At 45.9% G+C, this 72,089-nt stretch overlaps 1 protein-coding gene across 1 annotated transcript; it reads left to right on the top strand.

Moving 5' to 3' along the window:
• Positions 1 to 43,088: 43,088 nt before the first annotated feature.
• On the top strand, positions 43,089 to 63,887 carry LOC119446104 (uncharacterized protein K02A2.6-like). Its single transcript, XM_037710458.1, has 4 exons — positions 43,089 to 43,846; positions 43,902 to 45,417; positions 45,600 to 45,652; positions 63,830 to 63,887. The coding sequence occupies exons 1-4, from the start codon at positions 43,089 to 43,091 to the stop codon at positions 63,885 to 63,887; spliced, it is 2,385 nt and encodes a 794-aa protein (XP_037566386.1).
• Positions 63,888 to 72,089: the final 8,202 nt, after the last annotated feature.

Below are 72,089 nucleotides of genomic sequence, written 5' to 3'. Positions count from 1 at the left end.
ATTTGGTGAGAAGCTTGCAATAGTACTTTGCTGTAAAGGTTTGACCTTTGCTGGCATAATCTGTGAGAAGAGCACCATGGCAGTACCAGAAGACGCTCAGCATGACCTAGCATGATGACGGCACAACCTTGGCCTTTTTTGGCGCCGGTGAGTTTCCCTGCTTCGATTATTTGCTTTGAAGTTTATTTTCAGTGTCATTATATTGTGCACCCAACACTCATCCATGGTTATCAGGCGTTTAAAAAAGTCGTCAGGGTCGCTCTCGCAAAGCTTCAACATTTTTGCGGCTACTTCCTTCCGCAAGTCTTTTTGCACTGGCGTCAGCAAACGCAGAACCCAGCGCGCGGCAACTTTCGTCATATGCAGGTTGTAGTGAAGTATGTTGTACGCAGAGCCTGCACCCACGTTAACTTGTCCTACTAATTCTTCAACAGTTATGCGCCGGTCAGCGAGTAGAGAGCCTCCACTTGCGCAGCAATTAGTGGTTCACCATCGAGCGAAGGGAAGCCACTTCATTCTGCGTCATCCAGGCTTATTTGACCGCACTGAAATCGTCTGCGCCATTTGACAACACTGTCATAGACTGGGGTGTTGTCACCGTAGACCGCCAACAGCTTGGCGTGAATCGTCTTGGCATCTTGTCCCTTCAAATACAGAAAGCGGATAACTGCACCTGCTTCGACTTTCCCGATGGGTGCTGCCATTTTTGTTTTGGCCCCCTAGCGGTGTTGCGCGGTATTATATAGAACATCAGTTTTATATTACGTTAAAAATAGACAGACGCACACTCATTGTGATGCATATTGTACACGCCTTTTCTAAATGTGTCGCACTGATAATACGAACTTTATTAACGTCCCTCGTAGTTTACCTATGCTTACTAATACTCTCGCAGTGAGTATACTGTACCACGTTTCTCTATTTCACGGGAGCACAAATAAATCGTCAAAATAGCGTGTCGTACAAAGAGTGTGAGTGATCAGTTGAAAGATACCTACCAATATGTTCCTTGATTAAAAGACAACTTGTTAGCGCATAGTATTTTTGATGGATGCTGCTGTTTACTTGATTTGTGATTATTGGTGCTAACCAGGGTAGTTATATGCCGGTTATCGAGGCAGAAATCAGCGTAACACTGGGAAAAAATCTGTCAGATAAGCCTCCATTTCATAATTTGCGAAAGACGCGACTTTTTTGAACAGGCCGCATTCGTAGATATGATGAAGCGTATGTGACTATAAAGGGATGTACGTATCCTTGGTAATCTTTCAATAAACTATGCGTATCGTTTTATTGCCTGTGTTCATTGTTTTCTTTGCCAAATTACTTTTGTGCTTAAAATGAAACTTATTTTGCATGTTTGAAATTATCTCAAAATTAAAATATCAACGACAAAACTGATAGCTCTAAATGGCGTGGTAACCCCATCACTCAACAGTGAGTCGCCATTTCGGCTCATCTTCATTTTGTGGAAAGGTCTTAACAAAACTCAAGAAAGTAAATAAGCAGAACAATAACCTCGCAGTACGCTGCCATGTGTGAATTGGTGCAAGCCATAGGAAAGCAGCAAACTGTACCATACCCCTCGTGCAATGTGCGATATCAGGCAGGGAAATGTTCATGTCGAGGGTAAAACTTGTTTGTTGGGACTTCAGCTGTCTGACAAGCTGCAGTTAAAGCACTACGCTACCCAGCAGTGCGTCCGCGAGATGACAACGTTTGGAAGGCTCCAGCTTTATATATATATATATATATATATATATATATATATATATATATATATGCAGATTGCAAAGGGTAAATATATATGTATATATATATATATATATATATATATATATATAGTTGTGCTTCTGAATTTACGAAATACGCTTGGCCCATTGAAAAATCCAGTTACTACTATATATATATATATATATATATATATATATATATATATATATATATATATATATATATTTACCCTTTCGGTGCCAAGGATGAGACGGACGAGTGCAGGCGCTTCCTCAACAATATGCCAATGACGAGTTTCACTCGCCTACGAATTTCATTTCGTCTACTGAGTGCCACAAATGAGTGTCAGTCATTTTATCGGTCTGGTAGCAATTCGGTGCTATTACATTGCATCAGCTTCTAAGATGTTTGTTTTTGTTTAGGGTAATGGTTGGCGTAAGTGTGGGAATGTAGCGAATGTGTGGCTCCGCGGAATTTTAAGAATGGTGGCCCGGAGTGAGGAGGTCGCAGCGACAATGACAACCTTCTTTATTGCCAGAATCGTGATGGTTTGGATTTTTCATTATTTCAAGTAAACAATAAGATCTCAAAAATGCTAGTGAGCAATATTCGAAGCTGTTACTTAATACAGGCAATCGCGAGGAAGTTCGGACGAAAAGCGTTAAAGGATTCGAAGAACAGTTTCACAGCCTATCATTTTCATGCGGGGCCTAAAGAAACTACCCTTCTGAATTTCCTTTCCTTTCCTTGGAAAACTAGTTTTACATGACATTTATTGCATTTCAAAAGCAAGTCTTACTTACGTGATATTTTTTTTCTATGCAGGATCTCCTCGCGAAGTACCGCATCAACGTCACCAGCCTTGTAGCGGGCGCTTCGGTGTGTTTACTTTTTCCTCTAACTGCACCCCAATACGACGCACGTACCAGAACCTCGCATCCTTCGAAAAAAACAGAAGAAGAAAATTCTGGCAAACCAATGTTAATCATTTTGGACTAAGTCCAAGTACGCCTGAATAGATAGCTTAATTTTTTTGCTTCATCAGCTTCATGGCTTCTGTATTTTACAAGTCGGGAACCATGGCAATATTGTCATCGGGAAAACGAATGATAGCAAAGAAAAAGAGTTCTACATCTGACATTTTGAATATTTAAAATTCCATTTGCTGTTGAACAAAATAAACATTGCTTACGGCGGAAGTAGGTAAAAGATCCGCCCCTTAAAAAAGTGCTGCAGAACTCAGGTGTTCATGACCGCAACTTAGAGAACTCTGTCCATATATTAGGGTGTCCGCGAGTGCGTGAATGTATGTTGGGCGCTTATTGAGCCTGCCCACCCTGCTTGCATCTTAGTTTCCAGCACCGTAGCGGTGATGAACTAATACGAGTAGCTATCACAGTTTCAACAAAACATGCTAGCGAGCCTGTTGGTGTGACTTTATGAACGTCATGTTAGAACAAGATAACGAAATAAGGAAAGCATGGCACAGAGTATCGACTTTATCCGTACGAGTTTTTTCAGGCATCACCTGTCGTTCTCAAACAGTGCCACGTGAATGAAACATCTTTAGCTTCACATTTTATTTCTCTCTCATTTGTACGTTTACCTTTCTTCCTTTTCTGCCTGCTCCCTCCGCTCTTATTAGCCTCGATGTGGAATGGGGACGCATGTTTGCTTCCTGTTCTAATGCTGTGCGGATAGAGCGGCAGTGCAAGGCGAAAAACGTGGAACTTTGTGATCTTTCAAATGTTCGGGATGAAGCGGGAATAGCGCACATTGGTGCTTACGGCAGCGCAGTGTTCCATTACAGACTCGTTACCCGGGGACCTGGGAGGAGACAGAGACAAGATTAACGCGAATAGCAGCGCCAGGGTGCGACAATAAGGAAACAACCGTCGAATGGGAGTGCAGTTTCAAATGGCAACCTAGACTACAAGGAAAACATCTGAAAATAGTAGTATGATGAACAACGCATAAATAATATTTTAGTTACGAAAGCAAGTTATGCTTATGAGGTGTACGCACTGGCGCGTCAAGCCAATTGCCTAAAGCCTATTGTGAGCCATATGGGACTCCAAGATGAGTACTCACTCAAACCTAATGTGTTTGCAGTGTCTCACTTCATCTTGTTTCAAGCCTGTTGTGTATCGTATGTCCAATAAGGCAAAACAAAAGAAAACATAGAGGAGGGAAAAGCACGAAGGGGACCACTGAAACCTTCAGGTGCTTTACTTTTCCTAATTTTCCTAAATAATAATAAGTTAATTGGGTGCGCTCTTGACTTTGAGTTTTAGGAGACAATTGCACTATTCGCCGTACCATTTCACTGGATATCCATCATAAAATTCTTGTCTTCCCTTTCTTCAACTACTAGCAATTGCTGCTCTTCGTGGCTAATTAGGCTTTACATATCTAAAACTCTGTCTTTTAGTAACTGCGGCACCCGTTTCTGGTCATTGTATCATTTGAACAACACTAGTGCTAAGCTAATTCCATTGATACCACACGCGATGTGGTATCAAGAATTTTGTCTGCCATGTGAACTTAAACTTCCGGCGCAGTCGCAGGGCATGTTCACTGCTATTCACCTTAATGTACGTTCCGCCGCCCCTAAGCTAGATGAGTTAGGCACATTCTTTAACGAGTTCAACTTCCTGTTCGACGTGATCATGTTAACTGAAACGTGGTATCACGAAGCAAGCGATATGCTAAATATGATTGACTACAATCACTATTTTATCAATCGAAGTGGCTTCCGTGGTGGCGGAGTGGCAATGCACGTAAAGAAACACATGCTCTGCGACATAATCCCGGAATTCACCTGCATTACAGCTGACTATGAAGTGCTTTGCATAAAGAGCAATATCAACATGTATGTGGCGTTTTACCGCCCACCGTCTGGTGATATGAGTGTATTCTTGGAATTTATTGAAGAAATATTAGAATACTCAACATTTCATCGCTATAACACTGTAATAGGTGGCGACTTTAACATAAACCTTCTGAAGGATAATTTGACCTCCCGGGAATTCCTTAACAAACTTTACGCTTGTGGCTACAATAGTGTCATTAATACGCCGACACGCGTAACGACAACTTGCCAGTCCATACTAGACTTGTTTATCGTCAGCATAGACACTGATGTAGCCGCAGCTGGCACGGTATGCGCCTGCGTAAGTGACCACTGTCCTGTCTTTATTGCTTTTCCTAAAACTACTGAAAAAGAAATAACTTGCCATGGGGATATCGCTAAATATAGATGTATGTCTAACAAAAATATGACCTCATTCCGTATGCGTATGCTCAGGGAAGATTGGTCTTCTGTTTATGATAAGCTAGACCCAAATGAGAGCTATCGTGAATTCTTATCTATATTCACTAGTCATTACAACAAATCTTTTCCTTACGTAGGCGCCAAAGCTAACAGAAAAAGAAGAAAACCTTGGGTAGGGCGGGAGCATATCAAAATGATCAAGAAAAAAAGTCGCCTTTTTAAGAAGTTTTTGCGCACAAGAGATATTAAGGATTTTGAGGCCTTTAAAACTTACAGAAACAAACTAACTGCGGCATTGAAAAAGGCAAAGACCTCCTACTATAACCACATGTTTTCTGACATCTATCGACGGCGCCCAAACCAAGTATGGAAAGCCATCAATCAGGCACTGAACCGCAAAGCGGGTCAGAATACTCTAACGGAAATAACCATTGGCGGGAACAAACTTTCCGGTGTGCCTTTAGCTGAGCACTTCAGTGAGCACTTTTCTAATGCAGTGCAACCACTGGGAAGCATTGCTCATACTCGTATTGCTTACCATAATGCTGATACATTTTTTCTCGCACCTACAGATGAGGCAGAAATAGTACGTACATTTCTTTCCCTAAAAAACAGTAAAGCTGTCGATGTCGATGGATTTCAGGTAGAAGCGATTAAGCACGTAATTGACCTGCTTGCTCCTTCTCTAGCTTACGTGTTTAATCTAGTCTTTCAGTCTGGCTGTTTCCCAAATCTCATGAAAATCGCAAAAGTTTCTGTTATATTTAAAAGTGGAGATATTAATGATGCTAATAATTACCGACCAATTTCAATAATACCTGTATTCTCTAAGGGATTAGAGAAAATAATATTCTGCCGCGTAAATAGCTTCTTTAACAAACACAATATACTTTCAGAGTATCAGCATGGTTTTCAACGTGGTAAATCTACACAGACTGCGCTGTTAGCTCAAAAAGAATTGATAATTAAGAACATCGAAGAAAAAAAGTTTACGCTTGGTGTTTTCATTGACTATAGCAAGGCCTTCGATACCCTAAACCATTACATTTTACTCGGGAAGTTGAACGCTTATGGGGTACGTGGTGTATCTAATGCATTGTTTAGTTCATATCTGTCTGAGAGGAAGCAATGCGTTTCAATTGCTAACTGTTTTTCTTCTTCTAAAACCATTTCTTGTGGCGTGCCTCAAGGAAGCATATTAGGACCAATGCTCTTCATTATCTACATAAATGATATTGTTAAGATAAACAATGATGCCTCATTCCTACTCTACGCCGATGACACTAGTATTTTTGTTTCTGGACAAAATACAACTGAAATTGTTGCCAGAACCCAAAGTGTACTTTCAGATGTGCTGCAATGGTCCACTGCTAATGGGCTACGAATAAATGCGAAAAAAACAAAAGCTGTTTTTTTCAGATCCCGAGGCATGGAGGTAAACGTGAACCAATCATTAACGCTTGAGGGAATACCCGTTGAAATAGTAGAGAAACATAAAGTTCTGGGTGTGACTTTTTCTGCTCATATGACATGGACTTGCCATATTGAATCACTGACCAAATCATTATCGCGTGCTGCTGGTGTTCTGTCACGATGTAGGCACTTTCTTCCAGAAAAAGCTAAACTTCAGATTTATCATGCTCTGTTTTCTTCCCATATAAATTACTGCCTGTTAGTCTGGGGCACCACAACCCTAAGTAACATAAAAACAATTCACCTATTGCAGAAGAGAGCACTTCGGTACATTGCAAACGTCCCGTGCAATAGTTCTACAGGTACATTGTTTGCTCGCTATAAAATAATCAGTGTGAAACGCATATTCGATTTTCGTTTGATGTATGCTTATTTCTTCGCAAAGGAACAATTCAGAGCGTTTATTAAAGATTCATCCAACATAAGCATGCATTACACGGATTCACGCACCCGCAGCGCCGACAGGTGGCTTGTTCCTCGTTCGCGTACGACCTATTTTTTGCAGTCTCTTAGATTCACAATGCCATCCCTACTTAATAAATATGAAGAGAAAGACTCTAACTTTTCTACGTTTACAAAAAAACAAATGCGTGAATTTTTTCTAACTCTTGTGTAAACTTTTTTATAATATAGTGTTCGAACATGATCAAGAATGCTTCATTACTCTTTATATCGCGTTTATTGTTTTCGTCATTTTTTATGTGTTCACATGAACTCCGAATATTTCAGCTCCAAAACACAACCGTCCTAGAGTGTACTTATATATCCTCATTTGTTCTACTGTTCCATTGTTGTATTTGCACAACCTCTTTTAAATTTTTTTTTACCTGCATCTTTTTTTTCTCTTATTGTAAATTTGTTTTTGAAAGTATGCATTTTAACACCGCTGTCATGTACGTGGGCCCTTAGGCATTTTCAAGTGGTGTTATTACCGCTTTTCGCCTAAGGGACCCCCAACTGTCGTTGGAAATAAAGATTTGATTGATTGATTGATTGATTGTATACAAGTCGCTTCCCATTCACTCGTAGTTCGACCTAACAGGAAATCACAACATTAATATTGTCCTTGCCTCTGCGAACCGCTCTTTCTCTTCTCAGAGGCACCCATAAAAATACCCTCTCCCACGTTCACAAACTACAATACACCACGTGGATTCGCACTAAACTTAAGTATCCTTCGCCTATCTGGGACCCCGAACAGTCATACCTTATCCAAGACATGGAATTCCTGCAAAAGCGGTCTGTATTGATGAGAAAGCATCAAATAGCCTATTGAGTGAAAAAGCCTGCGTGTGTCTTCTGGACAAACGTAAAACGGCATCTAAATTCCCATTGGCTGCAACGCCACGTCACGAGCGCGACTCGACGGAGCAGAGCGGGCGAAATGGACCAACTGCTGCAGCGCCAGGTGTTGCTTGAAGGGAGAGGGCATCACCGCGACGCCACGTCACCCTCGCTCTCATTTCCACTGGGCTTAGCTGCTGCGCACGCCATCTAGCCTGGGTGGCCGCTGCTGTTTCCTCGGCCTGTGGTCACGCAGAACGTCGGTGGCATGCGTTGGCTGCTGCTGCTTGCTGGCTCGGGCTGGACGTACTGCTATGGTATTTTACTCGAAACGCAAAACTCGAAGCTCAGCGGCGTTCAATTGGACAATAACGATTTCGCCTTCACAAGTCATAAAAAGTGCATAGTTGTCCTGGGATTTTTTTCGACTTCTCTTAGTATATCTAGTCCTTTTGCTAGCCACCCAGCACTGACGCATAGATGTCTCAAATTACTCCACATGTCCCAAAAGCTGCTGCCGTTACTGTTGTGAAGCGTATCTCGATGTTATTAGTCTAGTTATTTATCAAAAAACTTTTTTTTCTGTGTTGTTTGTTTCGTTTCGTTTTTTATTATTATTCTGCAAAGATGCAGCATCCTAGCACATTTCTTAGGGGCTCTTTTATTCGAAAGCAGGCGTTACATTTATGCTGAATGCGCTATAGACGCAGCAAGGACTGAGCGCTGACTGACACATGAATGGCTCAGTAGAATAGCTAGCGGGGAAAATTCGGTGCATTTTTACATAAAAATGAACCCTGCAAACAACAAGCAACAGTGGAAAAAGACAGCGCCCGTCTTTCCTTCTTTTATTGTCCTTTGTCGATATGGCTGTTCACTTTCATTAACGACCGAGCGCTTTATAACCGGAAGCCGTAAATAAAGGAGAGTGAAAGGCATACATAAACGAAAAAACAACCAGGATGATAATATATTTCCAGCAGTGAGGGAGACGCGGAACTCACAGCTGCGTCTACACACGTCAAAATAATGAAAGTTTTAAAATCTCAGGGGCACGCTGTTCGTGGTGAAAATCATTCCGGAGTCCCCCACCACGGAGCATCTCATAATCAGACCGTGGGTTCGGCAGGTACAGCCCCAAAATTTTATTTTTTTCTATCTCTTACTATTTTACAATTTCGAAAGGTAGGAGTGCAGCGAAACCCATGACAGTTCAGGTGGGGAGATGACTGTAGGGGAATCCTTTTTGTGAAGCAGCATATTCACGAAGGTGATCTCTGATCAGTCGTCCGGTTTCCCCGATTTAGAAGCGATTGCACGTGAAGCAGAATCTGGTTACACAACATGCGTGCGGCCTTCAACAAAACGTCCAGGCCCTGCTGTCGTATTGTTTAAGAAAGAGCACACGCGAGCGCATACCCACTGCGGCTGCAGGTTGCACGGTGCCGCTGCCAGAAAGAAAGCAGTGCTGTTTTTTCAGCTGCGTGCATCCCTTCTAACCCATTCCTTTCTTCTCTGGGTGTCTCCAATTTGGCTCCACTTTCTGGGCCAGTTCTCGATAGCACCGCCCGCAGTGCCGCACGAGTTCCTCTCGTGGAAATGCAGCGTCCAAGGTACCTGCGCGCCTGGTGGCCCTTGCAAATCAAGGAGAAACGTAAAACAGCGAACGAGCTGTGTCGTCAGATGTGGGTGGTTAGGCCTTTTGTGCAAAGGCGGACGTACCCAAAGGGAGGGTATTTTCTTTCTATTATTTCAATAATCGCTCTCGTAACATCAGTACGCCGAGGGGAACGGAATAATGGCCGTCAATGCGGTTTTTGTTGTTGTTTTTTCGTCAGAAAACGCGTTCCAAGATAAAAACATACGGTCAAAAGGAATTTAACGAGCTTCAAGTTTTTACTAACTTCCCCTGAGTACCATTTGGCAAGCATTGAACTAGTACCTGATATTATTGTGCCGAATAGAGTAACTGTTGCAACCAAAGCGGGAGATATTTACGTCCACGCACCTTTAATTACCTGCAGGGCTGCGCCATGTCGTCTGCTGCTGAGAGCTTGCGTGACACCTGTACATCCCAAAGCAGCGAGCGCAGGCGAACCGTAAGCTGGTGTTGAACTGGCCTTGCACGAATTCAAATCGAAGAGTGCGGTGCAGGCGGCGCGCGCTGCTCTGTCAAATCGAGGACAAAAGTGCAGCAGTCCCTGAACAAGTACAGAAACTGTAACCAAATCAAGAGACCTTGTGTTGACGCTACTCGGTAGCATAGAAAACAAGATTCTGATTGAGCGATCATGCTACGTGTCAAACTCACCGGTTGCTCCGATTGCTTTTAAAGCGGAGACAAACTCTGTGTATCTGTATCTAACTTGAATAAAATCATTACTGCCCCGTTAACACCGAGCTCCGAAGAAAGTGCTTACGCACAATTACACATACTATGCGCACTAACACTTTCCAAGAGCGGACGTCAGCGGAGAGACGCAGGGCATGAAAAAAATCTATTCTTGCGATAGCAATTATATGGACACTCCAAGTACATTTCTGCCATCGCCGTCATCGTGATGTTTCATATAAAGTTCAATGGCGATAAAATCGTCGCCGCGGCCGTATTCTGTATGTGCGAGTGAAACAGCGCAAGGGTGAGCCCGCCATCGCGGCTCAATCGCGGCTATGCTCCGAATCGCGGCGACTCCGGGTGGCCACAAAAACACAGCACACGGTGGATTGTGTCCCCGACGCAGATGGCTTTCAAGATACAGCGGCCCGAGCGGGCGTGCACTGCCGCCGGGGCCGCCTGGAGTAGAAATTGATGATACCGGACTTTCTCCTTATCAGTTTGAAAGCATAAAAATAATTATAAAAAGTACAGGAAGCCGTCATATCAATAAATAGCGCTCTAAATATAACCAACTCAACAAGAAAACCTCCCAATAGCGCCCATGCATTGAAATAGTAAACGGAAACACGCCGCCTTGTTACTACTCTGCGCAAGTGCGCAATCGCAGACGACGATATGCGATTTGGACAAGACGCGCAATCGAAGCGATGCCGAGCCTCTCTCACCGCGCGAAAATTTGTAAAACTTTGATGTAAACCAACGGTGAGTGAAATAATGCGTTTGCAGGCGTCATCTACTTCACGCGCCTCCAAAGGCATTCTTTCACCCAACGTGAATTTTCCATCAAAATTTTATGACCAAACATTGTGTCTCTGAAAAATATACGCAAATATCTTTACACATTGTACATACGTACGGGCTACGCGTAAATTCTTGTTTATGCATCGTATCAGTATTTCTTGCGTTACAAAAATGAAGCGTAGGCAACAGGGCGGCGCCTTTGCGGTTGCCACATTTTTCGCCGAGCCAGCCCTCTTGACTTAGTAGACTAGCTGTATGTCTATAAATAACTCACCATGGTTTGAGAGCATTGTGCGAAGGATTCCATTTTGTACAATTTTTAACTAACGTTTTCGTCTCCTCCGCGAAAACAAACTGTAACCAAGAAAGGGGAAAACATTAAAAAAATTATTTACAACATTTGCTACCTGCTACAAATCTCGATAATTACAGACCCATATCACTTAACAGCATCCCATGTAAGCTTCTTGAACACGTTATTTATTCGCATTTAATCGAATTTCTAGAATTTCTAGAACTTTTTCTTTACTGACTGTCAGCATGGTTTCAGGAAAATGGTTTCCTGCGAAACGCAGCTATTATCTTTGACTAATGATCTCTTTATACATAGTGACATCGGCTCTGACATTGATTGCATATGCTTCGATTTCGCCAAAGCGTTTGATGGGGTGGCGCATGACTTACTTCTTAAATTAAGCAAATTTCGCATATAGATCAAGGTATTCCACTAGATTAAAGACTCTTTCTGACCGCACCCAGTTTGTCACTGCTAACAACTGTTCTACACTTTCACCTGTTTCATCCGGCGTTCCACAAGGATCTGTGTTGGGACTCTTGCTCTTTCTCATTTGCAATAACGTCCTCCCTGACTCTATCACGTGTTCATCAATAAAGCTTTTTGCCGACGATAGTGCCCTCTATAACAAACTAGCCCAACCCTCTGATCAGCCGAACCTTCAAGAATATATTAACCATATGAACCTCGTGGTGCAATAAATAATCAATGATGCGGCTGAACATCAAGAAGGGAAAAGCATGCGAATGCTTTCTTGATGGTATCCTACTAGATCCTGTGACCTCGTACAAGTACCTTCAGCATCCACATCATTTGCGATCTTTCTTGGCGCATACATGTAGACTATGTCACTAACAACGCAAACCACATGCTGGGTTACTTACGCCGTAATGTTTGCCGATAATAAAGGTTTCCCGAGTTTGTGATTTTTTGTGTATTTCGGGGATGATCGCTCTCCTGTGGATGGCGATGGATCCTGATCCCATTGTACGTAGTCCCGACCTGACATTGCCTTCGACGTCAGCCTCAAGGAAGCGGAACAGTCGAGATGATGACACCGCCAGTGACAGCACTGAACTGTATACGGTGAGTACTGATGACAGTGACCACGGCTTCGTCTCTCTGGCCAAGCGCAAGGCGAAGAGGATCCTCAGCGGGTCTTCGCCAAGAAGTACTTCAACAGTGAAGACTTCCTGTGGTCCGCGACACCAGACTCTACTATTTGTTCCCGTTCATACTTCATACAACCTCAGAAGCATGAATCAGCAAGTGATCTGGGCACGACTTGAGTCTCTCGTGCGGAATGAGATAAAGTACATTCGACTTAACCCCCGTAAGAACGTCCTGGCCACAGACATCGAGCTCCTGGCAGCTTTACATACGGTGATAACCGTTACGGTTGTTGGCGACCTCAGAGACCACGCTTGTATCCTGCAGGAGCGAGGCACGATAACGGGCGTCATATATGATGTCGATGTCTCTATACCGAATGCTGACCTTCCTATCCTGGTCAAGCCAGCTACTGACGCTAAGGCCATATTGCAAGTTTGCCGAATAGGGAACTCCCGTTGCGTCAAGGTGATCTTCAAAGGCGACTGTCTTCCTTCATATGTGAAGGTTGGTGTGTTTCGTCATGTCGTTCGAGCCTATATCCCAGGCCTCTTCAATGCCACAAGTGCCTGAGAATGGGGCACGTGAGTGGCGTATGTAACAACAAGCCAGCTTGCCCGCGCTGCGCCGAACCCTGCAGAGCAGAGTCTTGCAAGGCGACTACCCTGAAATGCAGAAACTGCAATGGAGATCACGATGCCTCTTTAAAAAACTGCCCACTAATCAAGAAGGAGAAGAGAATGTTGAGACAAATGGTGAAGGACGGCTCATCGTGAAAGGAAGCGATAACGACTGTTAAAAGATGACGTTCTCGTCGACGGCGCACATCCAAGAAAGAAAAAAGTGCTGTTTTGCCTCCAGAGCGTTCATTACGCCGCCGCCACTGCCACCACCGTCAAGCACCCTACGCTTACATGGAGAGAATAATACTGAGGCTCAGAGAAGAGAATCTAACGCTGCTTACCCGCGGAGCGACAGCATCGACTACCGCTAAGCGCTACTTCGACAACAGATACACAAGCTGCGCAAGATGTCCAGGTCGTTGCATTGTTCAGGTCGTTGGTTGGGATGTTATTCGCGCACTCTTGAGTAATATGCAAACGCCATCCGCTAAATGCGCACTGCAAGTGCTGGATTCTCTTGAACCAGTACTTGCGGGTCTTCAATAAGAAGATGGCTTGCCATCCACAAGTGCGCTTCCATACTTCAATGGAACGCCAGAGGTCTACAGTCACGGATGTCAGAATTTCGTACCAGTTTTATTTTTGAAAACAAATTTCCCATTATCATAATTTGCGAACCTCATTTTCCAAGGCCAGTTTGACTGTCGGGCTGCAAATTATTTGTTTCTTCGTCATGCCTTGAACGTAGTCAAGTTGGTGTGTATATCCGCAAGGCGCTCACGTATGTTCATGGAAATAGTGCAGCCGCACGACGACAATAAATACGTGTGTCTCCGTGTTAAAAAGAAGGAAGTTTCATTCACACTGATAGGCGCCTACATAACCCCATAACGTGGACTTGATCGACAGAGACAAAACGGCATACTGACAAACACTCCAGGCCCTTGGATAATCATGGGTAGCTTTATAGCCCACCATCCATTCTGGGGAAGCTTCAGGACAAAACAACGAGGCACGAGTCTAGCGGATCTCGCTGCCGAGCATGGACTGAGAGTTTTGAATAATGGCAGCCCAACTTATCTGCGAGGAGTGACTTAGAGCAGCTGTTTGGACTTGACATTAGTGTCGCATAGTTTAAGCTCAAAGGTTCGATGGTTCACAGACACTGAAACTCACGGTAGTGATGATGTTCCTACGTACAGGAATATCAGAGGCCTTGAAAGTTCTATCTAACCTGTGCTCTCAAGACAGATAGACTGGTAAGCCTACCGCATTTAGAACGAGGACAAGTGCAGACATGAACATCCCGAGCCCCCTTGAAGACATGTTCATACAAACGCTGCAGGCTTCTGCGCGGACGTATACAAGATCTACAAGACCCACAGATTTCGACCGAGAATTGGAGAGACTTCGGGCGATCCACCGGCGGGCCGAGAGACAATATAGGCGTACTAAGTTCATTTATGACCTGAGGGAATCCCAACGCATTCAGACGAAAGTTCAGCGTCAGATGAACAAACTTCACGACCAACGATCGAAGACCTTTACGAATCGCTGGACCCTCGCAAGCCGTTATCGCCGGTGTGGAGAACTCTCCAGGGTATTCTCTCACTTCCACAACCGCGTCGTCCCATCACAACGCTGGCTCTACATCAAGGTCGTCCAGAGCCAACACCACCTAGATAGCACAAAGCCTACGCAATCCGATCATGAAGTCATGCTACTTGGCCCGACTGCCACAGAATCTAATCGAGATGCTCCCGCGTAAGCAACAGTGATCTTGACGACACCGCTTTCGTCATGCAAGCCTTGGGAATGGAAATTTCTCGCCGGTAGCATGACGTCATAGATCGGAGTGCGCAGGCCTTGTACTACATAGGTGGTGTTGCCAGAGCTTGAGGTTGCGGTAGATTTTTGTGCGAACGTTGCTGGCGACTTCTTTCTGCTGGCTGAATCCTCGCTGCATGACGTTGCCGTCGCGAGAGCTGAAAGCATGGAAGTGCCTTTCTCTATGGAAGAACTGCAAGCGGCCTTGGCTGCGTGGAGGCGGTCGTCATCACCCGGTCCCGATAGGGTGACATACGCTGCCTTAGGGCACCTAGGTTCAACAGCACAATGCTATTTTCTGGCACGTCACAGTCCAAGAGGGAACCGCAGGTGAAGTCGTTTGTGCGGTAGGGTTAGAGGCGCCGGAAGAGCCGGGGTTGGAAGTGTCCATCATAGTAGGGGTAACCGGGCGCAGGCGCCGACCGGAACGTAGCTCCAGGAAGGACGGGAACGCGAGAGGACGTCGGGGTCTTGACGTACCTCCACCACTTTGTAAGACCGAGACCGACCGAGCTGTCAAGCGCTTTTTATTCCAAAAAGCAAACGCCCCAGCTCATGCACGAAGAAGTAGAAGAACAGGGAAGGTGATGATGGCTATGTACAAATGAAAAGGACGAAGTACGTTAATAGTGCTTACAATATCTTTAACCAATCTTGGCAAGACCGCATAGTCCCCGAAGATTGGAAGTGTAGCTGACTGGTGCCTCTACTGAAGCCTTAGAAGTCTCCGCTGAACCTTACATCGTACCGCCCGATTACACTTAGTTGACCTTACCGAGTTGCATCGGTAAGGTCATGGAGAGAATGTTGCTGACGCGTATGGAGTGGCACCTCGAACACTATGACATTTGCCCTGAGGCTATGACTGCTTTTCCACGTCGACGATTTTCAATTGACAGCGTCATTCATCTTGTCACCTCCGTGCAACAACAAAAAGCTATGAAACCCCTCTCTGTGGCACTCTTACATGTAAAAGGTGCCTACGACAACGTAACCCACAGAGCCATTCTCCAAGCTCTGGAGGCTGCAGAACTTGCAGGCCACGTCTTTAGGTGGATTAGGAGTTATCTATCACAGAGATCTGTGTTTGTCATAACTGAAGATGGCCCGACAAATAGATATATCTCCAGTCGTGGTGTCCTATGAGGCGCAGTGCTGAGCCCGACTCTTTTCAATCTTGTTATAGTGGGGACTTGCCGAAACGCTACCACAGACGGCTAATGTCTCGCTCTACGCAGACGATATTTGCATCTGGGCGTCCGGTGTGAAAAGGCCACAAGTGCGCGCCTGAATACAGAAAGCGGCAACCCTGACAGCGGCATTTCATCGGCGACAAGGTCTCACGATACCCACAGAAAAATATGCCCTACTGGCATATACACGAAGACCAATGTCTTTCTACCCGTTGTGTATTGAGGGCCAGTCAATTGAGCACAAGAAAATTGACAGGTTCTTAGGCGTTGTTGTGGATCCCGACCTCACCTGGAGTCGCCATGTCTCCTACATGAAGAAAAAAACTCATTTTTATTGAGAATACGTTTAAATTCGTAGCTGGAAAATCATGGGGACCATCCGTGCGCTCCATGTTACAGCTATACACAGCACTTTTTCTCGGATTCCTGCGATACAGTCTTCCTGTCTTGTCCAACACATGCAAGACTAATATCCTTGCACTAGAGAGCGTACAAGCCCAAGCACTTCGGACAGGTCTTGGCCTCCCGAGATGTTCATCGACACCTGCAACGATTGTTATCGCACAGGAGCGCCCGATCACCACTGAAATCGTCGGTGCGACGTTAAGAGCGCACACTCAACATATTTCACGGCTACCATCTCATAATTTAGCCGATTTGCCAGTGCGAAGACCACAGGCTACATTCTGTAGTATTGTGCCAAGACATCATGTCTCAATACCATCTTGCTAAGCCTGCGAAACGCCCAACATCGGCATTGTGGTGTCTCCTTAAATTCACGTGTGCCTCGCAGCTCCTGGGATTAGCAAAAAGGCAGACTTCTCAACATTAGCCCTGAAGCAATTGTCTCGGCTTGTCCTCAAAGAGTCTTATTTTGACCGCATACACATTTACACGGATGGTTTCACCACTTCCAACAGCTCTTCCAGAGCAGTAGCTGTTCCATCAGACGCCCTCACTTTGCAATTTAAATATGCGCACAATACCACGTCTACTACAGCAGAACTTGCGGCTCTTCCAGGTGCACTCAATTACGTGGTCCAGCAGCCGCCAAATCGTTGGGCCATATTCAGTGATTCCAAAGCAGCCTTACAAACTCTGCAGTTAGCCCTACGTCATGGGTTACACGAGCAGCTAGTGCACGAAATACGGCACGCTTATCATAACGCGCTCGAAGAAGGACACGGCGTTGTATTTCAATGGTCGAGGAGCCATTGCGCAATTGTTGGCAACGGCAGTGCGGATGAAGCTGCACACTCGGCTCATCAAAAACATCAGCGGGTTCCTATACCACTTTGAAGAACGGATGCGGCGCGGCAACTTAAATCACTTGCTCGCCACATCACAGTTCCACGATGGAATTCGCCGCGTTTCACCTATTCACGCTTGTACTCTCTTGACCCTAACTTGAGACTTCGTCTACCACCTGGACTCTCCCGTCGCGAAACAACTTTACTGTGTCGCATGAGGTTGGGGTCGCATTTGCCAACGCCTATTTGTTCCTAATATTGATGGCCAACAGTGCGGCGAGCAATATGTGCGGGCGCGACGAAACTATCGAGCACCTTCTGCATTGATGTCCATCTTTTGACACTCATCGACGTATCCTCCAAGCTAAACTCAACCTGTTAGATAACAGAACGCTCTCGGAAGAAAAGTTCCTTGGGCCATGGTCTATGTATTCTTACATGCAAAAGGCCACAAAAGCCCTTCCGCAGTTCGTGAAGAATACTGGATTGTACGAACGTTGGTGACAGAGCAGATTCTTTTGTCGCTATCTCCGCGAATGACTAAGTCTATTATTTTTCTTTCTCTCCTTATCTATTCTTCCCCTTTCCCCCTCCCCAAGTGTAGGGTAGCCAACCGGGCACGTCCTTGGTTAACCTCCTACCTTTCCCGCTTCGTTTCTCTTCTTCGTCCATAAAACTACATCTATATAAAATGCTTGTCCGCCCTAAATTAGATTACGCATGCTCTATCTGGGAGCCCCAAAAACACCACACTTTCAGCAACTATTGAATCCGTCCAGAATCGCGCAGCTCGTTTCATTCTATCAAATTACTCTGCAGGCTCCAGCTTGTCATTAATGAAAACAACACTTGCCTTATATGAACTATCTTTGCGCCGTAAATGCTTTCGCATTTGATTGTTCCACAAAATCTGTCATTATAATCCGATTCTAAAAGGCGATCTTTTTCCGCTCCCGTATACGTATCATCGCGTTCAGAGCATAACTACAAAGTTGGTGTGCCATCCGGCTAGACTAATACCTACAGCGAATGTTTCGTTCCGAAGACTAGCAAAGAATGGAACCGCCTTCTCGCTTACATCACCCCTATCACCGACACCGACAGCCTCAAGACTGCTATTCATGAAACCTTTTGTTAACAGGTTTTTTTATGACTTGTTATAACTGTATTTTCTTTTATTTTACTGTGCAAACATTTATTATTTACCACTCCTTCCTGCAATGGCCTCAGGCCTTGTAGTATGTTAAATAAATAAATAAATAGCATGAATCAAATTTTTTAGCAAAAAAAAAAAACTCAGTTGGTCGAGCTCCATGCCTGGTGGTTTTGGCCTGCAATATCAATATCTTGGCACGTGAAGACAAATGCACCAGTCCCGTCTTTGTTACTACTGATCAAAATAGCAAAATAAACAGGTTATATTTCACGGCCATAATTTGTCTTCTTTATGTGGGCCGACCACATGGCTTTATATTCCACTGCCAGGAATCATTCGGTTTTTTGTTAGTGCTCCATCGTTTTTGTTGGTGTTTGCAGTTTCATGCTGTCAAATAGCTAAACTTCACTAATATGTACCAACCAGCTTAATTGAGAGCGCTTTCTGAGGCTTGTTAGATTCATGTCGCACCTAGAGATGATGTCTTCTGTTGTGCCATGCATGCCATAACGAACGCTTCTCTAAATTTTCTTTGATTTCCTTCCAGACCTGCGGATTTAACCATGTCCCCAGAGAAGAGAAGTATGCCTTGGCCATCACGGGATATTTTGCCGACTTTATTTCTGGGTGAAGAGCTAAACCTATGTTCTCATCCAAGACATTTCATATGAGGTTTACCGAGAAGTGAAATTACTGTAGCATCGCAAGTTCGAATAATTCTGTGACGTTAGTGTGCTTCAGCATGACTTCGAATATGTAGTCTCAAAAACAGCTCTGCTAAATAGTTTCACAGCATAATTTACCAGTACAACATCATTTTCCACAGAAAATGCTTGACGCAATGAAAGAAAGTGTTTGGCATAACCTAAAATTGCTCGTTAACACCTGACTAAAAAATTCCGTGTGAACCTATTTCACTATGTATGTGGACCTTAACGTAATTAGCAATAAAACTATGCAGCGGCAGAGTGTCTGGCTATTTCGCTGTCAACCATACTGCCAAATGATAGGTGGTGGCGCCCTTGAACAAGGGTATGTGCAACTTGTGCAGACGAAGAACAGGCACTAACGCAGTTGGGCTTTTACCATGACAAGGGGTCATGAGCCTCGCATCTAAAAATCGCTGAATACTACGCTGAAAAAGCGCTGAATACTACGAGCATCCCTGTGTACCAACGCACATAGCTGATTCCGACTCTCCGACTGTGCCGATCGTTTCGTTGGATTTCCCTCGTCGCCAAACCTCGGCCATGCTATACTCGGAGCAGATTTTATTTCTGACTTCTCCCTTCTTGTTGGCATGGCCCGCAAGAAAGCCTTGACTCCAGCATATGCCTCTCAGTCACGTGTACTTCTCGCCTCTATCCGTTCCTTTCACTTTTCGTGGGCCAGTTCCAGCATTATACGCAAGTCTTCCCCGAGAGTTTCCCTCTATCTCCGCTGCATCAGACTGATGCCTGTGAAGCATGACGTCATTCATTGTATCGTCACCAGCGGCCAGCGGACCCATACTTCGTCACGCCGTCTCACTCCTGGAAAGCTCCGCATTGCACGTCAGGAGTTCTAGCGCATTGTTTAATCGACGTTGCTCTCGCGTCATTAACCCGCTGGCAGGCGCCCTTGCACATGGTTCAGCAATACAATTGGGGCCTGGCCGCCTTCTGGGGATTACCACACTTAAACTTGATACCTGTTTCTCACAGCTACATTGTACCCGACATTCTAGATTTCATGGTGAAAAGTATGAACTTGCATTGATACACAATATTCTCTAAGCTCTACCTTTAAGAAGGCATGCAACCAAATTTAAATTGCGTCAGAATACGATATTACGACGATGATTAACACCCCTTTCGTGCTGTTTCTAAGGCCTTTGGCATTAAAAACACTGCCCAGAGTTTACAACCCTTCATTTATATAATCCTTCGACGCCTGCCGTTCATGTTCGCCTATTTGGACGACATCCTGTTCGCTTGTGCCTCGCCTTCCGAAGAAATTCGACACTTCGCCTCCTCTTGGAGCGTTTTACCGAGAATTAAATGATCAACGTGGCCAAAGGTGAATTGTGCGTTCCATCTTTTGAATTCTCGGTTCGCTTATTTGGTTCGCTCATTTTTCCTCTTCTATCCAAGGTCCGCCATCACGGCATTGCCACCAGCTACGTCGCTTTCTGGGACTCGTCAATTGTTACCTACACCTGATACCTTGATGTACCGCCACCGTGCAGCCCGAGGCCCCACTTCCGACGACCAAGCGAACTTCACATTCCCTTCCTTGGTCCACCGCCGCCAATGCCACTAGCGCCGCTAACGTCGCCTTTTTTGCTATCAAGGAGGCGTTCACATCGGCACTTCTACTGGTGTAACCGGAGCACAACGCCCCCACGAGCGTATTGGAAGATGCATAAGAAGTACTAAGCGGCGACTGCCAACCGCTCGACTTTTTCTCAAGAAACCTATCAACAGTAGAGCAACAATACAGTAAATTAGGACTCGAACTATATACCTGCTATGTGACGAAGAAACGTCTTCGGTATTAACGCGACAGTGTTAAGGGGCAACACCGGTGATTTTTCGATATCAACGGATGTCGATGAAATTCGCTGGGTACGTTATTCTGCAGACTTCCGTCATGTCCTCAAAAAAGCAGGTTTGATAGTTGCACAAATTTTTTTACAAATCGAATTTAGTTAACTGCCTCGAACACCCTACCTTACCTCCTCCTCAGTTACAGGCCACATTGTGAGTGACGTCAGGAATGGTCCACGTGGAGCATGCCGGGATCACGCAGACGACAGCGACGAGAGCGCGGAGGAATCGACGATCATGAGCTAGTGCTTGGCATGAGAAGTTGCTGTCGCGAAAAGTTGCGTTCCCTGTGGACGCGGGTAAGTGATGGGAGGTGGTAAATGGTGTTGCGTTGTTGGCTGCACGAACTTCAGCTCTTGCCATTCGCACACAAAGTTTGAGCCGATGCCTATCGTGGTCAGCCGAGGTTAAGCCTATAACACAGTCGCCGAGTTCGTGCGCCTACTGATGGTGGACGTGAGTGACTGACCTGAAGTTAATTAAGCTATAGGACGAAGGAAACTGCTTCTGTAGTTCAGTTTTGACCATACGGATTTGGAATAAACTATTCCTCATTTCGTACAGTGCACACGCAAAAAGCTTGAAGCGACGACACGATGCGCTATCAACATCCGTACGTTGCCGTTCTCGAAGGCAGCCAGTCATGACACACTCGTCGGCGCTTCCCTAAATTAAACCTGTAACTAAGTATATGGAGTTATTTTTACGTAATAATCGTTGTGCTGACTCATTTAGCTTCCAAAGTGTACTGGTTGCCTCGTATAGCCTAAATTGGCAGCAAGCGGATACCTCTTCAATACCGCAGCGTACAGAACCATCTCGTTCAGCTGCTAACGGTGTCACATCGGCGCTTCCGCGCGAAAACTATGCGTTCTCTAAATGAACGATCATACGCGCAAAGTGCTCGTCTGTATCTACTTATGGGACACATTGTGCGCATGAAGAGAATACGAAGAACGATAAGTAGGCACCATAGCAGCGCTCCCGTACTACGGCCTCCCGCTCGCTGTTTTCGAAGGTGTGTGGTCGCTCATATCAGCGCAACTCAGATGCAACTCGCAACGGTGACTGCGTGCACAAAATTGGCGTGTTTTGCTATGTTCTGACATTAATTAGTGGCACTGATGAGCGGCTAGCATTATATCTAAAGCGAACGACGAGCGTTCGCTGTACCTAAAGAAATGCACCGGATCGGTGTTTTGGGCTGTCAGCTGCGTGCTTGCGGGATACAAATGCGGAAAGTCGTCATCCACATCTTGCAGAGAGTACTGCCAAGCGCTTCCCTGAGAAAGGGGTAGAACAGCTAAAATAGCAAGCAGCACGTATAAAATCAGTGGTTAGGGCTACGCTTCGTCATCATGTTGCAGCGCGATATGTTGCTCATATAGGCGCTGGCTCTCGTGGTGGCAGGCCGAATGCGAACGGCGATTCGTGGCTATTGAATTCGTCAGAATCATAGCTGTCACTGTTCCGAAGAGGTGGTGCAGCTTACAATGACACCCGAAGGTCCGGCGCGGTCACGAATCAGATGAGCCTCTGCTCTTCACCGGTTTTGTTCGCACCGCGGGCGAGACCAGCATGCGTTGCGCGCCTCCCCCGCCGCGGGTACACTCGTGACATCACACCAAGAGGTTCGCTCGGCTGCTTCGTCAGGTTTCGGGTTTCGTTTTGCGCTTTTTTGCTTATTTAAAACTATTTTCAAATTTGCGAAACAATTCTCCTATCAGGCGCGTCACAGGAGGGTCTCGGGATCCTAAATATTCGATTACCTTGACATGGTGAAAAATCGCCGGAGTTGCCCTTTAAGGACTCCGGGTTGCAGAAAATCCGGTTCCGGCGTCATTGACCGTGAGCTGAAATTTGCGTATATAGTTCGGTATATGTATATGCCACGCCTTGCTATATGACATGTGGTGTATGCCGGTTATATTGCCGCACCATTCTATCACTAAACCTTCTCATACCTTCGCTTACATTCTTGACAAAATTATTCCTCGGAATTTTGAGAATGGCAGCCCACAAACACACGTCATGAACAAAACAGCGACAGCGCTTGTCTTTTGTGTTCAATCTTCTCAGACGAAACAATAACAGAAAGCTGAAAATGATGTAATTTTTTTGGCGCTGCTGTGCTCCGGGATCGGCCGACGCAAGAGGTCACGTTTCTACCAGGAAGCTCGCCTTCGTGCATAGCGTTCGTCAGAAGCGTTTCCCGGTAAACATTACGGGTACATAAGCTGCAGTTACCGCGAAGCATGAGAAGCAGTCAGGGATCTTTGAATGCAATCGCGTTCTACTCTTAAAGGCGAAGCTTAAGCATCCCCCAAGTTTATTCCTCGACGGACGACCCTTCGTTACTTTTACAAACCTTTAACTGCAACCTTGACATCCGCTATTCATCACCCTCTTGATATTCGGCATCTGGCAGTATTGTCTGAGTTTACAAACAATATTTAACACGCAAAATTCGCAGACGGCATTCCTGTTAACAACCTAAGCCGCATCTGCAAGCTCCGCAACTATAACCTCACACTCCAGCAGCTTGTAGATTTACAAGAACTAGGCGAAGTCCTATACCCTCTCCTGTCGTCACATTCCTCGTCTCTCCATCTGAAGACAGTATGCTTTCCAGATCCCGGCATCCATAGTTTTTGCGACGCAAACGTGGGTCCCGGTCATTAAGGTCCTTACGTGCCTCCACCACTGCACTTTCGAAGGCTGATTTCGATATTCTAATTCGCACCTTTGCACTGCTATGATAAAAATGTGAAAGAAGTCAAATTAGTGCATTAGCGTCGTCTAAATAATGTCATTATCAGCAGTGTACTAGTTTTCTAGAAATTCTAAGCTATGACAAACTACCGAATGTGTGGAACTGTGTTTTTCAGGAAGGAGCTGTATTCCCCAGTACCTTTTCTGGCATAGAACAGCAGGACAGGAAGTTAGTTTTCAGCCTGAGCAACAAATAAGTAATTTGTTACAAAGTAATGCACCGAACGTGTCGGGTTTTACGTGCACGACCCAAATTCCGTGATCCTGTATCGCACGCACGCCCAAGTACCCTATAATGGTCTACCCATGTTTCCCAAGCTGCATGAGACGTTCCACTAGAGTCTCTCGAAGATGCCAGCACAATGTTTTACTAAATAATATTAGTAATAAAGTCTATAGATGAGTCAGACAAAGAATGCAGTGTTCTAATTTCAAGCATGCTCCAACATGAAAGACAATGCACGCCTGTGATGGGTAAACTTATTGTTGTTGAAATTTGATTGTAGCCTACAGTGTCTTCTCCGCTACAACTAAGTAGCAGTATTCGTTTGCTTCAGGACAAAATAAAGTTTTCAAATCATAGGCGAATGAGGAGCACAAACTGTAACGTACGGTTGATGAGAAGTGTGCCGAATCATGCGGTCTGTAAGGCCAGTAGATGCTGTAGGTACTAAGAGAGAAATGTTTATTTGAAACTCCATGTACGTCATGCCACCCAGAAAATATTTGAAATAATCAACTAAAATGGACATCTACGTAATGTAGATTTTGTGCGGACTGATGTTTTTTTTTTTCTTTTTAATCTTCTCTTGTTTGCTAATCTTTTCTGGCCTTACCCCATCCCCCTGTGCACAGTAGCCAACCGGACACTTAACCTGGTTAACCTCTCTGCCTTTCACCTCTTATTTTCCTTCCTTCCTTCGTACCTAATGCAACCAATGCACACGTCGCAGCACGAGGCGCCGACGCGCGCCGGGATGCTGGGGCCAGATAGGCCCGAAATGTGCTTTGTCGTTCTACAGCGAAGCAATATAGCTAGCTCTACCTCACAATGGGTCTGTCGTGTCCGTAGGCAAACTCGGTAGGCGTGCGCAGCGTGCGCCGCTGGGTTCCTTGATACACCAGCAGATGGCGCTCGTCTCCGTATATCCGCGGCAGCGGCGGCGGCGCCGGCTGTGCGGACGAAAGAAAAAAAAAAGATCCAGAAAGCTCGCCTTCGCGCACAGCGTTCACCGCAAGCGTTTCCCGGTAAAGATTATGGTTGTATAAGCTGCAATTGCCAGGAACCGGCCACTGCAGCATACGATGCAGGTATTTACGTAACTACACTTTTATATGTAAAACAAGAACTTGCCTAGTAACTGATTTGTGTTGTGGCAGTGCTATTGAAAGGCCACGTATAGTGAGGACTCCTAAATAGCAGCGTGCATACGAGGCGCGGCGAAAGGGTGATTAAGTGCATTTCTGTTGTCTCTGGTCTACTCTTTGTAGGCGCACGAAGTAGCGGGGCAAGCCAAGTCGCAGGCCGTTGAAATGTCTTGTGCTAATAATCAGGTAAAGTGCATGTGAATGTTACCATGTAAATAATTTGAAGCTACGTCGCAAGGGTAATCGTTACTGAGCCATAATCGTGCTGGTGGCGCCCTACCGGTACTATAGACGCACTTAGACGTTTTGCTACTGCGTAATGTCTTAAGATGAGCCGCGATGGCGTACATATAGCAAAGGCAAGTGTACTCTGATAATTTTGATTTGTTTTCCCTGTTGGCGCGAAGAACTTCATAGTATGCATTTAAATAACATGGCTTAGGTTCGCTTATATGTACATATTGCTGTTTTTTGTATTTTTTGGTCATTCCTTGGTGTACTTATTTATGTTTTAAAATTTTACAAGTTCCATTACTGCCCCGCTGCTGAACATTAGGTTTGTAGACTCGTCAAGCTGTCCTGGCACAGATTTTTTCTACAACCCCTCCATCTGTACTGTAAGATGCGAAATAAAATAAAAAAGTTCTCGGGCGAAATTCTCCAGTGATCATATCCGGTGATGCATCTATTCGAGAGGTTCTGCATGTCTATGCATAGGACGCCTCGAAGTAGACAAAAGTAGCCTCTCCCCTGTCGAAAAGGTGGGGGTAAGCGAAGCTTGTCATGTGCTTCTTCGGAGTTGCACTGACGAGTATCACGTTCTGCTTGAACCACAACCGGTCATAAGCACTGCAGCTCGCTCCCAAGTTCCGGTAGAGAAACTCGCGTTGAAACCTGGCGGTCGCACCAGGCAAGTTGGCGCTAGCGTTGCCAAGGCATGCACCACCGTTTTCGGGGACCTGGAGGGCATAACGACGTTGACGTTTGGCCTCAACATCGTGCTCCCGCAACTCGGGGTCGGTGGCTCCTCACTGGCGTTTGGCCTCAACATCGCGCTCCCTCAACTCGGGGTCCGCGGCTCTTCGCTGACATTTTGCCTGAGCTTCAGAAGCCCTCACACTAGAATAGGCACGTCGTTGACGAGCTCGTTCCCGAGCGCGTTCACTACGGATGGATTTCCCTGACATTTCTTCACAATTAAATCTGCTCTTTACGTAAGACAGTGATTGGCTCATACCCCCGTAAACGCGGCCTCCCCATTACGACGACAGAAGAAAAGTGAAATTCTACGCTGGAATGATAAGCGGAAACGCAGCCAGCTGTATAAGCAGAGGACGACGACGAACGCGGGATAAGTGTCACGAGCGCGTGCCGAGCACGAGCCACCTGTGCAGTTTTGAAAGCAGTTGGTTTTTTTAGCGTTACATCGCCGGTGCAGGATAGCGTATACAATCTTCGCTTCAAAAAGGAATGTTTGTGGTGCACTGCCAGAAACGCTGGCAGCAGGAACCACAGGCTGGGTTTCTTGCGAGCGGGAACATGATGTGGCCGGGCAGGGCAAGCAACGTTTACAGCACGCATCCACATGTAGCCACCGGCAAACGACCGCGCAGTCACCTGTGTCCTCCCACCTTTTCGGCGCTACAATTCCTAGGTCTTTAGAATCAGGTGATATAACCTCCTGAGACCCGAACACAACTATGGGGCATAATCGCTTATCAAGGTGGATTTTGTTGTCTGCTGTTATAATACGAACTTGAAAAACAATTTTTAAAATTTATATGCCACGGTTAGATGCCAAGAGCTGCGTCTCGATGTACGTCTGCATGTCTCCATCTCACACTGTTTGCTATGCTAAGAACCTGCATTTCATTGCTTAAACGCTCAAGTGAAGATGGAACTACGTGTAATACTTTTATTTATTTCCGATACCTCAAACGCCCCCGAAGGGGTTTTAGATGAGGGGTGGGCGCGTACATATTATTTATTATAAGTTAGTTCTTCAAGGACTCGTTTAAAATGAAGAGGGCTCTCATGAAGAACAGTTAAAGCGGGAAGGTCATTCCATTCTCTTGAGGTACGAACAAATAAATGAAGATAGATGAGAGGTGGTTCGGGTTGTAGGAAGATACGCTGACTTGTTGTGGTTGGTGAGGTTGGAACGGCGGTAAGCTGGCGAAGTCAAGGAGCTGGGTCCGTTATTTTCGCGCAATCTTACTGATTTCGAAACACACCTCAATGCTGCTTTCGGCCGTATGGGACGACACAGAGGTCTAGATTAATTTAGTATCAAATTTCTCGAAAGCGGATGTCAAAAATATGAATAAACCACTTCTTTACAGTAAAACATTCACCGTACTTCATACCAAGAATGAATATTTTGTGTAATCACATTGTATTCTTTCCAGTTTGTACTTCATTTACCTTGCTTAATATTCCACTTATTGATTAGTGACTTAGTAATATTAGCATCGGTTTGAGAATATAGCAGTTGGGGAAGGCTGGGAGAAGAACGAGTGGGCTCACTCTTCCAAAAGAACTCTTCTGTTATCCTTTCTAGCGTGTTTTTATTCCCTCATGGCCTGCCATTATACTATCGTGTCCTATCTTCAGCACTGTATCCCTCAGCTCTTTCGGGACCATCAACTGTAATACTTACCTACCTGAACTGAATATACACCTCCGGTACAATAGATTATTGTTTTTATAAACTCTACTACTGTCCTACTCCTTTTCCTTTGCACCCGTTTCCCTATCTTCTGTTCACACTTTCTTATCGACTCATCCATGTTTTGAAACTCTTTAAATTCTGCTGCAGTTATATTAACCCCTTAACGGCCGTGACCTGCAATGCTGGCAAAGGTTTGGTACTCCTACTACTTGCTCGCGTTTGTACTGCAGCCACTACTGTCTGTCTCTTGCATCTTCTCTGTTTGCGCTTCTGAGCGTTCCTTCTTTTCTACGTCCTTCTCGGTCCGCTTCCAATTTGGGTCGGGATTATCTGCCTTCGTCACTCCAGGTACATTTCACAATCAAATCATAGAGCGGATCTTCCACACATCTAGCTGTGTCTAGTCCTGTATAAAAAGGTGTCGATACTTGGATCTGTGCCTCTGGAAGATACTTGACGGACTTATCTACCAAGATTACCGGTTTAATGTACCCAGTCGTGCTTTCATGTGGCACTAAACTTTTCCTAACTAAAATGGTATTTGTTCCTGTGTCGCTCAGCACTGTAATCTTGTGCCCTTCTACCTCGCCTTCCACTATAGGCATGTCCTGCTCTCTCTGTTCATCCTCTCTTGACCTCATAATGCATTCAGTCTTATCCATGGATCTGGTCCTTCATTCGTCTGCTCTGTGACCTTTTTTTGGCACAGCTGACAAACAACCGGTGCTTCGTGACGATTACCTCTCACTCGACAGTTCATCGCTAAATGACGCAACCGGTTGCATAGAAAACATCTGTGCGGTCCCCTTGGTCTGTTAATTTGTCCCTGGTTTCTCACCTCTTCTATGGCTGATGTGTACGTATCTTTATCACTCTTGCTCAAATTCTTCAATCCTTGTGCCTCTACGAATTGTTTTGCTTGTTCAGCCATCTCACCCGCCGTGGTTGCTCAGTGGCTATGGTGTTGGGCTGCTGAGCACGAGGTCGCGGGATCGAATCCCGGCCACGGCGGCCGCATTTCGATGGGGGCGAAATGCGAAAACACCCGTGTACTCAGATTTAGGTGCACGTTAAAGAACCCCAGGTGGTCCAAATTTCCGGAGTCCCCCACTACGGCGTGCCTCATAATCAGAACTGGTTTTGGCACCTAAAACCCCATAATTAATAATCAGCCATCTGCTTTACCGTTTGTAGCTTTATTTCTGTGAGGAATGGTGCAAAACTGTTACTAGACCTGGCAAGAAATTGTTCACCTACGACTTTGTCATGAACTGCTTCATATGTTTTGTCCGTATCTGACCATTCTATACACCTCTTAAAGTAATTAGTTAGTCGACACGCGAACTGCTTGCCAGTCTCAGAGTCTTCAGGCTTACACGACCGAAACTTCTCCCGAAACCCTTCTGCAGTCAACCTAAATTTCTGTAATAAAGTCTTCTTCACCTTGTCGTAGTCTAACGATTCTTCTGCTGTCATGAGCACATATACACTTAAAGCTTCACCCACTAAACACAGGCTTAAGGCGTTAGCCCACTCGCTCTTCTCCCAGCCTTGCCCAACTGCTATTCTCTCAAACCGATGCGAATATGCATCCAAGTCCTCCCTTTGTTAGTCGAAAGGTGCCATTAGTTTCCTGGGGCAAATACGTTTTGGCCTGGAAGAAGCTCAACCGGATGACGCCGATCCGGGTGAACTCGTGCCGTAGCGAGAACCCGCGCCCATCTCCGCTAGTGTTATCTTTAGCTCCTAATTTCTTTTTCGCTTTTGTGCTGTTCGAACACTTGTTCATGCTACTCGCGTGCTCGTTCGTGCTCCTTCTCTTTTTCTTGTCGAGTGTACTCAAAAAACGACATCGTCTCTTCCTTTGACACGTTTAAATCCTTCGCTACCACCACCAAGCGTTCCCACTCCATTTTTTCTTTGCAACTCTCGAGTATCGGTGACTGGGCTGAAATAAAATCCGGGAACAAATCCTGGAATAAATCCTGGAACGGGGGTATCCTGGCACAGGCTCGCCGATTGTCGCGTATGCCAAAAGACGATGGCTAAGGGGAAAAACCAGGAGAAGACTGGTGTTTGTTTAGTGTTTGTCGCTATTGCTGTTTTAAGCCATATATTGGCACAATTATATACTTTCTGTCAGGAGGTCCCCTTTCAGCTACATGCTCTGAGACCTCCTTGTGTATACTTATGCAAACATGTATTCCACTTACGAAAGAAATAAAGTGAAACTGAAACTAAAGCTGAGTGAATTCCGAAAAAAAAATTTGAAGACCGGGTGCAATGTATTGTACAAGGGGTCTTAGGAGGCTATAGGAAACCAGCGCTGGAGTTTGATGATGATGATAATGATTTTATAACCTTCCCTTTGAAACAGGGCGGTGACAAATAGTCACCCAGCCTGCGTGATTTATTCAGTTATGCTATACATGTTTTTTTATCTAGCATTTTTGTACACATTTCATTAAACTTTTCTTTCTCAATATGTACCTTGTACCTCTACGTATGACTAAAAGATCAAATCAGATCGTATCAATCTCTTCCCTGTTTTTTTTTCACCCATACTCTAAACGTCTCTTGCTTATCTCGACTGCTGACCGGTTGATGCTTCTGTCTACTTTAAACCCAAGCGCTTCTGGAAGGTGCACGTTACCTACTGTTCTCACTGGGTGAATCCCTTCACATTCCATTAGGATGTGTTGAGTAGTCTCCGGATCTTAGCTATAGCATTGGCATGCCTCATCTAGTTCCGAGTATTTGCTCCGGTGTGTTTTGATCGTTAGGCAACCGGCTCGAGCCTCAGATAGCAAGGCATTGCCCTTCGTGTTATCGTACAGATTTTCCGTTCTATTTTCTTTCTTCTCATTCTTGTAAATATCCATTGTCCTTTTTCCTTAAAGACATTGCATGCAATTCACTGTCTATATTTCCCTCACTTTCTTTCTGATGACTCCTGGTTGTCTATATACAGTTTCGATTATCCTGTACTTGGTTGCCAACTTCCTTGACCTCTTCCTCGATTCTGTGTCCACGCTTTTCACGTACACATACTTGTGCACTTTCATTGCCGCCCATTTATATTCAACCATGTTCCTGGGCCTTTCTTCAAAACTAATTTTGCTCTGTGCTTCTCTGGCTTCAAAAGACGCCCAACCCATGTCACCCTGCACTGCCTCAATTGTGGTTTTACCGTGGGCTCCCAAAGCCAACCGGCTTACTGATCTTTGGTTAACTTCCAACCTCGACAAGATATCCTATTTTACGCATAGAATTGCCTTTGAGAACGTTAGCCTTAGCATATTACTTCTTTCCAGATTACACGCACCACCTCATACTTCTTGTGGCCCCGCAGTGCTCTGTGCTACATTATTGCTGCATTCCGCTTCCCCTTTATTTTCAGATTATCCTGGTGGGTGCTTGAGTAAGTCTTCCCTTCGTTTATGTATGCGCCAACGTACATATATTGCTAGACTATGCGTAAGACTTCTTGCTGAATTGACACCACGTAATTGCTCGTCTCTTGATTAAAGATCATAATTCCTGATTTCTCTGTGCTAAACTTAAGGCCTAGATTTGTTGCTGCATTGTCACAGATATTCTAAAGTGTCTGTAAATTTATTGTATTATCCGCTGCTAGCAGCTATATCGTCCGCATACATTAGTCAAGGACCTTCTGTTGCACCATTTGTCCATTACGCATGTAGGATAAATCCAATCCTAATTCGCTGTTTTTCAATCTTTTTACGCCTTTACTCACATCGTGAACAACAACGGAGACAGAGGACATCCTTGCTTCAGTCCTTTGTGAATTCCCACCTTTTCGGCCTTGCTATACAACTTGTACTCGGTTGCCTCTATATATCTCCCTCTGCAGCTCAACGAAATCGTCATCTATGCCTTCGTGCTTAAGAATATCTGATAATAATTCCCTGTCTACATTTTCGTAGGCTCCTTTAATATCTAGAAATGCTATCGATAAAGGTCTATTCTGATCTACTGAAATCTCTGCGCACTGAGTTAGTACAAACATACTATCTTCTAAGCGCCTACCTGGCCGGAACCCATTCTATAGTTCCCCCAGTACATCATTTTTGTCCACCTACTTCGACAGTTCTAATTTTATTTTTGGCATTGCCATTATATATATCACCGACGTTACTGTAACATGCCTGTACGAGCTCGTCTTATCTCTATCTCATTTGCCTTTGTAGATGAAGTTCATCTTCTTTTCGCGTCATTTAACTGGAATTTGCTTCGTTGTAATCAATTGCTCCATGCAATTAGACAGTTTCAAACGGACACGCAGCGTCCCCTTGCGGACATCGAGTGCATTGTTTCGTCATACAAACAGAAGAAAATGGCCAGTGGGAACTTGCAAAAGCCATGAAAAAAACTTGGAAGCCGTCTTTATTCCTTCGTGGTTCATTGCCACAACTAGGGAAGCCGTAATTTATCATTCTATGAATTTTCGTGAAAACTACGGACATGAGCGACGGCGACGTTGGATTTAGGCAGGCGCGATCCCATGCCGTTTCAACTATTTCTACAGCTTCTGCGGCAAAATATCCGTGTGACTTTGATTTTATTGAAAGCTGAAATGGCGATCCTTCAATAGTTCGAAAATATACCTGTGTTTTTGGTAGACTAATATGTAAAACCGGCATATTTTCGTTGGCGCTAATAGTAATATTTGTGCCATCCGGCGTCTCAATGCCCACTGGGTTTCTAGCGGTGCCTGGTGACAAAATTAAAAGGAAGAAAATGACAGTGCCAATCCTATAGTATAGCAGTGAACATAAACGGTGAACACTTCGTTTTTAGGGCAGAAATAGCGTATCGACTATGCACCGGCCGACCGGCGACATGAACATTGCTTATGCAGCTTCTATTCCAGGCAAAATTATTTCCGTTAGAGTAAAGTGGCGCGTAATGTTCATTTTATTAAAACCCATGTCCACAGTCGAACGTTTAGCACAAACGAGAGTTCCGATACAACTCATGTTCAGCTTCAGCACACGGCTACCAACGGCGCGCAGCTAACCAGCCGTGCTCGCATCGCCGCTGGCGGTGCCGCCAATATCGGCATGTTTTCTTCTTCGTGTGAGATTATTACATTCGGCCTGAGCCCCAATGTTTAACTCACAGAATATTTATTCTGTTTACAAAGTACGCGCATTTTTTCCGTGTGCATTGAATTGTGGTGCGACGGAATGGTTGCTGCTGAAAGCTGTGCCAGTGAATATGTGTAGTGCATTTACTGACAGTAGAATAGCCAAGAATTCAATATACTCTTTTTTGAGGCAACAACAAAAAATCATCTTGTTTGGCTGATCTACATAATCTATTAACAGCCAGCTTTATTTCTGGTTGGTATATTGACAGCTTGAAGGAGCTTCACGAAATCAGCAGCTCATCAACGTGTAGAGGGGATAATACAGAGGGAAATATTTCTTTAATAGTGAATTTATTTCGACGAAAAGTAGAATGACACTGAACGTGACCCTAAGAAATTTCGTTTTGTGAATTTATGGTTTTGAGAAAGCTGCACCGAGGTATACGCGAAAATTATCTCGTTACTCGTTAGAAAAACTATAAATGAACTAGATCGTCGGCATTTGATATGCATTGAAGTTGAGTCGAGTAGGATGCAGTGTCTCCATGTTGAATCACAGGTTCTTGCTGATCAAAACGTGCTCACAAAGTGTGCTTCGGCGTAAAATTTGGATCGCGGGTTCAAGATTAAACATGCCGTTCCCTCCTAAACCTACCAAAGGAGATTGATAGAGCAGGAAGAGCATGGATAATAAACATTTGCAGAGTCCTTTATTTAACACCGCGTTTCAGGATGAACTTCTTTGAGTCCGCATAGTGTTTGTTGTCTGAACCGAGGCACCAACTTGCCCAAAGATCTACGATTCTCGAGTTCACTTTTAGACTGCGGACAGTGATGATTGCATCGCCTTTGATACACTTTTATTTATAGGAGTACACAGATTATACCAGACGACAAGCACGTTGGACATCTATGCTGAGGGCATTGTTTCCTTAAAGGGACACCGAAAAGAAACAATGAATCAGTTTAAACGGATGCAGTACTCTTTGAAAATTCTATTGTCGGTAATTTTGCGACAATATGTTGATAATTACATGAGAAAATAAGGGTGAAAGTTCGCTTTTTTAATTTTGCGTCGAAACCTCAACCCCCTAACGTCAGTAGGGCATCATAGATTTCAAAGTATTTTTTCGTACTTGGGCCACTGTGGCTCACTAGAGGTTCTCGGCCATGTTCAGTCGTTGGCTCCTTTAGAACATAATGTACTCATCAATGGCGTTACGGACACCTGGTGCCGGAATTTATACGCGGCGTCACCAACTGTCTTTCCTTCTGGCGCCTCTTCTGGCTTGCTAAGTGTCTTCTTGCGGAGTCTTTATAGTATGTTTTATAAGATTTCCTGGTCAGAAGCGGAAGCAGATGAAGATGAAGACGGATAACAAGTCTGTCATGGAAGGGAAGAAGAGGAAGATAGAAGAGAGAGATTTAATATAGTGATTAGGTTATCTTTATAAATGCTCGAAGGCCCCCAAATTTCGGGGACTACTACATGTTTGTATGCAGTTAACTGTTTTCCTGCCAACTTCGGTCACTGGGTAGCGAATCGGGGTGCTGTGCTGACGGAACAAGCTTAAAAACCCGTTGTCGGTCCAACTTGGGTGACTGAGTATGTGACAATGTGACATATGTGCCGCTCTTCAATGAACCACTTTCAAGCCGGCATGGGTCACAGCAGATGCCGGACTGGTAGGTGTCGTTGTTCAATGAAACTTTGACACAGACTGGGATCACTGAGTATGTGGCACTCGGTCTGTGCTGGTCTTCAATGAACATCTGTGATGCCAATTTGGCTCACTGGGTATGTGCCAGTAGGTGTGTGCCGCTTTTAAATGGACGTCTTTGACGCCAACTTGGGTAATTAGCTGTGTGCCACTGGGATTGTGTCGCTCTACAATGCCACGCTACTCGTCTCAGATACCATGCGCGGACTTCTCGCCAGCACGACAATCCGCAGCAAAGGAAATAGCGGGAGTAAGGCGATGAACACTGTCGTCGTTGCCACTGCTAATTGAAAGCAGTAAGGTCTCCGTATAATAGGCCTTCAACTAGTGAATTCTGAATAATTTGCTAGTTTCCCAATATTTTAGAAGGCTAGGTAGGTGTTGTTACGGGGATGAGAGAGGTATAGAATATATTTTCTGGAGATTTACAACGTGTTCGGCCGGCATACAAGACGACGGAAGACAGTCTGCTCGAAATCAGTGAGCGTGATTTTCTTATGTAGGGTCTTCAGCTTCGTCTCTGCCAGTGCTTCGTAACCTGACCTTCTGCGGCGAAGGCACCGTCCTCCTGATTGCTAAATCACATATGTGGTGTGGCTTTAGGCGGGTGACATGGAAGACATCGGTGGAAGGTCGCTTACAAACGTGGGAGAAAAATGTTCTTCTTACTTTCTCGCAACACTCAACCACAGCACCTCCTATTCGCTATGCGAATGCTTAGTGCAAGGCGAATTGCTTTAGGTGGAACTTCTACTATAGAGCCACTCAGCTGGCTGTACAGTGGCGTCGGAACGATGGGTACCACATGTGTGCGGCAGCTATTGGCGGTTGAGTTCTGTTACGAGTATGTTGGAGTAAAAGCTTGAAGCAGTAACCGAGAGATTGTGCCGCTGAGCACGAGGCCATGAATTCGATCTGAGCCGCGGTGCCGCTATTCGACGGGGAAAAAATTCAAGAAGGCTGTATACCTAAATTTGAGTGCACAATAAAGAATTCCAGGATGTCAAAATATTCAGGAGTCCCCCGTTTGCGCGTGCCTTATAATCAGCTAGTGGCTTTGGTAGATGAAACTTCGAAATATATTTTAATTAAATCATTATCGATTCTTTTCTTGAATGTACTTGGATTTCCTTGAAGGGCACTGCATTTAGTGTGATTATTGGCGTTTTTTACCGTCCACCGGACATGTCTGGCGCGTTTTCCGATGAGCATCATCGGGTGCTGAGCAAGCTGTTCGCGCTTTTTCCGAGGTCGGTAATTATCATTTTTGATGATTTCAATTTTCCAAATATCAATTGGTCGTCATTCTCCGTATCGGCCACGGATGCGGCCGCACATTCTTCTGAGCACTTGTCTTGACTTTTCATTAACCCAACTTATTAATCAGCCAACACGATCCACTGAAACTTCTGCAAATATACTAGACCTAGTTTTAACTAACAATCCTGATATATTTTCCGACATAACTCATGAAGAAGGCATCGCAGATCGTGATGTTAGAACTGGATGCATTAACTTTAGCGTGAGCAAAAGAACAATTACCAAAAAGAAAATAAGATGTTTCGGTAAAGCCAATTTCGACGCAATTAACAATGAATTAACAACATTTTCAGATCAATTTCTGCATGATTTCCATTCACGATCCACTCAACAGAACTGCGCCCTCTTTAAAGGCAACCTCAGTTCTCTCATTGACACGTTCATTCCTATGTTAGCCATTTCCTGCAAAAATAGTTCTCCTTGGTTTACCGACAAGCTTCGGCGGCTTAATAACAAAAAGAATAGACTGTACAGGCAGGCAAAACGGACTGGTCTCGCCAGTGCCCATGACAAACACAAAGCGTGCGAAAAGGCTTATAAGGCATTGCTAAAATCTACTCGCCATAACTTTTTTTCTCATGATTTACCATCCATGCTAAAAAATAATACTCGTCGCTTTTGGCGTGTTGTAAATCCTGTAACTCGCACTAACATCAGTCTTACTGATTCTCATGGAGTTCCTATACCAGATTCAGACTGTGCTCAACTTCTTAATAATGCATTTGTAACAATTTTCACTCATGAAAATGTTAACTCATTGCCAACTTTAAAGGCGTTAGTAGGAATCACAATGCACGAGGTAGTCATCAGTGAGTCTGGTGTTTTAGCTCTATATTAAGCAATCTTAAAACGTTATCTAGCAGCCGACCATCTAGGCTTCAATAATAAATTTTTAAAGAATACATCGAATAGTATTTGGCCTATTTAACCACTCTATTTTCCTAGTCACTATCAACAGGCTGTATTCCTAATGACTGGCGCATTGCTAAAATAATACCCATTTTCAAATCAGGTGATCGTGCTTGTCCGCTCAATTATCGTCCCATCTCCTTAACCAGTACTATTTGTAAATTACTCGAACATATAATACACACTCAAGTCATCAACTTCCTTGAAGACCATAACATTATTTTCAAGTATCAGCACGGTTTTCGCAGGGGCTACTCATCCGAAACCCAACTAGCAGGATTTATTAACGACATACATGCTCTGATAGACGCTGGGCTTCAAGTTGACGCAATATTTTTAGATTTTTCTAAGGCATTTGATCGTGTTCCACACCATAGGTTGTTACTTAAACTTTCACACCTTAACATTCACCCTACTATAATTGCATGGATCACCGATTTTCTCTTATCTAGAACTCAGTTTACATCAGTTAACAATTCTAACTCATGCTGATGTTACGTCTGGAGTTCCGCAAGGCAGCGTACTTGGACCTTTACTCTTTCTAATCTATATTAATGATTTACCCAATTGCGTGTTATCCAAAATCAGACTATTTGCAGATGATTGTGTACTTTATCGATGTGTAACAAGTAACACGGATAATCACTTACTACAAACTGACCTGGAGGCAATAAGTGCGTGGTGTTCGAATTGGTTAAGGCCATTAAAAATTTCCAAAACTAAACTCTTGTCTTTCACCAATAGGCCACGCATTCCAACCACCTACTCTCTTGATTACAATGCTGTGGAACTCGCCACAACTTACAAGTACCTTGGCATCAATTTTCAGTCAAACTTATCATGAAATAATCATATAATCTTACCCTTGCCTCTTCTAACCGTACTCTCGGACTTATTAAACATAACTTAAAGGAAGCCCCAATGCATCTTAAAAAACTAGCGTACACAACATTAATCCGTCCTAAACTAGAATATGCGTCTGCCATTTGGGATCCCGAACAAACTTATATCATCAGTAACATCGAAGCCTTGCAAAACCGTGCTGCGCGTTTCATATTTTCAGATTATTCACGTTACACCAGCGTCACCTCGTTAAAGAATAAAGCTGAGTTGGACACCTTAGCACTTCACCGTAAAATTTATCGCCTATCACTTTTCCATAAGCTTTATCACCATCCATCACTTCATGATGATTTCTTTCAGTCACCACAAGTTATCTTTCCACGTCGTGACCATCCATACAAAGTCAAACGCATTAACTGCCAGTCATACCATTATGCATATTCATTCTTACCGCGCACAATAACTGAGTGGAACGCCTTACCATCAGACATTGCCACGGAACCTGACTTGTCTAAGTTTCAAGATTTATTTCGCTCACGACTGGTCAACTAATCTTATTATTATTATTATCTTGGGACTTTTACAGTTAAACATATGAGTTGTGGCGCAAGGAAAGAAGAAGGAAAACCAAGGGGAGACAGGATAGGGCGCCAAACTCATTTGTTTGGCTATGCACCAACTCGCCCAACGCAGTACCTTGCTAAAGACTTTTACAGTGTTTTTGATGTTTGTTGCTGTTTTGCTTTTCATTGCAGTTGCCTTATGTTCTCCTAATATGTACTAATGTTTTCTCTGAAATAATTGTGACTCATTTTGTATATTACCTAAGTATCACTCTATTATTATTTTTGTTATATTGTCTTGTTCTTTAATATGATGTATAATCTATGACCAGTGCCTGTGACCCCCCCCCCCCCCCAATGCAATACCCTCATAATGAGGGCCTTTGGGGGTATTTTGAATAAAAAAATAAAAAAGTTATCCATTAAATTAGGTGAGACGTCTCATAACGTAGCACTTCAGTATTGAATAAGCGCTTTAAAGGCAGCCTTAGCTTATGAAAGAACGCGGGAGCAGGCATTTCCCGCTTTCCCTGCTTTATCGTTGACATATTATCGCGTCATTTTTATAGGCAGCTAGTTTTACGCTTACAGTAGCTTAGCGAACCTGCAAAGCGCCGTTAGAGAAAGTGAGCAAAGTCACTTGGTTGCTGGCATCGTGTAGGCCGATATGTAAGGTCCTCCACTTCTACATACGTTTTCCGCAAGCACCTTCATGTACACATAAGCTCGTTGGCTAATTGTACTCATAATACCGAATTCTGCGAATATGCCCCTGGGAAATAATATGGAATATTCTGAGTACACTTGATCGCTGCGGTGATTTATATCACTGATGGCAAAATATTTTGGACGACGGATACGTGTAGCAGTGACGGCAGGCAAGGAATAATGTATAGGTGCAAGGTCCCTGCAGAATATTTCTAATATGCCTGATAGTCGATGTTCATCAGACCAGATATTAACCAAGATTGTGTGGTGAAGGGACGAGACCAACCTTTTTCCTTATTTGTTGCTTCCTTGCTATGCTTCGTTTCACGTCACAGAATGTAAATCACTTTCATTGCTGATAGGCAGGGTGACACAATCAGCGCTAGTTACGCAACCATCCCCACTACAAGTGTAACTGCTTCAATCTTTTGTCGTCCGCTGTAGCGGCTGCCGCAAAATGAATAATTGGTCCTTCAGAGCACTAGACAGTTGCTCGCATTGATTTGCATGTGATACGTGGGGTATTGTCTACACACCTTTTTTGTTTGTATGTGCTAGAAATTGCTCGTGAGCGGCTTGCAGGTCACCTTTAAAGATTTCCGACTTATGAGGAACACAAGTAATGTAATGTTTCGCTTGCCCAGGTCTCGTAAAATAAGTTCTCTGCCAGCGTGGATGCAGCGTGATGATGGGCCAACTTAAATGAATCGGTGCATTTATTCGACGTAATCATTAACTTAGGATGGAGCATAACGTGGCTACGTGGAGATATTTCCGAACACACGTGGAGATACTTCCGAAGATTTATTACGATACCTGATGTGTCATGCCGGAGTACCTTGTGTTTATGCACCCTTGCAGCCTGCAGCTTTCCCTTGTAGATCAGATGCCATTCATAACAAAGAGCGATGTTGACGCTTTCAGAATAGGCTTCATTTGCTCCAAGAAGGCGCTACGTTTTTCATGGAATAGAGCAGTCGATATCACGCCATGACATTTTAGCTTGTAAAAAAATCAAAGAACCTTTATTTTTTTAAAAAAGAACAGATGCAGGCACTGGCACGTTCTGTCTATTCTAAGCGCATAAATAGTCGCATTATTCTAATGACGATTTAAAATAGCTTTTAATCAACAATAATGCAGACGTTTTTTGCCATGAACACACTTGTTCGTCATAGAGGATATAATAGGTGGTTTTCCCACAGTAGTACGCATACTCCCTTATGCAGTTTTCTTTTGGCGATAGAAAAGAATTTTCCCAGACATGTAGTTCGCACTTCAGGCTACCTACAAAGAGAAGAATGGAAAATTCACGATATACTTCAAGTCAAAGAAAACAGGAGCCAAGAAAGATAGGTCCGTAGATATTTTGAGCATTGTCCTTTTCAAGTGTTGACAACAACTTTGTCGGGAAAAAGTTAAGATGAATTTCATATAGCAGCCACAAAACAAATACCATGAAATAATGAAGATCTTTAGCAGATTATCTGCATTTTCCCTTTTCACTACACTGCTAATGTTCTGGTATGAAAGAGCCTCTGTCAATTACTTGAACTGATGCCTTCGAATGCTGGTGGTACCAGAAATTCGTGTCTCTTATAATTTAAATTATGCAATTGCATGCTAGTGGCTCCTTTTTGAAGTATAGTATTTGTGTGTACGTGCGTGTGATGGGGTAAGGTAGTGCAACTTGTGAAGGGCGCGATAAAGTAATACTTTGTTGTGTTTCCTATTGCACTCCTTACTCATCCTAATGTATATTTGCAAGCCGCCATTAAAATCAGTATAACTAGGATTGATGGTGGGGGGTACGTGCAACTGTGTAGCCTGGAAAAGGCGAACCAAAACCCTAATTGTGTCTATGCGTGACACATGGGGGCTAACTTATAACTCGAAATTCATATGATGCAAGTGAATCGAAGTACTGTAGGATAACTCTGAATACTATCCGGCTGTTCAACCTTGTATAGGGGCTCTTACGGTCAGCCTGTTTACTGCGACTACATCACACATGTTGGCTCCGTCGGTCGAGACATTATACTTCATAACCTTATGTTTAGACCACTGAAAGCTGAACACTTCCGAACATACGTTTAACCTAGTCGCAAGTCCTTTTAAAGCACGCTGTGGTGCCTTTTAAGATATGTCAGCGCTTTGGCGCAGGCAGTATTTCCTGCATAATATCTGTAATGTGAAGTGTTTCAATGCAATATTAAAACTCTGTAATGCGGAGCCGGCTTGAGGCCGGCTTGAGGCAGAAAGTACATATAGTGTCGTGACAAATACGTACGCCAGCAAAAGACGTGAAAGAAGACTGGACTTTTGTGGGCGGTCGTGCTCCCTCTGTTTGGCCGTTTATCGAACCGCTTTCATGTCGCTTAATCACTGTGATAAACCGAGCGTAGACCTAATCGTGCGCTTGCATTTGGTGGAAGCGTTTGTTTAATTCACTCTTTGCCCTGGAACTCCGTACACGGACTCTACCTCCTGCCTCGGTCATGCCTGACGACGTGGCACCGCAAGATGCTGCCTCAACCACGGCTGTCATTTGTCCCGTCGTTCTAGGCTAGCGAAACCATGTTATATTCAGCGGCTCCGAAGACCACGGCGTGGAGGACTGCTTGTCCTCCTACGAGCGAATGAGTACGCACAACAAATAGGATGACGCCGCCAAATTAAAAAAAATGTTATCGTTTAGTTGAGCGATGTGGCCCGTCTATGGTTTCGCCACCACGAAGCTGACATTGTCAACTGGTCTTCTTTTAAGACCAGCTTCGCTGCAGTTTTCGGCCTACCCGCTGTGCGCAAGCTCTGCGCAGAACAGCGCTTGCATAGTCGGGCCCACCAATCCGGTGAAAACTTTACAGCCCACATTGTAGATGCGGTAGACCTCTGTCAATGCATCAACCCCTCCAGTGTAAAGCTGACAAAATCAGGTAAATAATGAAAGGAATCGAGGACGACGCCATCCCACGCTGGTTGAAAAAAAAAGACACCATACTGTAACATAATTGCCACCGGAACACGCGCTGATGTGTTATAACTAACAGATTGCATATGCGGCGTGTTACGTCATCACTAGGTTGCTATAAAAGATGAGTGCGTAGGAAATAAAGGCCAGTGTTTTTCCACGGTATCAAGTGTGCTGTTTCGCTTCGGCTGCTCCCCGCGAGTTGGCTATGACAGTGGCGACTAGGATGAAAGTGTGATCTGCTGGTGCTGCCTGGAAATTCCCCTGTTGAGGCTATGTTCTCTACCGTATATTAGTTGAGAATGCCTGGAGTCGGCAAGCTTGAGCCGTTCGACGTGGGAACAATCAGCTGGGATGAGTATCAAGAGCGGGTAGAACAATTTTTCATAGCCAACGACGTCGAAGATGAAAAAAAGCGAGCAGTACTTCTCACCTGTTTGAGACCTGCCACGTATTCATTACTGCGGAACCTGCTGTCACCGTCGAAGCCGTCAGAAACAAGCCTGTGAACGATCTTTGACGAACTGAAGAAGCATTTTCGCCGAGACCATCGGAAGTGGTTGCAACGTTCAAGTTTAATTCAAGAATACGTCATTCTGGTGAAACGCTGCGGATTTTTTCGCTAGCCTGAACAAACTTGCTGACGATTGTGCTTTCGGCACGTTCCGAGACAGAATGCTTCGTGATCGCATTGTGGCAGGGATCAACGACGAGACAACACAGCGACGACTGTTGAAGTCACCAGATTTGAACCTTGATACTGCAAACAAGACAGTTATCGCGATGGAAGCGGCGAACAAAGATTCTCGCGCGCTGTCAACGGCCATGCCAATGACTGTTGCGCCGACGAATGCCGTGTCACGTGATACAGGAAAGCAGAAGCATAAACCTGTTTCATGTTTCCGCTGCGGAGGCGAGCATCTGGCGACGCAGTGTCGACATGCAAGTAGCGTCTGTCACAAGTGTCGAAGCAAGGGGCAGCTGGCGCGAGTATGCAAGGGCAAGGCAGTTACAGTTACGAGAGCAAGCGCTTCAGCGTCTTTGTCCCGGAAGCATCAGTCAATCCATACCGTAGACGACGAAGAAAGCTGCTCTGAGACACCGGCACCGCAAGTCTACGAAATGTGGCAAGTGCGCGCACCGGCTCACGACGGTAGCCCGTACCGGGTTGAGGTCTCCGTGAATGGAACTTCACTCATTATGGAACTCGACACGGGCGCAAGTGTCTGTGGTGTCGGAAGAGACCTTTCGCCGCACATTCCCGTCATGTCGTCTGGAACGGTCAAGCGTCATGCTGAAAGGTTACACCGGTGAGCTGTCCCCGGTGCAAGGTAGCCTGCCTGCCACTGTACGACTAGGAAACCATGAGTGCCGGGACGTGTTGTACGTCGTCCCAGGACACTGCCCGTCCCTGATGGGACGTGACTGGATGAAAGGCCTCGGAATTGAACTGCGCAATGTGATGGACGTTAAGGCTGTCACGTCGGTTGAGGGACTCGTCGCTGAGTATGCGAGCGTTTTCGACGACGCCTTGGGAGCATTCAAGGGAGTGTCCGCGAAAATAATAATCGAAGACAACGTGAAGCCGAGGTTCTTCAAGGCTCGTCCTGTTCCCTTCGCAATGATCGACCGCGTCAACGAGGAACTGATGCGCATGGAACGAGTTGGAGTGATGCGTCCAATTAAGACTTCGGAATGGGCTGCGCCTATCGTGCCTATCCTGAAGCGAATTGGCCAGATTCGGATATGTGGCGACTTCAAGGTCACTCTTAATCCCGTGACAGTGCCTGAAAAGTACCCGATACCACGCGTTGAAGACATGTTTAGCCGTCTTAGTGGTGGCGAGAAGTTCAGCAAGTTGAACTTGAAGGATGCGTATTTGCAAGTTCAACTGGACGAGGCATCCCGCAAGCTGGTGACAATCAACACACCAAAAGGGCTGTACCAATACACGCGTTTGCCTTTTGGCGTCACATCTGCTCCTTCAATTTTCCAGCGGGAGATGGGAAAACTTGCTACAAGGGCTCACACACGTTGTGGTGTATTTCGACGACGTTCTTGTGGCTGGACGCGACGACCAGGACCATCTAACAAACCTGGGCCTAGTCCTAAGCCGACTGAAGCAAGCTGGGCTTAAATTGAAGCTTGATAAGTGTACCTTCCTGGAACGGCAAGTTCAATACCTGGGCCACGTGGTCACGGCTGCGGGGTTTCAACCCAACCCTGAAAAGGTAGAGGCTGTGCTGAAGGCCCCTAGACCCAAAGATGTCAAGGCATTGCAGAGTTACCTAGGCCTAGTCAACTTTTACCGCACGTTTCTGCCGGGGCTGTCTAGTGTGTTGCATCCCTTGAACGAGCTGCTTGTGGCCAAGGTGCCTTGGGAGTGGCGTGAGGATCACGAACGTGCTTTCCAAAGGAGCAAGGAGCTACTTGTTTCAGCAGCAGTGCTGGCGCATTATGACCCCAAGAAACCCGTGGTTCTCGTATGCGATGCGTCACCGTACGGCGTTGGCGCCGTTCTGGCCTATAGGGAAGACTCGGGGGCTGAACGACCAATCGCATTTGCATCACGAAGTCTCGCGACAGCCGAGCGGAACTACAGTCATCTCGACAAGCAGGCTCTTGCGCTCATGTTTGGCGTAACCAAGTTCCGAAAATGCGTCTGGGGACGCGAGTTCGAGGCTATTACGGACCATAAACCATTACTGGGCTTGCTGGCTCCGGACAAGCGCGTGCCTGAGATGCGTTCACCGCGTATCATGCGTTGGGCGCTGATGTTTGGAGCATATAACTACAAGCTCATGTACCGGCCGGGAGCAAGCATTGCCAACGCGGATGGTTTGAGTCGCCTACCCCTACCAGTGTACGCTCAACCTGTGGAGAGGCCAGCGGAAGTTTTCATGCTGGAGGCTGCTTATCCTCAGGTACTGTGGTCGACTGTAGTCGTGGAAGCTACGTCCAAGGACTCAACCTTAGCGAAGCTAAGAGATGCCTTATGGTCTGGAGCTGAGCTACGTGACCCCGAGTTCAGGTTCTACACAGATCGAAAACTTCAGTTGAGCGTGCAAGAAGACTGTATACTTCTCGGATCGCGGGTGATCATCTCAAGTGCATTGCAGCAAGAAGTGTTGCGACTCCTTCATGAGGGGCACCCTGGAATGACCAAGATGAAGGCTATCGCCAGGAGTCACGTCTGGTGGACCTGGTTGGAAGAGGACGTTACTGCTGCGGTTCGCCAGTGTCAGGTCTCCCAAGAACACCAGAGGGTTGCGCGGCCAGTAGCGATGATGCCATGGCCGTTTCCGGACAGACCATGGTCTCGCCTTCATATTGACTTCGCTGCACCTTTGAAGAACAGCTACTTGCTGGTCGTTATCGATGCATTTTCAAAGTGGATAGAGGCCGTGCCTATATCTACACCATCGGCAGAGGCAACTATCTCATGCCTGAGGGTTATGTTTGCCACTCACGGATTGCCAGATGTAGTGGTGTCCGACAACGGACCAGCGTTCGTGAGTGAGGAATTCAGAAGCTTCCTGCATCGAAATGGCATCAAACAAGTACTGACACCTCGATACCATCCAGCGTCAAACGGGGCTGCAGAACGGGCAGTTCAGTGCATCAAGTCAAAGCTAAAGAAATCGACTGAAGGGAGTTTTACATGCCAACTTGCTCGTATTCTTTTCAATTACAGGATTACTCCCCACGAAACTACCGGGTGCTCACCAGCGGAGCTGATCATGGGCCGTAAGTTAGACTGCTCTAACCTTGCTGCACCCAGACATGAGAGCTAATGTCTTGCTCAAGCACCTCAAGCAGAAGATTGTCCATGATGGTGGAGCTCGAACCACGCCACCCGCAAGACCCGGAGACTACATCTACGCATGGAATTTCCGTTTGGGGCCAACGTGGATGCCAGCAAGAGTGACTGACAGAGCCACCGATAACATCGCTGATGTCGTTTTGTCAGACGGTAGGTGTTGGCGGCGCCATCAAGAACACCTGCGACCGAACTTCGCCCCATTTAGCGCACCTCCTGGACTGCCGCCTGCGCGACAGACTTCACCGCCGCCAGGGTTACCGCCTGTGCAACAAGCTTCGTCAACCACGGAGTGCGTGCCGGAACGAGCGGGTGTGCAACCGGCTGTGCAACTAGTTCCGCTACCCAGCAAGTGTGAGTCGGAGCAACCGAATCCCGTTGCTGAGCCGTGTCTTGAAACATGCAGCGAAAGTGGAACAGTAACACGCGATCTGGTTGTGCCTACTACCCATGACAGTACGCCAATGCTGCGAAGAAGCACGAGGACAAAAAAAAAACAGTTGTGCGTTTCTGACCACGAAGGACGCTAAACTATCGTTGTTTTTTCTGTTTTTGTTTGTTGGTGGGGAGGAGTGTAACATAATTGCCACCGGAACACGCGCTGATGTGTTATCACTAACAGATTGCATATGCGGCGTGTTACGTCATCACTAGGTTGCAATAAAAGATGAGTGCGTAGGAAATAAAGGCGAGTGTTTTTCCACGGTATCAAGTGTGCTGTTTCGCTTTTGCTGCTCCCCCCGAGTTGGCTATGACACATACGTTCACCCACATGATTCAACTACGCTAAAGTTACGATGAGCTGAGGAAACAATGCATTTCAGCGTGGCGCGCAGCCATTTATGTCACGAATCGGTTAACTTCATCAGCCACTTTCTTCCATGGTCAATGCCTGGGTCGACTTTAGGCCATTGACTCCGTTTATCCTCATAAACTGCCCGATGACATGACCAACCTTCCTGTAACCAGCATTACTTCTGCTACGTCAGCTGCTTCGTCATCCTCAGATGTATTCAACCTATCAATTGATTTCCAACTTTCCGACAACGAGCGTACTGAGCTCTTGGAACTCCGCAACCGTTTTAGGACATGTTTTGATCATCAACAACCTTCTTTAGGTTGCACATCCGCCATCGTTCACCACATCGACACCATCACCCCCGCACCTCTGCACCAGCGTCCGTATCTAGTCTCGTACGCAGAACGCCGCGTCATTGACAACCAGGTTAACGATATGCTTCACCTTGGCCGGATACAGCCTTCCCACAGCCCTTCAGCCTCCCTAGTTGTGTTAGTGAAGAAAAAGCGCTTCCCGTGGGCAGCGCGCGTGCGAAGGGACACACCTGTAGCGCTGCACTGCCGATCCGGGCAGCATTACATGTGTAGCGTGCGTTGGAAAATGTGGCCCGACTATTACTAACTGAATGAACAAGCGTGGTGTGAGCGCGCACAAACAAACATGAATAGATCACACTGAATGACTGCAGACAACGACTGTGAAAACGCTGGCAGCAAGCGCATATATACGCCGCAGCAGCGGGCGAAGGTACGTGCGGTCTATCGCTTCAACAGAAACTGAGCGGCGAACGCATAGTGCATAAAGGTCAGAGCCGTGTGGAGATAAGAGACGGTGCGGCGAGCGACGAGCGCGGTTGTTGGCAGAGGAAAAGTGCGCCCCCCCCCCCTGCTCCCTCCGGCGCTGGCTTCGCGCTTCCTTGCTTGCGCGTGGGAGAGATAAGAGACCGTGCGGTCGAGCGACGAGCGCGGTTGTTGGCACAGTAGAAGTGCCCCCCCCCCCCTCGCTCCCTCCGGCGCTGGCTTCCCGCTTCGTTGCTTGCGCGTGGGAGATTGAGTGCGTTCGCTCTCCGTGATAGCGCGCGTCCCCGCACGCTTCCGCTCGGGCATACGGCGCGCGGCGAAGATTTTATCTATTGGGAACCTCACGGCGACGGCGACGACGACGGCAACGGCAGAAATCCGGTAAACGTGTCCATATAATTGCTATCGCAATAAAACGACGATAGCATCAGATTAAGCGTGGACTACCGGTGCCTTATTAAAATCCAACGCAAACATGTTTATCCCCTGCTCCGAATCGACGACGCCCACGGCTGTCCGCAAGGGGCAGAGTTTTGTACTTCCTTGGATCGTCGATCGGGGTACTGGCAAGTACCTATGCATGACACCAAGCGCCCCAAGGCTGCATTTGTCTAACCGATGGGTTATATGAGTTTAACGTGATGCCATTCGGGCTTTGCAATGTGCCTGCCACTTTAGAACGCCTCACAGATAACACACTTCGAGGCCTGAAATTGCCGTGCATTTGTTGTCTGGACGACATCGTAGACTTTTCTAGGCACTCCGATTCTCCTCTCACCTGCCTAGCAAGTGTCATCACCTGCCTTAAAGATACTGGGCGTCAGCTCAATTTAAAGAAGGGTCATGTTGCAGCAGGCCGGCGCACCATCTTAGGCCATGTTGTTTGCAAGGATGGTGCTCTTCCCGACCCTAAGAAGCTTCGAACCGTTGTCGAGTTTCCCAGGCCCATTACAATGAAAGAACTCGGCAGTTTTATCAGCTGTGGTTCGAATTTTCGACAATTGGTCCGCAACTTTGTTTCCATCATCGCTCCTCTGACACAGTTTCTCGCCGACAACCAAGACATCTCGGCTTAGTCTCCCGCTTGCGACGATGTATTTGCTTCTTGCGCCATCTCCTAACACCCCCTCCTATTCTGCGCCATTTTGACCCAGACGCTTCGACTAAAACTCGCACGGACGCGAGTGATGTAGGCCTCGGCACTATTCTTGCCCAATGCAAGTCTGGCTTCGATGACTTCGCTGTGTCTTACACCAGCCGCACCTTCACCAATATGGAAGCAAACTATTCTATTACGGAAGAGAAATACCTAGCCATCGTTTACTTGATCACAAATTTCGACCTTATCTATACAGCCGGTCATTCGACGTCGTGACTGATCACCATGCCCTCTGCTGGTTGTCTTCCTCAAAGATCCATCTGGGGGCCTGGCTCTTTGGGCACTACCTCTCCAAGTATATGATATTCGTATACTCTACAGGTTCGGCCATAAACATGCGGATGCCTAAACCCTTTACCGTTGTCCGCTTCCCCGTGAGCCTGGAACGTGCTTGTGTACCAAGATACGATTCTTCGTCCCTTACAGATGTCGACGTGCCACCCGAGCAGCGCCAGGGTCGTTGGATAGCCTATCTCACATAGTTCCTGTCTTAGCCATTGCTGCGTACCACAAACCGCACGCTTAGAAGTGCTCGTTCTTTACCATCCGCAATGGGCCTTCAGTACCACCGCAATTATCTGATGGCCGTAAATGGTTGCTGGTGATTCCTCGCCGTCTACGTTCCGACATCTGTGCCTCCTTTCATGCGGACCCGCAATGCACCCATGGAAACACAAGGGACCACTTCTGTCCCCTGGACCCCGAATTGGACCGCGTTTCCGTTCCTGTTCAACCAGATCAAGTGCTGGTCAACAGCCGAATTGGGTACGATATCACTTTCAAGCGAGCCACACCGCCGGCCACTGAAAATCGACGAGGGTCGTTCCCCGTCATTTGGTCAGCAGCGGCAGCGCGCGACAGAAGCAACTGAGCTTTCCTCTGAATTATGCAGGTTGGTGGCTAGTTCGGCCTTTAGGTGCCTTTCTCTCTGCCGCTGCTGCTACAGGTTGTCTTATGTTCAACAGTGATTGCTATAGATATTCCTGCCCCAGTTGCGCTGTTGTATGTAGCGACTAGAATTTGACGAGGATGTCCCTCAACTCAGCTGCTGTGAGTGTGAATTTCTTTTTCTTCTGGGTGTACGTTCAGGTGTCACTGAAGAAACGTTCAGTGCAAAAAGTAATCAAAAAAGGTATCGAAATAGAATTGTGGTACATGTAAAGATGATAACTCAAAGTTGGATAAGGAAGGACAAAAATTCCGAGCCCTTTCCCTCTCGAGGAAACGGGGGAAGCGAAGCCTGTGGCTAGACGAGGCTGTCGAAGCCGGTCCGCTTCGTTTGCCCAGATCTCAAGGTAGGCGACCCTTCGCTGTCGTTTGGCCTCAACATCGCGCTCACGCAACTGGGGATCCGCAACTCGGGGTTTCGGCTGGGCTTCGGAAGCCCTCACGCTAGAATCAGCACGTCGTCGACAAGGCCTTTGCCGAGCGAGTTCGTGGCGCCGTTGCTCAAACGCAGCCTACTCCTCGGCGGAACGCACCACGCGTGGCCTTCCCATCCGGGCGCCGAAACTTATCTAATACTAAGTGCTTCGTTGTGAGACAAGGAAAGGTTGGTGCTATATTCTGCAGTCCTTGGGGGAACACGGCTCAGCGCCAACTGATCTGAGGCAAGAGAAGCCCCGCAGAGAGCGGCCAACATCATTTCCTTCCCTTTCCCTCCCCACGACACACCAAACGACCCTGATTGGACACGGATGGTTACTCAACAAAAACTTACAAATAATTCGACGGAAAGAGTCGACGAACTTGAAAAAGAGAGTCCTCATAAGGATTTGACAAAAAATCAACCAGGACATAGATATTCTGGAATACCGCAGCCGGCGCCTAAACCTCGAAATCCATGGTGTCCCTGCTAGCGAAAATGAAGATCTCATGGCGAAAGTGAATGAAATAGCAATAAAACTTAAAGTACCGACGGTGACTCGAAATGACATCACAAATGTACACAGGCTACGTGCCAAAGCAGGCAAGACGCCCGGTGTAATTGCGGTTTCAGACTCAATAAATGCGTGATAAATGGCTCTCAAAAATAAATTCCAGAACCATGAAACAACTGTTAACTTATGCGTCTGCGAAGACATGACTAGGCACTCCCGCAATCTACTCCCAATGGCAAAAGAAAGGGCATCCGTGTCTGGCTATGCGTTTGTATGGCATGTTATTGAAAAAGTGACATTGAGGCGCGCAAGCGGTGAAAGCGAGGTATTTGTCAGCGGGAAGGAAGACCTTGCACTCTCAGATGATGAAATTTCTATATGCAATGAAAACAAACGTCGCGATTGTTATTTCAACGTTGCTTTTAGTTTCAGAGTTTTCTCATGTTCCGGAATTCAATACTGACAGTAAACTATCACTGTTTCATTAAATGCTGGGAGTTTACGTATAAAGTTTGATGAAGTGCAGATAATTGTTCTCTCTGACATAAACCATCCCTTTGACTTGATTTCTTTCGCCGAGACATCGTTCTCTACTGACGAAGATTACTTTTAGCTTGATGGTTACGACTGTGTCTCAGCATCCTGATCAGGAAAACGGGGTGGCGGACGTGTGCATCTATATCCGCTCTGACTTGCTGTGTCGAATAATACCAGAGTGTAAGTAATAAATTACAGTCGTGAATATACAGCGTTAGAGTGCTTAGATATATTATTTTCTGCTGTTTATAGACCACCGTCAACTTCTTTCAAAGATTTCTTGTCCTGCACAGAAAGATTGTTAGAAAAAGCTTCTTAGTTAAACCTTCAAGCAGTCATGGTAGGGGATCTAAATATCCATGTAACCTCAGGTAAGCCAGTGTATAAAGATTTCAAAGAGATTTTAAACAAACATAGACGCTGAAATGTAACCGTTGTCCTAACAAGAGTAACATAGTCCACTTAAAGCGACACTTGACCTCTGTATCACACGTTAGACTTTGATAGTGTAAAACAGGGTGCTTTAAAATCAGACATCAGTGACCATTTTCCATTTTTCTGTTTCCTGACTGGAAATCCACCATCTCGCTCAAAAAAAGAACACTTGGAAAGAATTTACACCGGAACGTAAAGTTGCAAAGGTTTGTTGATATTGTCAAATTTTAACTGGACTGTTGTAATAAGAGAGGCTAACTCCAATAAGTTGTATAATATCTTCATTTTTGTCCCTATATAACCATTGTTTTCCACTCAAGCCCTGAAACAAACGCAGAAAATTGTGGAAACCGTAGATAACCACTGAACCTATACGAAAGGATTAAATTTCGCGAACGCCTCTTCGAACACAAATATTAATGCAATCTTCGTGAATATAAAAAAGACGCGTCCTAAACTGAACAAGGACATCAAAAGAGTTAAATCTGAATACTATATAAATAAATTTCTTAGTAGTGACAGCAATTCCTGAGTCTCGTGGGAGAATTTGTAGTAAACAAAAAAAAAGACAATGACCAGAAAGATTCATTTTGAGAAGCTTGGTGCAACTGAGAGGGAGATCTCAAACTTGTTCAACAAACACTTTCTCACCGTGGGCTCCTCCTCAGTTGTCCCGCCTGACATACCGTGCGAAAATTACATCGCTGTAATCTGTCCCTAAACTGTCTTCTTATCTCCAACATACCAACGTGAAGTGTAGGGCGTAATTATGTCTATGAAAGATAATTCCGCCTGTGGCCCCGACGAAGTTAAGCTAAAACCACTAAAAGAGGTAAGTGGTATAGTTGCAGTCCCAACTGACACACATCTGCAAGTTTATGACAACAGGTGTGTTTCCAGACAAAATGAAGCAATAAAGAGTTTCTGCCCTTCATAAAGGAGGATCCTTTGACGACTTAAACAACTATAGGCAAATTTCTATCCTCTCTATATATTCAAAATAGCAGAACACATCATTAACAAAAGAATTACTAGGTTTTTAGATACAACATAATCACGAAGGAACAGTACGGTTTTTGTAAACATAAATCGGAGGAAACAGCCCTTCTAGGAAAAAAAGAAGGAATTCCTGAAAACGTAGAAAATAAACTGTACCCACTAGGTATCTTTTTAGACTTTAGAAAGGCGTTGAACTGCGTGCAACATGAACTCCTCTTGCGTAAATTAACCTTTTACGTTATCCAAGGTATAGCACTCCATCTAATACAAAGCTATTTACCTTCGAGATCATAGTTTACTGTAATAAATAAAGTGAAATCTGAGATGGAAACTATTAAATATGGATTACGCCAGGGATGTTTTTTTCGCGCCAGTGCTGTTTTTGCTATATATAAATGATATTACAAACATTAAAAGGCATAAAAAGATGGTGCTTCACGCAGATGATACAAATGCATTTTCTCAGGAGTCAACACACATGAAATACGCGCGGAAGCAAATAAATGGCTTAAAAATCTAAATGGGTGTTCAATATCAAATAAAATGCAACTAATTGCAGAAAAAAACTAAATATTTGTTGCTTAGGTCGAAAGGACCAACAAATGCACCAGCCTTACCTTTGGAATTTCATGGAGTACCTATCGAACACACATCTACGATCCGATTTTTAGGTCTTGTGTTCCAAGAAGATTTATCGTGGTCTCCTCAATCGGACATGTTAAGAGTCGACGTATATCGAGCCATTCGCACGTAAATAAACTAAGATCACTCCTCCCGTCTGAAGCTAAACGCGAAATCTACTATGCACTTGTACACTCACGTCTGATATTCTGCTCCATGGTATGGTCAACGACAACCGTGACAAACCTTAATTATACTTTACTATTGCAAAAGCGAGCTATACCAGCAATCGGAAACGTCCCCTACACTGAAAGCAGTGCATCGTACTTTGCCAGATATAGCATAGTTCAGATAAAACAATTGTTAAAACAAAATCTATCTCTGGAAGCCCCGCGTCAATATTAAACAAACAGAATGAATTTTCAAGAAACCTATCAAGTTAAGTAGTCCCCTTATGAACTACGACAGAGCTTAATAGTTAAGACCAGATCACGCACGAATTATGGCTTACAGAGGTGATCGTCACAAGTACCAGAGCTCCTCAATAAGTATCCTCACATATTAACCTAATGAATTCTATAGTCTCTCCAACACAATTCAAGACGCAAGTTAAAGCCCTATTTCTTTTTGAGCAGGTGGGAGACTTGAACCCCTGAGCCAATTCTGAGTATTAATCCAGTGTATTATGTTGCATTTCATTGTGCATTATGTGGGTTTATTTCATTATTGTGTGCATTATGTATTAGGTTTGATTCTCATTGATTTTCGTTTCGAAAAAGGAACTGCATATTTCACTCTATTTGCATTGATGTATTGTATCTGGGTCGGCATATGATGTGCGATCATCTGTAAATAAGATTTGCTGCCTACGCTGTCTGGGTGCCATAACCTAGTCAGGCTCTCTACGGGCCTTTTCCTGAGCAAATTTGTACGAAATTATCGCAAATAAAAGAGAAGGAAAGAAAGAAATTATGCAGAAGGAATAGCCTGTTCACCCCGCGAAAATGAATGCATGGTAAGCATTGTTCTTACATGGGCCGTCGAAAACGTAATGACGGCACAGTTCTCTATCGGGTCGTAGTAGTCGAAAGAGTACATCCTTCCGTTCGGGCCGCCTGGAAAAGATTTGCAGCAGGATGTATTGTGATGACTTTTAGTCCTCAATATCGATATAATGTTTCATCACTTGATGGTATAGCAGGACAAATTAGTGATATAGTAGGTAAGGGAATACTGAAATTGTTGCGTGCATCGCGATGGGTGACCCGAGCGGGGTTCATCACTCGATAATCAACGGGAAAGTGTTTACGTCGTTAACGCTGCGAGACCGTAGCTTTGCGAATTACAGATTGCAATACCCCTCAAACGGCCGCGCTTCCCTAACCACGAAGGCACAGAGCTTCGCGTCTTCACCACTGGAAATTTTCCGGTTGAGTCAATAATATCAATGTTACGCCATTACACTTGTCGAAGCACGCACTATATTGCACGTGGCTGGCTGTCCAGCCTCGTTTAGTCTTGTGGAAGCTGTTACCAGATCTAATAATTTATTTACGTAAGGCGAGCAATTGTGTCTACGACACGCTCTTATACCCGCTTGTAAATCTTTTTTAGAAGTACTGCATTTTCTATGTCAAGCCTTTCTTCAACTCATGGAAAATCTGAAGCTTTACAATAAAACTAAACTTCAACTTTGCTTCGCGCTGGGAGAACGGGGTTGGTCAAGTACACTGCTCAGTTTGGCAAAGAAGTGTGATAGAAAAAAACTTCTTCAGAAGTGACATAGCTGAGGCTTTGGTCACACATAAATTAATTCCTAGACAGCCGAGGACCTAGTTTCGTTTGACTGTTATGCGATAAGCTGTAGATTTCGACAGTTACGCTTCCTGTATCGCATAAGTATCGCCTTTCTTACCGTGCGCTTTCGTGGCCCACAAATGAGGTGAACTGTCCAAACCTGGCGCTCTTCCGATCTTTATATATACCGTGTAACCATAGCTTTGAATATACCTGAAGAAAACAAGGTTAAAATACTGCGGAGAAATTCGACGAGGCTACCAAAAGTAACTTCAGACGGCTTCGCGAAAACACAATTTACTTCAGGGTAATTCTGACTTCCACTTACTTCCTCATGGTAATCCTGATAATGGCTTCACAGTTATTAGTGTGGACATTCTATTTTTCTATTTTTTGTGTTAGACTGTGTTTATCTTTTGTTGTTTTGTTGCTGCATTTAAAATGGGGCCATGGACCACGTCAAGTCTTGCTGGCTTTTTGTCCACAGTCCTCAACATCTGTTGTATGTTGGAGTAAATTTCGATTTGATTTGATTTGATTTGAAGAAAAAAGCAATCCCACCCTCAGTTAGTTATTCATATTATGAGAACAATAGCAATCACGACGAGCCCATACGATGAGGCATGCGTTACTTCTCGAAGTCTCACTACCACCTTTCAATCCCATATACCACCACATAAAATATTGATATGAAAAGTGACACAATAACCTTACGTATGTTTCTGTCCATTGTTTTTGATGAAGTTCCTGTAAAAGTAACAATAAACATATATATTCCGAATATGGTTTACGATTATATGCGGCACAAAGTTCTACAGACGAGGTGCATTCATGTTTACATCACTCAGCAGTTCAAACGCTCTGAGCTGCATTTTGTCTTCGTTCACCTGTCATACGGATTAATGTGAAGATCGTGCTGCAATGTGTCTTACAATGATCAGTTGAACTCCTGTCACACTGCAAACGATAATAAAGCAAACAACCCGTTTTATAAAGCAAGAACTTCCGCACAAAATTTTCAAAATGATACTGTTGATCATAAGTATAAATATGTATTATGTAACACACAATTTATTTTTTTAATAATAAGGGTGCAATGGTCAAATATAGAAACGAGTACCCTGAAAGCAAGAAATGCCGGAATAAATATTTATTTAAGCAATTTCATCTTGCTTGTTCTAGCATAAACAATACACATGTAAAGGGTTTATTAGAGATCGGAGCAGCGGAGCGTCGACAGTCAAACGAGACACGGCTTTCAAGCACGATCGCCGTTGCGAGCAAAAGCGCTGGACCCACTAGCGTCTGGCAGACTAGAGCTGGACCCACTAGCGTATCTCTTCGCTACAATTATCCCGAGAGTGATAAGGGAGCCGTCCGGCGACCTAACAGCTCGTCAGGATGACAGGATCGTAGTATGGCTTGAGGCGATCGACGTGGACAATGTCTCGTCCACGACGGCGCTGGTCCGAAGACGGTTGAACTGGCTCGATAACAAAATTCACGGGCGATGCGCGTTCGACGACGCGATAAGGGTCTTCATATTTCGAGAGTAGTTTCGATGAGAGGCCAGGGGTGGTGAACGGGACAGAGAGCCACACAAGCGCGCCAGGAAGCAAGGCGACCTCGGAAGTGGAGTCGCCGCGAGTGTTCTTCTGGTGCTCTTGGTCGTTGGAAGTAAAGGCACGTGCGATGTCACGGCATTCTTCAGCATGCCGTGCTGTGGCAGAAATAGGTGAGCCGTCGGATGCATCCGGCCGGTAAGGTAATATTGTGTCGATGGTATGCGACGGGTGCCGACCGTATAGTAAGAAAAAGGGCGAAAAGCCAGTGGTGCTCTGAGTAGCGGTGTTGTACGCGTAGGTGACGAAGGGTAGAATGGCGTCCCAGTTCGTGGGGTCGGAGGCGACGTACATTGAAAGCAGGTCGCCGAGCGTGCGGTTGAAGCGTTCTGTGAGGCCATTGGTTTGTGGGTGGTACGCCGTAGTTGTGTGATGAATAACGTGGCACTCGTTAAGAATGGCTTCAACCACTTCCGACAGGAAGACACGTCCGCGATCACTGAGCAATTCCTGGGGTGGACCATGCCGCAGGATGAATCGGCGAAGCAGGAATGAGGCAACATCGCGCGCTGTAGCTGCTGGGAGAGCGGCGGTTTCTGCGTATCGTGTGAGGTGATCTACTGTCACAATAGCCCAGAGGTTACCAGCCGACGTCAAGGGAAGCGGCCCATACAAATCAATTCCAACGCGCCCGAACGGCCGGGTAGGGCAGGGTAGAGGCTGCAGACCAGCCGGCGAGAGCTGGGGTGAAGATTTCCTGCGCTGGCAGTCGGGGCAGGAGCGAACGAACTGTTGAACGTACTTGTACATTCCTCGCCAGTAGTAGCGCTGTCGAAGGCACTGGTAGGTTTTGAAAACTCCCGAGTGTGCGCACTGTGTATCGATGTGAAAGGATGCGCAGATTTCGGAGCGCAGACTGCGAGGAACTACTAACAACCACTGGCGGCCGTCTGCGGCATAACTGCGACGGTGAAGCAGGTTGTCGCGAACCGCGAAATGGCGAGCCTGACGACGCAACGTACGAGTGGTTGACTGTGGTGATTGGTCAGCAAGCAAGTCTATAATCGAAGCAATCCACGGGTCCTTGCGCTGCTCAGAAGCGATAGACTCAAGGTCGATTGTAGAAACAGCTAGCTGGGATAGTGAGCAGCAGGTATTGTCGTCAGGCAAGGGAGAGCGTGATAGGGCGTCGGCATCAGAATGTTGGCGTCCGTTGCGGTACAGCACGCAGATATCGTAGTGCTGCAGGCGAAGTGCCCAGCGGGCAAGACGACCGGAAGGATCCGTCAACGATGACAGCCAACATAGTGCATGGTGGTCGGTGACGACATCAAATGGGCGGCCATACAAATAAGGCCGGAGCTTAGTAAGAGCCCAGATGATCGCCAGACATGCTTTTTCCGTGACAGTGTAATTGGTCTCGGCTTTCGTAAGGGTGCGACTGGCATAGGCCACGACATGTTCAGGAAAGTCAGGCTTGCGCTGCGCAAGGACAGCGCCGAGGCCAACACCGCTGGCATCTGTGTGTACTTCTGTAGGGGCCGTCGGGTCGTAGTGGCGCAAAATTGGGGGAGTCGTCAACAAACGACGGAGATTTGCGAACGCTTCCTCGCACTCTGAACACCACGAATGAAGGGGTCCGTTGCATCCAAGGAGCTTCGTCAGAGGTGATATGATGGCGGCGAAATTTCGAATGAAGCGTCGGAAGTAAGAACGCAAACCGACGAAACTTCGCAGTTCTTTGATGGACGTAGGTTTAGGAAATTCGGGGACGGCACGAAGCTTGGCTGGATCGGGGAGAATTCCATCCTTGAAAACAACGTAACCCAGTATCGTCAGCTGCTGCGCTGCAAATCGGCACTTCTTTAAATTCAGTTGTAGGCCGGCGTTTCTAAAACACGTCAAAACACGCCGGAGGCGTTGAAGGTCCGTAGAGAAGTCCGGAGCAAAAACAAATGCGTCATCAAGGTAGCACAAGCACGTGTGTCATTTCAAGCCGCGCAGAACGGTATCCATCATGCGCTCAAAAGTTGCTGGCGCATTACAAAGTCCAAACGGCATGACGTTAAATTCGTACAAGCCGTCGGGCGTGACAAAGGCTGTCTTCGGTCGATCGTCATCTGCCATAGGTACTTGCCAATACCCTGAGCGTAGATCGAGAGATGAAAAAAATTCTGCTCCTTGTAGGCTGTCAATAGCGTCGTCGATTCGTGGAAGCGGGTAAACGTCCTTACGAGTGATCTTGTTGAGGCGCCGATAGTCCACACAGAACCGTACAGAACCGTCTTTCTTCGTAACAAGAACGACAGGAGATGCCCATGGACTGTGGGAAGGTCGGATCACTTCACGGCGGAGCATATCGGCCACTTGTTCATTAATCACGCGACGTTCTGTAGCCGATACGCGATATGGTCGTTGCCGCAATGACGATTGGGAGTCAGTATCGATGTGGTGCGTAACAGTTGACGTCCGGCCCAGGCAAGGTTGCCCGACGTCGAAAGAAGCACGAAATTCTTGTAGGAGGCACAGAAGCTGTGATCTCTGGCCCGGTGTAAGGTCATCGGCAACAGAACAATCGAACACTTCTATAGGCAATGGGCCAGACGTAGAAATCGAGCCTAGCGTACTGTAACGGGCACAGTATGGGTCTTCGGGAACGTCCGTACTTTGTACGTCTGCGATAGCTTCGACACTGCCCAGACATTCTCCGTGGAGTAGCAACACAGGGTACGAGAACGGGTTAAAATAAATACAGCACTAGAGCCCTGTGTAATGTTCACCGTCGCAAAAGGTAGCGGGAGACCTTTTCGAGCGGAAAAGCGGCCAGACGGAGAAAGTAGTGCGACGGCGTCGGAGAGGCTGCTGCAGTACATAGAGACAACCACTGACGAGTTAGGAGGAACGGTGGTGTCGTGTCTGACGAGGAGTTTGTTCGGAAGAGAAGCATCGTCGGCGAGCGTCAAATCTGAGAGCGGCGACAGTTCTAGTTCGGCCCGTGCGCAATGAATGACGCAATGTGGCGGGAGAGAAAATCCCAGCCAAGGATTACGTCATGGGAGCACGACGAAATTACAACAAATTCGATGGCGTATACAACGTCCTCAATCACAACACGAGCTGTGCACGCCGCTAACGGGTGAATACGCTGTGCGCCGGCTGTGGGGAGGGACAGTCCAGTAAGGGGCATCGTGACTTTCCGAATCAGGCGACAAAGTTTTGCGTCCATAACTGATACGGCGGCTCCGGTGTCCACGAGTGCAGATGTGTGAACACCATCAACAAACACGTCTATCACATTCGTCGGGCTACCTTGAGGACTTTCGCCTTTCGCGTTTCGCCGGCGTCGCAGCCCTTGCCTCGTGGACTGCGACGATTAGTTTTCCTCTTCCCGAGCTGCGGGACGGGGCCGCATCGGTGATAGCGAGCGTCGGCGTGGAGAAGGTGAGTGGCGGGTATTGTTCGTTGGGTGGAACGTCGGTGACGATGCCGAAGGGTCGTCGTAATATGGGCGGGGAGAGCCGACCATACGACTTCTCGCAAATGTTGTAGCGCTAGGTGACTGCACGTGATTACAGTAGCGTGCGACGTGACAGGCGTAGCCGCACGCAAAACAGATAGGTCGGTTGGCAGATGTACGCCACCGATTCGCTGTGGTGGGCCCCGTCCATGTAGGAGGACGCGTTGTGCGGGGCGGCTGGTGATATGGTTGCATCGCGGGCTGTGGTCGGGGCACAGTCAAGACATGGGCGTATGTCAGAGGCCCAGCTTGAGGGAAGGGGTGGGGCCTGGCGACGACTTCCGCGTAGCTGAGTGGTGCAGCCGGAGGAATCTGTTGGGGCCTGGCGGCGACTTCAGCGTAGCGGAGAGGTGCGGCCGCAGGAACACGGTGATGGCACTCAGGCAAAAGCTGGTTGAGTTCGTGCGCGATGGTGTGGCGGTGCGGAGGCTCAAAACTTGACGTTGGCTCTTGTACTGGTGGTGGTTGTGCAAAGGCCATCAAGGAGAGCTGGCGTGCAATTTCCTCGTGCACGAAAGCCTTCATTTCTGCCATCAACGCTGACTGATCAGAAAGGTCCGTCAAGCCAGCGAGGTGTTCGTCGCGCGATGTAGGGCGACGGGTCCATGACCGCTGCCTGCGTAGCTCCTCTTAACTTTGGCACAGTGTAGTTATCTCGACCACAGTGCGAGGATTTTTGGCAAGGAGCATGTTGAAGGCATCGTCTTCTATGCCTTTCATAACATTCCTGATCTTATCAGACTCCGACATGGTCGCGTTGACTTCCTTGCATAAGTCCAGGATGTCTTCGATATAACTTGTGAAGGATTCGCCTGCTTGCTGAGCTCGTTCCCGCAAACGCTGTTCGGCGCGCAGCTTACGAACAGCAGGGCGACCAAAAACTTCGACAAAAGATGTCTTGAAGTCTGACAACGTCGAAAAATTCGTTTCATGGTTGTTGTACCATAAGCTGGCCACACCCGCGAGGTAGAATAGCACGTTGCTGAGCTTAGCTACTTCGTCCCATTTATTGTGGGCGCTTGCCCGCTCGAAGGTCGTAAGCCAATCCTCAACGTCGGTGTCGTCCGGGCCTGTGAAGATAGCAGGGTCCCTGTGGCGCGGCACACCAGAGCACAGTGCCGGTGCAGGGGGAGGTACTTGCTGGGAGGCTTCTTCAGGCATGGTGGACGGTACGGTGCGGGATCGAAATTCTAGGTTGCAGGTTTGGAGGGCGCAGCACCTCCACCAATTGTAAAGGGTTTATTAGAGATCGGAGCAGCGTAGCGTCGACAGTCAAACGAGACACGGCTTTCAAGCACGAGCGCCGTTGCGAGCAAAAGCGCTGGACCCACTAGCGTCTCTCTTCGCTACACACAATTTATTGAGCGTGCAGTGAGGGATATTGGTTGTAACTATGAAGGGGCTTACGTTTGGTTGATATAGTAGTACGTTTGTTGCAGCTCAAGGAATGTTTGGTTAAGCGATTTCCTTTTGTTGTAGATGCATACTGGGTCTTTTCCTTCAATCATCCGAGAATAACTTCTCACAAACATCAGGATTCTTTGGTCAGTGTTGAAAAACTAGAACAATGACAAGAATAGGCGCCTGTCAAAATACAGCGTACACAAAGTTGGGAAACAATCTGACTCATTGCAATGCTCCTTTTTGCCTGTTTCCTTCAGCATATAAAAATTAAGGGCCATTCTTGATTTTTAAAAAAACTGATTCACTGCTCAGTCAATCACATCCCTCTAAAAATAGGGCCATAAAACAAAGGGCCCTTTCGCATACATGTCAGAGTTTTTATTACATATTAAGGTTACTCAATATAGGAATAAAAATTTTGAGAAAAAACTTTGCCTCTGGCAAACTTATTCTAATGCAAATCATGCCGTGCCGAACATATAAAGCTTCGACAAAGCATAAGCAGTGACCTGTAGAACGTCCGCTTTGTATAACACTCGTACTTTTATTTCAATTGATTCAATACCTTATGGAACGGATTTACAGAAAAAAAATTTGAGACTTGGTAGAGAAACGTAGCATTGGCAGATCTGAATTTATGGCAGGCGACTGCATAAGTTGAGAACATGTTTTCCAAATGCATTATCTGAGTGTGTAGCTACGGGAACCTTATTCCGCTAGAATACCAAATGTGGCATCCTTGTTCATGCGTGCATGTAGATTAAAGTAAATGGCCTGTAAACTTTGTTAAATGTGCACCTAAAGCACAGTATAAATGGTTTCTCCGCTAGCATCAGAGTATGGGGGTTTCGTTTTTTTGTCGATAGCCAACAAAATATAAAGCGTGCAACTGTGCGCTTTAAATTCACAATGGATTTCTGGGGGAAAAGTCTACAACAATTATTTACTGTAGCAACACTTGTAGCATAGACAGTAATCTACTCTAAAGTATGCCGCATGTTTTCGCCACTCCGGTTTCTTGCGCCACAATATTGGCTATAGTCATCATCATCAGCCTATTTTTATGTCCACTGCAGGACGAAGGCCTCTCCCTGCGATCTCTAATTACCCCTGTCTTGCGCTAGCTGATTCTAACTTGTTCCTGCAGATTTTCTAAGTTCATCACTGCACCTAGTCTTCTGCCGTCCTCAACTGCGCTTCCCTTCTCTTGGTATCCATTCTGTAACTCTAATGGTCCACCGGTTATCCGTCGTAGGCATTACATCGCCTGCCCAGTGCCATTTTTCCCGCTTAATGTCAACTAGAATATCGGCAATCTCCGTTTGTTCTCTGATCCACACAGGGGTGGATCCAGGTTTTTTCTGAGGGGAGTGGGGGTTAGCTTCTGTCAATGATGACGACGATGATACTAGATTTTCTTATTTGCCGAAATTCACTGTTTCTGCTCACGATAAACCCGCCTCTTATACGGCTAGTGCAATGCCTGTAGCTAAGCCAGGTATCGGTTTCTCCAAACTTACAGGAAAAGGACATTGCCCAAACCAGCCATGTGATTGGTTGCTGTGCCTGATAATTTATCTAAGTCTCTATGTTTAGTTGGTTCATTGAACATGAATAAAAATAAATGGGTGGCTCAAGTGCACACGTATCTGTCCTTGAAAGGCGTTGACACAGAATGGAGGAAGAGGTAAAGAAAGTTGGCAACCAAGCAGGGTAATTGAAACTGTAAATAGACAGCAAGGAGTCATCAGAAACAAAGTGAGAGAAACAGAGACAGTTAATTGGATGCTAATTGGAGAAGAAAGAAATTGGAAGGGAAAATCTGCACCATAACACAAAGGACAGTGCCTTGTTATTTGAAGCTCGAGCCGGTTGCCTAAGGACAAAAATATACCGGAGCAAATATTCGGAACTAGATTAGGCATGTGGATGCTGCAGCCAAAAATAGGAGACCACTGAGCACATCCTAATGGTTTGCGACCCAGTGAGAACCGTAGTTAACGTACACCTTCCAGAAGCGTTTGGGTTTTAAGTGGACGGAACCGTCAACCAGTCAGTAGTCAAGATAAGCAAGAGACGTTTAGAGTACTGCTGGAAAAAAATCAGAGAAGAAATTCATGCGACCGGATCTCTTGCATTTATAGGTAGCGGTACAAGGTAGATCTTGAAGGAAGAAAAAAAGATTAAGGATATGTATACAAAAATTCTAGATAAAAAAATCACCGGCCCTTCCGCTGTCAAGAGAATGGGGGTAAGCGAAGCTTGCGGCAAGACGACGCTGTCGCAAGCGTTCCGCTTCGTTTGCCCTAAACACACGGTTGGCGGCTCTTCGCTGACGTTTGGGCTCAACATCACGCTCCCGCAACTCGGGGTCCGCGGCTCTTCGCTGACGTTTCGCCTGGACTTCGGAAGCCCTCATGCTAGAATCGGACGTCAAGCTTCGCTTACCCCCATTTTCTCGACAGGGGAAGGGCTGGTGATTTTGGCTCTTTGGGTCCCACGTGTGACAAGGGTAGTTCAAGGGTGCGTTACAGGTCCGCGAGCCCACCGGGGTATGTGCCATTGAGCTTGAATTCTTTCTGCACTATCACCAGGATCGGCCCACTTTTCAAGGTGACACCACCACCCCCGCTGACACTTGTGCGCCTGTAAAGCTTTGCTTAAAAAAATGTTCAGCCCTCACTTCCCCAGGAAAGGGTTCACCATCGAAGCTGAAAAGGGGCGGTTGCGGTGTTTATCTTAAAGATTATGACGCGGGTATATTAAAGTGTTTCTGAACTGTGCTACTCAATTATGTGTCACTTTACGCGCCTCTTTATGCCGAGCAATGAAGACACGCACACGTTTGGCGCTGGCGGCACGCCGGTGGCGGGCGGACTCCCGGCGCTGTTCGCGGTGCCGTTCTTCGTATGCGAGCTGCTCCTCGGGTGAACGCAAGACACGCGGCCGTAGCATTGCGATGTCGAAGGGTGAATGACTCGCTCGCGCACCGCTGCGAGTGGTACGACGTCACCAACCGCGCAGCCAGACGTTCCTTCTCCCCTGGCTCACTAACACTTGGCGCGTGCGCACTCCCCGCAGGCTGCGCGATGTCACACTCACGCTGCGAAAGAACCCGACATTCCCTTTCCTCTTGCTCCCTCGCACTTGACGCGTGTGCACTCCACGCCGACGCTAAGAGGGTGTGAGTACAGAGCGGTCCATTGCTAAAGCGAACACCGGAGCGTGTGACCTCTTCTTGGCGCCACCGCGGCAGGCGGCTGCAATGAGCTTCGCGCAGGCGCAGTGAGCGCTATGTAAGGTGATCTTTCGTCGTCTGTAACCGTGTGCTGCCGGGCTTCGAACAGTAGCCAAGCAAGCCGATCACGCCTTTTTAATGTTGGCCCGTGACTGCATGGTCACACACTGACAGCCAGCCGTTGCAAAGCTGAAAGAAAATTAGACGAGACAAAATATTAACTCGCAGATATTTTTGCCGTTTCAACTTACAAGACCAACGTGATAGTTTTGTGTTAAGGACGTCTGTTTGTGGTACAGCTGTAATAAAGAATATTTCTCTGTGTGTAGTGCCCATCTCATTTGCACTAATGCAAATTCGAGTTGCTGCAGTGCGCAGGCTGAACAAAGAATCCACAGATGCCTTTAAAGAACATATTACTTTCTAAAGAGCTATCACTCGAGCTGTCGTTCAATCATTGGAATCGATGCGCACAGTAAATATTTTTTGAAGTGGGCAAATCTTTATGAAACGAGAAGGCGAACAAAAGACGGCAGTGTCAATGCTGCTGATATTTAGGGCATTTATCTGATTACAAATATATCCAGTCGCTTTCCTTCCAGGTGGAAGGAAAGTGGCTTCTATTAAATACAAATTACGCGAACTGCTTGCTTCGCGACGATCCGAAGCGCGGCAGCCGACTGTAGCAGTCGACGAAAAAGCACCGCCCACAGCGCTCACTGCGCCGGCGCGACACTCGTTGCAGCCGCCGGCCGGCGGTGGCGCCGAGCAGACGCCACGCGCTTCGGTCGTCCCTTTAACAGTGGACGCTCTGTACGTCACCAGCACGTGTAACTTCCGAGGTGAAAGACCCAAACATTCCCTCTCCTCTTGCTCCTAACTCCTATCCAACTCGGGGTATTTTTTATTTCGCGCATACGCACTGGTTCTTGCTGTGAGCCCTTCTGGGCACGCACAGACGTTTTCCCTTGGCATATACAGCTTCGCTGTAAAATATGTGGAGCATACCTGATTAAATCAAGCAGGCTAGGTGACTATTTGTCACCGCCCCGTTTCAGAGGGGATGCCATTAAATCATCATCATCATCATCATCTGAACTTTATCCGGCGTGAGCGGCTGCAGATGCTGACGTTCTTCCTCGGAATCATGGTCCTGCAATGCACAAGTTCTCCACTCTTGCACGGTCCCGCTTTCGCTGTCTGTATTCACGTTGTCTGTATTCACATTTGTACTGTCGACTCCTTTCCGGCTTTGTTAGCTTTCTTTCTCCCGCGCGAAATCGCTACGCGGCACCCCTGTCTTTTCCAGGTAACGGTAAGAGGCAACCGATGACACCCCGACGGGGATCTTAGTTGACCAGGCGCGAAGGCGCTCGCGCGGACATGAGCATGCTTGACAAAAGAGACGTCCCCTCGTTCGCTCGCCGCCGTGTACTGGACGAGTAAGGCACGGCCGACGCCAGGAGGTCCTAGGTGTTCATGAGAAAAAATAACTACGGCAACTTGGCCACACCACACCTCTACGAAAAGCAGCTAAGCTTGTGAGCGTGCTAGCTTTACTTCTACATGGCTGCTACCACTGTTTTTGCGAAAAATACGCTTGAAGAATGCTGCTAGCCACACTTTTCCGACAGGGCCATCACCCTGTCAGCAAGGGGCGATGCAAAAATCTGAGGGGGGGGGGGGATCAGGACATCCGGACATCCCCCTGGATCCGCGCCTGGATCCACACCGCTCTCTTCCTGTCTCTTAACGTTAGGCCTAACATTTTTTCGTTCCATCGCTCTTTGTACGGTCGTTAACTTGTTCTCGAGCTTCTTTGTTAACCTCCAAGTTTCTGCCCCATATGTTAACACCGGTAGAATGCTATGATTGTACACTTTTCTTTTCAACGACACTGGTAATCTCCCAGTCAAGAATTGGTAATGCCTGCCGTATGCACTCCAGCACAATTTTATTCTTCTATGAAGTTCTTTCTTATGATCAGGGTCTCCTGTGGGTAATTGACCTAGATAAATGTACTCCTTTACAGACTCTAGAGGCTGACTGGCGATCCTGAATTCTTGTTCTCTTGCCAGGCTATTGAACATTATGTTTGTCTTCTGCATATTAATCTTCAACCCCACTCTTACACTTTCTCGGTTAAGGTTTTCAATCATTTGTTGCTATTCGTCCCCATTGTTGCTGAATAGGCCAATGTCATCTGCAAACCGAAGGTTGCTCAGATATTCACTGTTGATCCTCATTCCTAAGCCTTCCCAGTCTAAGAGCTTGAATACTTCTAGGCATGCGGTAAATAGCATTGAAGAGATTGGGTCTTCTTGCCTGAACCCTTTCTTGATAGGTAACTTTCTACTTATCTTGTGGAGAACCAAGGTTGCCATTTAATCCTTGTAGATATTTGCCAATATATTCACGTACGCATCCTGTACTCTTTGCTTGCGTAATGCCTCTATGACTGCTGGTATTTCTACTGAATCAAATGCTTTTTCATAAACTATGAAATCTATATAGAGAGGTTGATTCTACTCCGCAGATTTTTCTATTACCTGGTTGATCACATGGATATGATCCATCTGAGAATATCCCTTCCTGAAGCCACCCTGTTCTCTTGGTTGGCTGAATTCAACTCTTGCGCTGATTCTTTTTGAACTTACCTTGGCGAATATTTTATACAATACTGAAAGCAAGCTAATGGGTCTATATTATTCAATTTATTACCGTCTCCCTTATTATGGACGAGTATAATGTTGGCGTTCTTCCAGTTTTCTGCTACACTTGAAGTCGTGAGGTTTGCGTATAAAGGGCCGCAAGCTTTTCAAGTATGATATCTCCCCCATCTGTGATTAAATCTGCGGTTATTCCATCTTCTGTAGCAGCTTTTCCCCTGGTCATTTCTTTCAAAGCCCTTCTAATTTTATCGTAGTTATAGAAGGGGCCTCTGTATCCTGTTCATCACTACTTCGAATGAAAGTAGCTTGGCTGCTCTGGAAACTGTACTGCTCAGTATAGAATTCTTCCGCTGCTTTTACTGTGTCAGAAAAATTTCTGATGATATTACTCTACTTATCTTTCAGTGCATACATTTCGCCTTGTCTTATGCCTAGTTTTCTTCTCACTGATTTCATGCTGCGTCCATATTTTAGTGCTTTCTCAATCTTTGCCACTTTATAATTTCGGATATCCCTTACTTCTTGTTGATCAGTTTCGACAGTTCAGCGAATTCTATCTGATCTCTCGAGTTTGACATTTTCATTTTTGCCGTTTCTTTATTAGGTCCTTTGTTACTTGGGAGAGCTTACCTACTGGTTGCCTTGGTGCCTTAACTCCCACTTCAATTGCTGCTTCTGAGATCATCCTAGTTACCGTTTCGTTGATTAGCTCTACGTTTTCTTTATCTTCCTGTTCTAAAGCTGCATACTTGTTTGGGAGCACCAGCCTGAATCGGTCTGTTTTTACCCTTACTGCGTCTAGGTTGGCCTGTTTCTTTATCACTAACTTTATTCTTTCGCTCTTCAAATTGAGAGAAATCCTAGACCACACTAGCCTATGGTCACTGCAATTTACCCTAACTAACACTTCTACATCCTGCACTATGCTGGGATCGGCAAAAAGTATAAAATCTATTTCATTCCTTGTTTCTCTATTAGGGCTTTTACAGGTCCACTTCCTGTTGCTGCGCTTCCTGAAGAAGGTATCCATTATTCGGAGCCTATTTCTTTTAGCGAATTCTACCAACATCTCTGTCACGGAGCGGCATAGTTTAGAGTCAGCGACACGCCGATTAACCGGCGGTAAAAACGTTGTGGTCCCATGGGGCGGCATATAGTTTTGAGATAGCGACACGCTGATTAACGGACCGAAGTGTGTGCGTATGCGTCCGTGTAGTGCAGTGCGGGGGCAGCGAGGGGTGAATATACCGTTGCCTCGCCCCTGAGTAAAAGGGGCGCGGCCAAGACTTTTGGGAGGAGTCATGAAATAATTATGTCAACTCTGCATACCTGCAGTTCCCCGACATGGGGAACTAGGGAAAGGAGAGGCTATTTAAGCGCAGGTTTTAGGCCCTGCTAATCAGTCTAGAAGCTGAACCTATGAGCTGCTGAGAAGCCGTCGGGGGGCTAGTGCCATCCAGTATCGCCTGGGCCGCCTAGCCGCGTCGGAACTAAGAAGCCGTCAGGGGGCTAGTGCAGTCCAGTATCGCCTGGACCACCAAGCCGCGTCGCAACTCTGAGTAACTCGTTGACGTACGAGACGACAAACCAACGTCTGCAACGAAGCTCGCGGTATTTCGCCTCAAGTTAGCTCAATCTGCTTGAGGGAAGTCGTCAGATCTAGACTCCCGGGAAACCCAGCCCAGCAATCGCATCCACCTCAACAAGATCGGCTCGCCAGCATTCTTAGGGAAAGCTCTGCGCGCCGACTTCGTGATTTATGGACTTGCTGCCGCTGCCCGGCCACGCGTATGACATCGTTGGTTTTCTTTTGAGCTTTGTTTTAGTTAATTACTGTTAAGTGTATTCTTGTGTGTTTTATCCGCGCCCTGTTTGATGTTTATATACACTGTTAATTGCTCGTCGTATTTATTTGTCTCCATCATTGTGTTATATTAAGCTCAGGTGTGTTAATCTGTCTTGTGTCTTTTTTATTATTTTATTTTATTAATTTGTGTACAATTATGAGCCCATATATATCTTGATTTTTTTTTCTTTACTCCCGACTCTGACTCGATGATCACAGTGAAAGCACTGTGTTCGCTCGAGTACGGAACCACCAACCGGCTTGTATACCCCGCCGATCGACTCCGCGCCGACAACGAATGGGTGACAGCCGTGACAATCTCTCCTCTAGTGTTCCTAGAATCGATGCCATAGTTGCCAATTGCTTGCTCGCCAGCCTGTATTTTCCCCACTTTTGCATTGAAGTCGCCCATGACTACAGTATACTGAGTTTGCACCTTTGTCATTGCTAATTGAACATCTTCATGAAACTGTTCTATTTCTTCATCATCGTGACTGGAGGTTGGGGCGTAGGCTTGTACAACCTTCGTTCTTTAACTCCTATTCAGCTTTATTACGACAACTGCTACCCTCTCATTAATGCTGTAGAATTCATCAATGTTGCCCGCTGTGTCCTTATCGACTGGAAATCCTACTCCGAATTCTCTCCGATCTCGAACACCTCTGTAGCAGAGGACGTGGCTGTTAGTCAGCACTGTATAAGCCTCACCAGTTCTTCTCACCTCACTAAGGCTAATGATATCCCAGGCAATACCTGATAATTCTTCAAATAGCCCTGCTAAGCTAGCCTCACTAGATAGGGTGCGCGTGTTGAACGTTGCCAGGTTCAGTTTCCATTGGCGGCCTGTCCGGACCCAGAGATTCTTAGCACCCTCTGCCGCGTCCCAGGTCTGACCGCCGCTTTGGTCAGGTGCTCCGCAGCCGCTGGGGACTGAGGGCTATGGGTAAATTGTAGGAGTCTTTATTAGGGAGGTAGCGGCGGAATACTGTACCAGGGAGGCAAATTTCTGTTCTGGTGAGGGAGTGACTTTGTTGAAGCTTAGTGGGCAATCCTAATTTGGTTGCACCTCGACTAGTATAGCCCCACTAGCTCTCGGCGATATATTTTTTTTGCTGGTGTCAGGCGCCACTTCATGCCTGAAAATGTAGTGTACTGGAGCAGGATTCGGACTTACGACCTGCAGATTACTATGCTATAAAAAATCGAACAAAACATTACCCTAAATAAATGGTCATTGAAATATCATATGCGGCACAAACACCATGAACTGTCTGTTCGTACTCTACATCCGTTATTAACGCACGTAGTAGTACCACTGAGAGCCTCGTTGACTTCACGGATGTACTATCAGACTCGCCCTCACTTTGCGGTCAAAACTCTTGCGTGCGACTCACGCATTAAAGAAACAAAAATAAAAAAAAACTTGCGCAAATTACGCGTCCAAGACTACAAGAAGATTCGCGCTTTTTTATAAGTACTTCTACGCACTAAATGAAACTCAAATGCTGCCGTCTTCTAAATGCACGTGCGAGACACGCACAGCCTCAGCCATACCCTTACATAATACGTCGAAGAGAAAAGAAATCTTAGAAAAGGACGCAGTCCGTTTCTAAGGCGCGGTACTCTCTACGTGCGTGTGGGAACAACCATCCAGCGATTTTTGAAATGATCTGAAGTATACTGCAGAATAACCAGTATCTAAGCTGATACAGCGTTATTTTTAGAACTCGCGAAATCTGAAAAGTCTTAGTTTAACGGAAACTCACGAGAACTATCTCCATATCTCTGAAAAAAAAAACACTCACGCTATCCTTTCTCGAGCGTTCAGCTGACACGTTTTTCTGAAAGCAAATATCAAATTAACTCGAAAATTTATCGTAAAAATTTATAGTGAAAGTTCGCTCCATGTGGGCCGGGCTGTACGGGTTGGACCCGTTGACTTTAGTGCAATAATTGCTTTTATTAATTATGGTACGCAACTCTCTGAATCAAAGAGAAAAATAAGAGGTGAAAAAGTCAGTTTCTAGCTTTTTCAGACTTTTCCGCTCCTTGCATTCGTCAGATAAAGCGCAAAATAACGTGCGCTTTGCAATAAATTCTTGAATACTGAGGGCTGTGATACACGCTGACATTTCGTACTGTACGCCAAGAAGGGAGGCGGGAAATTGAAGACGCCAGTCGTCCGACACTTCAGGGGTCATTAGTACAAAGATAATTATTAGATATACTTTGGAAGTAAAGAAAAACATATAAGTAATATATCTATGAATAAGGTGCAAGTATTCTGCTTAGTGATGTCTGCACACGTGACTAAGTTACGATGAACAGACCTGATTACTCATGCAAAGGCGGCGGCGAGTGAATGGCAATAACATGGGTGATAATTTTGTAAAACACTGTACAGACGAATGGCTTTCTAACGAAGTACTTGGGGCCTCCGAACTTATTCCGTATACAGGTCCGTTCTTTGTAAAGGTCGCGCACAACACAGCTCACAATAAAGCCGGGACAAAATTATCCTTAGTTACACAGGTCATTTCGTCGCAGAGGCGTCCGTTGTAGAGGCTTTCGAGTGTAGTTGACATGATGGGAAAAGATGGATAACGCTGAATATAAAGAAACATAAGTTAAAAAAATAAAAGCTGCGTTTTGCTTACATGCAACTAATCAGTAAAGGGCGAAAGGTGCTCGTTTAATGAGGAGTACGCAGTCCGTGTCAGGCGATAATCTCTCCTAATAAATTAGTAAAAAAAAGCCTGGTGCTACAGTCGGTCAGCGACGACTGGAGTTATAGGTAGCCAGTAAATGTATTAACGCGATGGGGTTAACGGCCCAGTGTCGCAGAAAATCTGGTGTCGGTGCCGGCGTCGTTGTCCGTGAGTAAACATTTCCGTATATATTTAGGTATATGTATATGTCACGCCTTGCTATATGACAATACGGTATATGAGGGTTATATTGCCACATCATTTTATCACTAATTAGCTGATACCTTCTTGTCTTACATTCTCGACCAAGTTATTCCTCGGAAATTTGATAACGACAGGCCACAAACAAATGTCATGAAAGAAAACACCGACAGCGCATGCCTCTTATGT

Source organism: Dermacentor silvarum, chromosome 1 (genome assembly GCF_013339745.2).
Source record: "Dermacentor silvarum isolate Dsil-2018 chromosome 1, BIME_Dsil_1.4, whole genome shotgun sequence".
Lineage (NCBI taxonomy): Eukaryota > Metazoa > Arthropoda > Arachnida > Ixodida > Ixodidae > Dermacentor > Dermacentor silvarum.
This window is presented reverse-complemented; position numbering and strand designations above follow the sequence as displayed.

Bases quoted from the DNA above. Each gene is read 5' to 3' on its own strand.
- LOC119446104 (XM_037710458.1), top strand. From the start codon at position 43,089: ATGGAACTTCACTCATTATGGAACTCGACACGGGCGCAAGTGTCTGTG. The intron at 45,418-45,599 runs GTGAGTGAGGAA...TTTCAATTACAG, and splicing joins CCGACAACGGACCAGCGTTC to GATTACTCCCCACGAAACTA. The intron at 45,653-63,829 runs GTAAGTTAGACT...CACTATCACCAG, and splicing joins AGCGGAGCTGATCATGGGCC to GATCGGCCCACTTTTCAAGG.